The sequence below is a fragment of a genome, unplaced genomic scaffold (assembly GCF_019419815.1).
Source record: "Pyrus x bretschneideri cultivar Hongxiangsu unplaced genomic scaffold, Pyrus_bretschneideri_v1 Contig3, whole genome shotgun sequence".
Taxonomy (NCBI): domain Eukaryota; kingdom Viridiplantae; phylum Streptophyta; class Magnoliopsida; order Rosales; family Rosaceae; genus Pyrus; species Pyrus x bretschneideri.
Window position 1 is genome coordinate 603206 of NW_025999612.1, and position 72089 is coordinate 675294.

Sequence of the window (72089 nt, forward strand, 5' to 3'; positions counted from 1 at the left end):
ATACTAATCGAGTGAACTTAAGATTCACCGAAGTCATTCAGCCTTGGACTTACCGTGGTGATGAAGAAACGACAACCAACATTCGATCCCATGTGGCCCCACTTATGAAAATATTTTAGTGTGCTGATAACACAGCGTAGTACATAAAGTGTCATAATACAAATATTTGGAAGTTTTAAGTATCCAATTACTTGTATTATGATAATTGGTGTACCAGATCCTGTTTTCGGCAGATTGAAAATTCTCTTCTTCCTACTTATACATACTACCGTTACACCACGTGTGTCAGTCAACCAAAATGTTCCCATTTCTTCAGGTGGCAATCTCGTAAATACATCTACATATAATATAATATAATATAATATATCTAGGGATGTTATATCCACACATCCCATTTTATTTCTCACACTTTTTTAATTTTCAACCATCGAATCAGATGAATTGAAGAAGATTAACGGACAAAAATTATTAAGAGGTGTGTGAAAAGTAAAATGGGATGTGTGAATAGCACACTACTATATCTATATCGCTGTATTCAATTGTTTGTCATATATTCTTATGGACATTACTATCCATGCACCCATTTGTACTTCTCACCTATTTTTACTAATTTTCGATCATCAGATCAAATTAATTGAAAAAAATCAATTAATATCGTAATACTAGGAAACTAAATTTTTTAAAAACAAATTTACAAACCAAAGTGTGCAAAAAGAAAAACTAATGAAAATTACTTGAAAACTTTAAGTTTTAATGATAAGAACAAAATAAAGTATAAAGTTAATAGTATCAAAATTAACTTTCTAATGTAAAAATATAATTTTTAATTAAAATAAACAGTACCGGCAAAATGGGTTTCTCTCAGCATTACCCAAATTAATAATGCTAAAAATCAACACCTTCCGCTGTTAGGGTTTGGGAGTTTGTTTGCGTGTGCTTTTCGATTTCAATTGGTACATTCGATCGCCTCTGCGCATTTGCCAGTCTTCATGTACACGCGGGCTCTCTGATCCATCACCAAACATTCACATTGGGCACACACTCTATCAATTTCCCAAATCTTTCGCAATTTCGAACGGAAACGGGGACCAACTGGGGTTTTCTGCGGCCTGATAAAATTTCTTGGGTTTTTCGATGTCCTATGACGATTGTAAGGATCGGGGAGAGGTGGTGCCGGAGCTGATTTTGAGAGTTGGGGGCGAAGACGACAAAGGGGACTATGTTAAGTTGGGGGATGGTGATCGGGGCGGTTGCGGGACGGCGGAGGGGTTTGAGGCGGTGGCGGAGCCGGCGTCTCTGAGAAAGTTAGCGTCTTTTTGGTATTGGGTTAGGTTGGTATTGTTGGTTATGTGCTTGGGGTTGTTGGCTGGGGTTTTTGTAAAATGGGTCGGACCTTATTTCATGGATAAGGTAAACATTCCCCTTTTTTTTTTTTTTTTTTTTTACTTTGATCTAACGGAAGACATGATAGAAAATTGAGGACAGTGGCGTTCTAGGGGAATTCATATAGTCAATCTCATTTAGTGGGATAAGGCTTTGTTGTTGTTGTCTTTCTTCTGTGTTTTAGTTTTGGGTTTTGCTTAATTGTTACCTTATGACTTGTATGTAAGGCCGTGGTTGATTGTGTTTCGGTATTCGGTATCAGCTTTTCTGCAATGGTGTTACATGTTAATGAAGGAACGTGTGAGTTTCTTTTACTGGAACTCATCAATTTGTTGGTCTATAATATACAAATCAACCCACATCTAGTGATTTTGTTACTGCCATTGTCTTTGATTATATGGTTTTCGTTTCTTTTTTCGGAATTTTTTTGTGAATTTGATAATGCCTTGTTCCTTTTTGTGGCAATTCCTATGTTCCTGGCATGTAAGACACTGCTGTGAAGCATTAAGCTTTGATGAAATGGGTAATATCATGTGCTGCATTTGGGATTATAATTTGGAGCTTGTATTTTCGGTAACTTTGGCAATGTTGGTGACTGTAGTCATTTATGTGGTAGTGACATTAAGTACTGAAGCCCACTCACTATAGTCAATGTTCTGTTTCCCATTTAAGCCGATTTCAAATATTTTAGACTAGTAAATAATTTCGTGTCGCCGTTAATTCATTGCATGGTGTCTGCACAAGACAATTGTTTCTTTGGTGAAGAAACATAGGAGATTAAGACTACAGCACGGTGGTTATTAAGTGTTATAATCCAATGTTTGTATGAATGCTTACTCTTTGTTCTTCCTATTTCAACTAGCTTTGATACAATTTCTCTTACTATGGCTGACTATTGATGAAATCATTGACAGGAGATTATTCCAATTCTTGACTGGGAGACGAGAACATTCAGTCCTCCAGTGCTTGCGGTTCTAGTCTTTGCTTCTGTGGCATTATTTCCCACTGTGCTTTTACCATCTTCACCTTCTATGTGGGTGGCTGGTATGGCTTTTGGTTATGGCTATGGATTTCTTCTAATCATATCAGCAGCAGCTGTGGGTGTATCCCTTCCATTCTTCATTGGCTTTCTCTTCTATCACAAAATTCAAGTGCGTAATGTTCCGTTTGACGTAGTTTTTTCTTTCAGGTTTATGCTGTGTGTTTGCATGCACACACTGAATATGATTTAACATTTTGTTATGTGCAGGGATGGTTAGAAAAATATCCGAAGAGAGCATCCATTTTAAGATCGGCTGGGGAAGGAAACTGGTTTCATCAGTTTCGATCTGTAACATTAATCAGGATTTCTCCATTCCCTTATATTATCTATAATTATGCTGCTGTGGCAACAAATGTCAAGTATGTTCCTTACCTGTTGGGGTCCTTGGCGGGAATGGTGCCAGAAACATTTGTCGCCATCTACACGTATGTTGAATCCACTCTCCCTCTCTGTCGCTCATAGGTTCAGCCATATCTTTATGTCTGTATTTTTAGACTGTTGCAGTTTTTAACACCACCTTATGGAATAAATATACATATTTGTATATTGGCAACAAGAAAGGATCATGTGTTCAGAGGAACATGGATTGTTTTTATTTGTATAATTCTTTCTATGTTTGCAAATCATTAGTCCAGGAAATTAATGTTTTTGTAAAGTGAGATCTTCAATGTGTGTTGAACTGATTTAGCAGTTTTAAGAAATATAAGCATATAAGTGCGATCCTGTATTAAGGTGAGAAAGAATCTAAACTGTTTCAAATATGTTTCATTGGTGAACCTCCATTTAAATGTGGGATTTTGAACCAATTAAACAATATAGTATCACTTGGTTGGAAGGTCGAAAGCTGCAGTTGCTGTCCTGGCCTTCTTTAGTAGTTTCCTGCACCACTTTCACTTGGTGTCTTCACGCCACATCACTATTAATTTCTGAATATTGGTAATGGTAGCTATGGGAGCTGCTGTGTAGCTTGCTTACTGCAGTAGAATATGCCTAAACATTTATACCAAGTAGTAGTGGCCTCATTCCAATCAATTGTAAAGTCGTCTTATCTGGTGTCTCGGTGCATTGTTTTTAACCAGTTTGTTATTATTTTCCCTTAATTATTCATACCATTCTTCCAATCTGGTTGGTAGGCAAGAGACATTCCCATTTTCATGTTATATTGGTCTGCTTTCTGGAGTGTGAAACATAATTAGTTGAAGTACTTAAGCCATTTTCCTGTCTTTTCTCATGAAAATTGCTCCGTTTATATTTTGGACCAACCAATTGTGCTTTGACTTATCAGCAAACTTCCCCACCTATTTTCTTTGCAGTGGGATCCTGATACGGACGTTGGCAGACGCTTCACATGAGCGCCACGGTCTTTCAGCACCACAGATAATCTTCACTGTAGTTGGCTTCTCTTTGACTGTGGCTGCCACAATTTTCTTCACGGCGTATGCAAAAAGGCAGCTCAAGGAATTACAAAATGACGATGAGCCACTGCTGCAATGAGGTTCAAGTTCTAGTTTTGGTTGCAGGGCTAATCTGCCAAACAAGCCAGGCTAAAAACACGGTGCGGGGATGAAGTTATTTTATTATACGGCTTCATCCGTTGTTGTGATTGTTTTCAAACTGATGCAAAATATAAATAATTTGGAAGATACGGAGGAGAAGCAGACCTGACATGAATTCAACATGCTTGACACTTATACAGGGCAGGCATTTTTTCTTAAAACAAGTGTTGATTTGCTCTTACGCTCTCGCCCTTAACTATCTGTTGTATGATTGAAATGTTGCTTCGAGGATTGTAACTGAACTCTTGCAAGATTCTTGACTGTATATAAAGAACTACTCATTAGCACACTAATTTAGATTTCTCTCTCTCTCTCTCTCTCTCTCTCTCTCTGTGTACCATTGATGCTTTGATTACATAGCTGTTGATGTGTCGATAAATTGGTAAATAGTTACTGATGTAGCATCATTTCATTGAATGGTCAGACGAGTCAGCTGGTTCGATATGCGTTTTTTCCCTTCAAATAAAGAAAGACATGAAACCATAAGATGCTTGTTACTTGCTAGTGGTACTTAATTTGATTTATGTTAAGATTGTTTAACCAAAAGAACAGAAAACAACGTCGGAATCTTGAAATTTCCAACGTATAATGTACTTACAATGCAGAGTTATGACAATTTTAAATTTTAATATAATATATATATATATATATATTTAAACAAACGATATTATCTATACTAAAAGGGTTAGGGAATGCGTTAAGCCTCACAATGGGCTAGTAATAATGTGGTTCAAATTTGCTTTTGGCAATAATCGAACCTAAGACCTCTGATTTATAAGTGAAGTGGAACATATTAGACCGTAGTACTAAGTGGCAAATTTTAATATATTTAATAGTTTCTTTAAGTTGCAAAGTTTATTATGCCAGAGGTTATCTTTTGTGGAATAGGGTTGTGACATCCCGTCCCAAAATGTATAAAACGTACGTGCGAAATTACCATTTTACCCCTAGTCCGTTGTAAGTACGTTTAGGGTCGTTTCGGGTAGTGTGGACACGTGTTACACACACACACACCCTGTCATCATTTCTTTCCCTTTTCTTTTCCCTGATTCCCTCTTTTCTGTCTCTTTGTCTCTCTCTCTCTTCTCTTCCTCCCCGAGTCCTCTACCATTTCTTTCTTCTTCTCTCTTAAAACAAACACACACGGACACACACACACATACAATCAAACCTTCACAAATCAAGAAACAAATTACACCATCGAACTCGTGAAGTGGAGAGGAGTCCAGTGGTACCATTTTCAGGTGAGGAATCTTACGTTTTCACGTCGATTCGACGAACTCCGTTTTGAGCACTATTCATGCAAATTTAATCTAGCATGTTTTTGGACATTTTAAGCTTGTAGATGTGTTGGTGAGGTTCTAAGGAGCTTGGGAATGCTTCGTTGGGTGAATTTGGACGTCGGGAAGGCTTAGTTCCAAAGTTGGCCGAACTTAGACCGTTGTTGCAGGTGAGATTCCTTGATTTTTAGGCCTTAAAAGTAGTCTAACGTGATTCTACTAGTCCTAAGCTTCATTTTGGTATAAAGAACGTGAAAAATGGTTGAAAAACGAGTGAGAAAACGAAGTTTGAAAAATTTCCAGTTTTCCGGCGGCGGCGCAGACGGCGGCGGCTCGCCGGAGAGGACAGGGGAATATTCCGTTAAGTTTTAACGGAATATTCCAACAGGACTAACGGCGTCAGTTAGGGAATATTCCGTCAGTCAACGGAATATTCCGTCGGTGTGCAGTGCACGTGACCGCGCGTGGGGGCGCGTGGGTCCGTGCTATTCCAGGCGCGTGCGTGGTCCAAAAATTATTATAAAATTATGGTTGTGATCGTGAGGTTGTGTAGATCAATTTGGTATATTCATTTGTCCAATTTGAGCAATGTATGAGAAATTATTACAAGGAATTGGTTATATGCGTTTAAATTGACGTTTTCGTAGCTTTTTCGCGTATAGGTGATACGTACTCCGAGGACGAGCGTATTCACTCGAGGCAGGGGGGCTACGACCCTTCCCCATATCAGTGAGTGGGCTTTTGGTTTTCCGTATATACCTATATATGTTTATATTCCCAGAAATTGGTTAGGAAAGGTTAATTGCTTTATGCCATGCATTATATGTTTGTCGTTCATGCATCATTACATGCATTAGTAGTGGCATGCATTTATATATATGTGTATTGGGTGCTGTGGACGCACAGGTAAGTACCAGGTAAAGGTTATTCGTATTTACATTCAGTTATAGTTTGAGATGATTAATGAGCTCATAACCTGCACCCTCCGTGTGAGTGCTCCCGCCCTGAGCAGGGCCCAGCCCTTCACGTGATGTTCACCTCACCGTACCTTATGCTCAGCTTGGATCCAAAGCTAGGTGCCCAGCCCTGTCGTACAGACCACATTAGGTGGTTCCGACTCGTAGGTGACCCGCGATTATTCGCCCAGCCTTCACGTGATCGTAGCACTTTAGCGTATATATATATACGCCACACCCAGTCCTTGTCGTACAGACCACATTAGGTGGTTCCGACATCGTGGTCAGGTTCAGTTGTTTAGTGATTGAGATTGTGATTTGAGCTCTAGATTTAGCCGTACAGGTCACGTTAGGTGACTCCCGGCTGCTAGATTACATGTTATTGATATGAGTTGTGCCTGAACGTTACATTATATTATGAGAATTCGATGTGGCATTACTATGTATGATTGGCATACCTTGGAACATGTTATAGCTTATATATGTATACGTACATACGTTTATTTTCTGGGAAGTATACAGGTTTTACGGCGAGGGGTTATAATGTCTTTTATGAAATGGTTTTCAAAGAGCTTTGTTTTTGCCCACTCACGCTTTTGTTTTGCGCCCCTCCAGGTTCTAGTTGCTTAGCAGTTGCGGTGGTCTTCCCAGAGGGCGTCCCGGCATTTCTGACAGATACTCACCAATGTAGGGTCACCTTCGGGTGTATTATTGTCGTAGTATTCTCTTTGGACTGTTGTAGTCTTGCTCTGAACTTAGTGTCTCACGTACGCTAGTATTTGTCTTAGTACCTTGTATGCTAGGTTTTAATTTATTCGTACTTTAATATTACTTTATTTAGCTTCCGCACGTGCACATGGTTACGTCACCTCCGAGTGACGGCCAGCACGCCCTGATCTCGGTCGGGGTGTGTCAAGGGTCCTATCCGAATCCTTTTTGTGAGGATCCCAGAAATCACCTTATCATGTCTGTTCATCTGTTATCCTACAGTCAGAAATCATTTTGAATTTTTTTATTTGAAATTGAATAGAAATAGTACCTCACAAAAACTGATCGCATGATGTACAATGAATGAACACTATGAAGTGCTCTCCATGATTCTCACAAAGAGGATCCAAAGAGAATACTCATCCATCTTTATGGCTAATCTTGTTCTGCTGGCCAAAAATGGATAAATTATAACCTAATTTATCACAGAAATGTTAATAAAATAGTCATTAAACATAATTTGACAACTTTGGTTGCAGATTCTGATTCTTTGGTGCCAAATACAAATCATACCTTCAATTAACTTAAGGGTAAATTACACTTTCATCTATTTCAATTCCTTACAACATCTTTAAAACATTTCACTTTCATACCTTAAGTACTATTTTATTTCAAAATAATACCTCTGTTACATTTTCCATCAATTGATCTGTTACATGCTGACGTGGCTGCCAAATGTCTGCCACATGGCAAATAAAATAATTTTTTTTAAAAACCTGAATTTTCTCAAAAAAAAAAAAAAAAAATTTAAACCCACATCTACAAGAAGAAGAAGAAGAAGAAGAAGAAGAAGAAGAAGAAGACATGCTGACGTGGCTGCCAAATGTCTGCCACATGGCAAATAAAATAATTTTTTTTTTAAAAACCTGAAATCAAAAAAAAAAATAAATTTTAAACCCACATCTACAAGAAGAAGAAGAAAAAATGTCCCTCCCCTTCCCCAGTGACCCACATATGCAGGAGGAAGAAGAAGAAAATTGTCCTTCCCCACCCCCCCTCCCCCTCCCCAACGACCCACATATGCAGGAGGAAGAAGAAGCGACCCACAGGAGGAAGAAAGAAAAAAAAAAAAAAAAAATCTTATGGCTGCATCTAACCCTTAAGTTACTGTTTACGTGCCCTAAGACGAGATCAAACTATTCGTAGTTCATCCTTTGTTAAATTCCAACATTTCTCATGGTACATTTTAGCAAAAAAAAGCATAGAGTTCTAGAATCACTCAATAGAACTCAACGAGCATGGTTTACTAGATTCTAGACTACTTAATGAAGTCGTATAACAACCAGGACTGTCATTTCATCTTTCACATATTTGACATTTAACCACATTGACATACCCATAAGACCAAATATCACTTCACTAAGTTTAATAAAGCCTTATATAGGGATAGAACCGATGAAAATTGTGACAACTATAAGATAGCAGAGACGGAAGCAAAGAACGCTATTAGAGAAAAGCTAGTGACTTTTGATGACATGTATATTAGATACCAAAGAAGTAGAGTTGAATATCTATAAACTAGCTAGCCAGGGAAAGGAAGATGAGACTTGCACCAGGTAAGGTTTATCAAGGATGAGAATGGAAAGGTTCTAGCCACAGAGAACGTGGTTAAAGACAAATGGAGAGCTTATTTTCATAATTTCTTCAATGAATGCACTTCTTTGGGTGACTTGAGTTACTCGGAAGAGTGTACAAATTACTCTGTTTACCTATGAATGAAGAAAGAGGAACTGGTTGTAGCTACGAAGCAAAGAAAAGCAAACAATATGCCGATTGCAGCATGGAAGTTCTTGGGAGAGACGGGTATAGCATGGCTTACAAACCTTTTCAATAAGATTTTGAAAACAAAGAAGATGCCCTGAGTGGCAAGAAAGCACTTTGGTGCCTATCTACAAAAATAAGGGCAACATACAAAGTTGCATGATTATAGGAGCATTAAGTTAATGAGCCAACAATGAAGCTTTGCGAAAGGGTAACTGAACATAAAATGAGGCAAGAAACACAAGTCTAATAATCAATTCGAGTTCATGCCAGGGCACTTGACAATGGAGGCAATCTATCACTTACGAAGATCAATGGAATGATATAGAGATATGAAAAAGGATTTGCACATGGTCTTTATAGATTTGGAAAATTGTATGATAGGGTTGCAAGAGAAATTCTTTGGAGGATTCTACAGAAGAAAGGAGTACGAGTAGCATATATCCAAGAAATAAGGGATATGTATGATGGAGCAACGACTGCAATAAGAACTCATGAAGAACAAACTGAAAGCTTTTCCATAACCTCAGGGTTACACCAAGGCTTAGCTTTAAGTCCTACCTTTTTTTTGTTTTAGTAATGGAATGCAAGACGGAGTAAATGTGAAGGTTAACCTCAGGGGGGAAGTGTTAGAAGTTAAAGGTATTCGCTTACCTAGATCAAAGACAAAACATAGGGTTCACCAAGACTTAGCTTTAAGTCCTACTTCTTTTTTAGTATTGGATTGCAAGAGGGAGTAAATGCGAAGCTTAACCTTCTTTTTGGGGGGGGGGGGGGTAAATTTTAGAAGCTAAAGGTCTTCGCCTAAGTAGATCAAAGACAAAGTATATGGAGTGCAAGTCCAATGGAAATCCTACCAAATAACTACTAACCACAAAAGAGAGCCGCCAAAGAAGATCCATGAATGAAACATCCAAGGAGTTGAGTAGCAAAGGTAGATGTTAGAGGAAATGCGGTGAGGAACGATATTTTCGAAGGAAAGTGGTAGAGTTGAGACAAGCTCAGGGTAAACTGAGACAAAGCTTAGGGAACACTGAGATAGAAGCTCATACCAAATACAACCCAGAAAATAAAAATAGCAAGGTAAAGAAAAGGAGGGAAAGGTTAGGGAAAGAGAGAAGACGGCTAAAATTAGAAGGATTTGGCTGCCATCGACCCTAGCAAAGGAAGGGTCGGCAGCTAAGAAGTAATTTTTAGGGTCGGCTGAGAGAGGTAGAGCTTTTTGAGAGAAAAAAAAAAAAAAAAGAAGATAATTATGGTGTTTGATTTACATATATTACATTCCTAAAAGTAAAAAAGTTCTTCAAACTAAAGCAACTCGTTAGGAAGACCGAAGACCCCAAAATTCGTCAAACGTTGTGCAATGCTATTAACTTGCTAAATCACTAAATTGAAAAATTAGCGTATCATTAGCATCTAACTTGTCGATTCATATAAATTGGTGCACTTTTCTATTTTATTTGCAGTTAGAAAATTTTCTTTCCTTGTATGAATCGATGTGTATGAGGACTACTTATTTTATTGAACCCTCTAGTGTATGGTTCAGAACACAGAATTTGTTCCAAGTTGTTGTCCCATTACCATCCTACAAAACAAAACATATAAAAAAGTTCCAAGTGCCAAATAAAATAAGTAATTGTATAAAAAAGAAGATTCCATGCAATGCCACAACAAATGTGTATAGCAAATTCGTGCGGAGAGATAAGAAGGTGAAACTTACAACTACCAAGCCATCCTATGCAGTGCTTGCCAGGCTAACCAACCAAATAATTCAATAATCTGTGGTGCAACCACAGGGTATTTATTTTCATTTTTTTCTTTTTGCTCAAGGGTCCCTTGATGCAGATAGAGAAGGGAATTAAGTGGGCAAAAAGAATAGAAAAAAAAAAATTTCGTAAAAGTATGATAGGTCTATTTAGGACCACCAACGGAATTGCCAAATGTTGCATTCTTTATTATGTATACTTTGTTTTATAAAGCTATAGTGGAGACTGAGAGAGTCAAACTTAGGACTTCAGATGTAATATCAGTGTGTATTTCGCATATTTTGGTGTAGTCAAATTAGCTCAAACGAATGTATACTGTACTAAAAAATAAAAAATGTACTCTACTGTACACCTTCAAGTTGGAATCTCTCTCTATACACTTATTAATAGCTCGTTTGAAAGTACTTTTAAAATGACTAAAATCACTTTCAGAGAAATGTTATTAAGTTAAGTGCTTATCCGGGATTCGCTTGCATTTTTTCTAATGATTTGATTCCAAAATCATTTCCACCAAAAAAACTTTCATCCATTTTAAAAGCACTTCAAAACGAAGTAACAATATTTCTTATTTCACTATTCTCAAATATCGTGAAATTCGCATTTTTACTACCTTAGTTTTTTGCCTCACTTTTCTACATAAATTTACGCTTTTCTTCCATATTCATGCTTCTATTAGCCTTGCAAGGTTCAAGCAGAGATTTTGAAATAAGTTATGTCAAACTAACATTTCAAAAACTTAAGAATAGCATATGTTGTCACGTGGACAAAAATCCAATTCCCGGCAAAAAATTGAAATTAAAATTTTGCTGGGTTTTTCCTATCCCTAAGTTCCATGAATGAGAGAAAGGCCGCATCCTAGCGTCTTATTTCTTTTAACAATTTTTTTTTTATTTTGCTAAAAAAATTTAATTTCTTTAATTGTTTCATACGTCTATTTTGTTTTTTTGTTTTTTTTTTTATATTTGGGGTGGGGGAAGGGAGGGCGTGCCAGTGTCATATTTTTGCACAATTATCACATCCCGGTCCAGGGGGAACCACTTCTCGAGCCCGCTCCACCACCGTAGCACAATATTGTCCGTTTTGGGCCCCGACTACGCTTTCACGGTTTTGTTTCTGGGAACTCACACGAGAACTTCCCGATGGGTCACCCATCCTGGGATTGCTCTCGAGCACTTCTCGCTTAACTTCGGAGTTCCTAGGGAACCTGAAACCAGTGAGCTCTCAAAATACCTCGTGCTAGGTAGAGATAAGAATATACATTTAAGGATCACTTCCTTGGGCGATGTGGGATGTCACAATCCACCCCCCTTAGGGGACCGACGTCCTCGTCGGTACACATGCGACCAGGGTTAGGCTCTGATACCAAATTGTCACATCTTGACTCGGACCCCCACCACAACCCGAGCCCGCTCCATCACCGTAGCACGATATTGTCCGCTTTGGGCCCCGACCACGCCCTCACGGTTTTGTTTCTGGGAACTCACGAACAACTTCCCGATGGATCACCCATCATGGGATTGCTCTAGCCCCCTTCTCGCTTAACTTCGTAGTTCCGATGAACTCCGAAGCCAGTGAGCTTCCAAAAGGCCTCGCGCTAGGTAGAGATGGGAATATATATTTAAGGATTACTCCCCTGGACGATGTGGGATGTCACAAGCACAATGCGAATTCATGATATTTTTTTAATCTAATATAACAATACTCGAAAATAATAAAGTGATAATTACTTTGAATTTAAAGTAGGTTATATATAATAAAAAAACATATTTTTCTTCTTCAATTTTCTTTTAAAAGCAAATTTGAGTTGGGTCTGCAAAGTTTGGTGAGAAGATTCTTCCGATCTTAGTCAAATGCAAAGAGACAAGATTTGAATGGAAAGGAGCAAAGATGTAAAAATGTACTCTCACATTAAGTGGAAAGAAAGCAGAGAAATTGACCCAGTTGGCCACGTGTCGTGCTCAAGTATGAGGAGTTGGAGAAACTTGACATCACAGTTAATGCAGATGATTGTCAATTCCAGCTGGAAAATACTATGCAAAAGCAACGTTAAAGACGATTTCTCCTCCATATTCCCCTTTATTATTATTATAGAGAGAGAACAATATGCTTAAATAAGTAAGTAATTAATTAACTAATGATATTTGTGAAACAATTAATAAAAGAAACAGAAACAAAACCAATGTCTTGTCAAAGAACGAGGATCTTCTTTGTGAACATGGTAGAAATCATTACTTTATTATATGTGTTTATCGTATATTATGTTATCAGTTTTCGTTAGATATTATTTGTATTCAATTTTAAATAAAAATATTCTAAATGATTTATAACCGTAGAATAATAAATGAATGAAAGCGGTAAAATGATGTTTAGAATCCCCGTAAAGAGAATTTGAATGGGATAATGTCAAAGACTCAAAGTCATTACTTAAAACGGTTCAATGCAAAGGCAGGAGAGAGAAAGAAAGAGAGTCAGTTTGTTTACTTGTCAACTAATAGTAGAGACAAATTCGAGACACCCTCTTCGTCTTCTTCCTTTTTCTTCACTCTTTTTTTTTTCTTTGGTTTTCTTTGGATAGTAATTATGGCAGTGACTGGAATTGGTAGCCTGGTTGGTGGGGAAGAATGAATGCTGGGAAAGAGATGCAGACCCAACTCGGTCCTGGAGAGAGAAACACACACACGCTCATCTCTCTCTCTCTCTCTCTCTCTCCCTCTCCTCATTATCATTGTTCAGACATTACAAACTACACAGAGGTTAGAGAGAGAAAGAGAGGAGAGAGAGAGAGAGAGAGGGCATGCACGTGGTTGAGCATCAGTTTAAGTGGAGGCAAAAAAACTGCTGAATTTCCAGACTATTATAAGCAGTTACATTAAATTTTGGCTCCCACTCTCTCACCTGCTTCCTTTCCAACCAAGCCAAACCCTTCACAGCTCACACATACACACACCATTTTCCTCCATTTTTCTTTTCCTTTCACAGTTAACCCCATAACTCCCTGCCTCCCATTACTTCTCTCTGTTCCTCCTCCATTGGTTCAAGCCAAAAAGCTCAAATTTTGGTTCTTTCCAGAAGCCAAAACGCTTCATAAATCTTGGATCTTTGGTTGTTCCTGAATCCTGAGCATCCACTGAGACAAACTCAGAAGCCAAAATTTCATCTTTTTGTGCAAATGTGGTGGAATTCTCAGAGATTTCTGCAATTCCAGCAAAACCCAAAAGTGAAAAATTTTGATTCTTTACCATGATCGTGATGGGGCGTTTCGGATACTCGAAAGAAAGTGCAACAATGGAGGCAAAGTAGCAGTCGGATCTTATCTGCTTCAGATCCAATTACCATAATGCCAAACGGGTAGACCCCTTCTTTTACCGCACACATTTACTGTATAGATTTGTAAGTAGCATGAGAAAGCTTCATACTTTTCGCCTTTCTCATGCCTTTTTGTGCTTTGTTGTTGCTTTATTTTTGGCAATAATTGATGTTACTTCAGTAACTGAGAAGGAGATTTTACTTCAATTCAAAGGGAATGTAACAAATGATCCGTTCAATCGTTTAGGTTCATGGGTTTTTACTGGGAATCCTTGCAAAGATTATGGTGGTGTGTTCTGTAACTCTGCTGGGTTTGTAGATAAGATAGTTTTGTTGAACAGTAGCATTGGTGGAGTGTTGTCTCCGGCTTTGTCCGGGTTGAAATACCTGAGGGTTTTGACATTGTTTGGGAACAGATTTTCGGGAAGTATACCAAATGAGTATGCCGAGATTCGAACATTGTATAAGATGAATTTTAGTTCAAATGCTTTATCTGGGTCGATTCCAGAGTTTATAGGTGACTTGCCTAGCATTAGGCTTCTTGACTTGTCAAGGAATGGTTTTACTGGGGAGATTCCATCGGCTTTGTTTAAGTACTGTTACAAAACCAAGTTCGTTTCTTTGTCTCATAACGCTCTTTTGGGTTCAATGCCGGAATCATTGGCGAATTGCTCGAATCTTGAAGGGTTTGATTTCTCTTTCAACAATCTCAGCGGTGGCATACCTTCGCGAATTTGCGATATTCCCAGGTTAGATTATTTGTCACTAAGAAGCAATGCGTTATCAGGGAGCGTTGTGCAGCAGCTTTCGGCTTGCCACAGCTTGAAACTACTGGATCTCAGTAGCAATTTGTTTACTGGTTCAGCACCATTTGGGGTTCTTGGATTGGGCAATCTTACTTATTTCAATGTATCGCATAATCAGTTTAACGGGAAGGTTCCTGATATTACAACTTGTAGTGAGAGAATGGAGTCTTTTGATGCTTCATGGAATGTGTTGGACGGAGAGGTTCCTCCGAGTATTACAAACTGTAGAAGTCTCAAGGTTTTGGAGTTGGGGTACAATGGGCTGAGTGGGAGCATCCCAGATGTGCTCGGGAATCTGGTTAGGCTTGTCGTGATCCAATTGTGTAATAATTCAATAAGTGGAACTATTCCAGAAAAGCTTGCAAGCATTCAGCTGCTTCAGGTCTTGGATTTGCACAATCTCAACCTTGTTGGTGAAATACCCCATGATATAAGCAATTGCATGTTTCTGCGTGAGCTGTGAGTCCAAATACATTATGAAATTTGTTTAAATTTATGTGCGATGTCTTTATATCTAAGCAAAAATATCTTGTGTTTGTTGTTTCTGCAGGGATGTTTCTGGTAACTCGTTGGAGGGAGAAATTCCTCAAGGTCTTTACAACATGACTAACCTTGAAATCCTTGACCTCCATAAAAACCAGCTCAATGGAAGCATCCCACCAGATGTAGGAAATCTGTCCAGCTTACAATATCTGGATCTTTCACAAAATTCACTTTCGGGGTCAATTCCTTCTTCCCTCGGAAACCTAACAAAGTTGACCTATTTTAATCTCTCCTCCAATAAACTCTCAGGCACCATTCCTGCAGCTATTCAAGGTTACGGCTCCTATGCATTTATAAATAACCCCTTCCTCTGTGGTGCTCCATTGGACACGCCTTGCTCAGCAACTGGTAATGGTACTATCACTCCCACTTTGGGAAAACCCAAGGCTCTTCGTGTGCCTGCCATCTTTGCAATTGTTGCCGCTGCAGTGATTCTTAGTGGAGTATGTTTGGTATGCATTATGAACATCAAAGCCCACAGAAAGAAGCAAGCCGATGTGACATTGGTTGTTGAGAGCACACCACTTGGCTCCACTGATTCAAATGTTATAATTGGGAAGCTGGTTCTCTTCAGCCAAAGTTTGCCCTCAAGGTATGAAGACTGGGAGTCCGGCACAAAAGCTTTGCTTGACAAAGAATGTATAATAGGTGGTGGATCAATTGGTACGGTCTACAGAACAAATTTTGAAGGTGGCGTCTCAATTGCAGTAAAGAAGCTTGAGACTCTGGGAAGGATCAGAAATCAAGATGAATTCGAGCAAGAAATTGGACGACTGGGCAACCTTCAGCATCCCAATTTAGTAGCATTTCAAGGTTACTACTGGTCATCGACAATGCAGTTGATGCTATCAGAATTTGTCCCAAATGGGAATTTGTATGACAATCTACACAGTCTTCATTATCCAGGACCAAGCACTAGCAGAGGCAATAGTGAACTGTATTGGTGTAGGCGATTTAAGATTGCTTTGGGAACGGCGAAGGCGCTTGCCTACCTTCACCATGACTGTAGACCTCCTATTCTCCATCTAAACATTAAATCCACCAACATACTACTAGATGAGAGATATGAGCCAAAGTTGTCCGATTATGGGTTAGGTAAATTGCTTCCCATATTGGATAACTACGGTTTAACCAAATTCCACAATGCTGTCGGGTATGTTGCACCAGAGCTGGCTCAGAGTCTGAGACTAAGTGAGAAATGTGATGTCTACAGCTTTGGAGTTGTTCTTTTGGAACTGGTCACAGGGAGGAAACCAGTAGAGAGTCCAACTGCAAACGAGGTGGTGGTTTTGTGTGAATATGTTAGGGGATTATTGGAGACTGGCTTTGCTTCAGATTGCTTTGACAGAAGCTTAAGGGATTTTGTAGAGAATGAACTGATCCAGGTGATGAAATTAGGGTTGATTTGTACATCCGAGCTCCCTTCGAAAAGACCAAGCATGGCTGAGGTTATACAGGTTCTTGAATCCATCAGAAACGGATTGGAGGCTTAGCTTGTCAAAGTAAATCAATAAATTATGCTCTTGCCTCAGCATCGGATCAATGATGCATCTTCGCCGGAGCGGAGGTCAGAAAGATAGTTCCCTGAAATGGTTGGATTAGTTGGGGAGAGTAGGAGGGTTTTGAATATAGGAAAAATAGATACAATTCATTGTATTCATTTGGGTTTTGCCAAAATCAATTGTTTTCTTACATTTTTCAATCCTGCAAATAAGAACATTCATTTACTGTATGTCATTGATGGACAAACTAATACTTAATAAGAAATGTAGTAACATTTTGTTCTGGTTTCTTGTGCACAAATGGGGATGTAGAAATTGATTTCCGCATTCGTCTTCTGTCCATGTGTACCTTGTTTGATGTTAACCTTTGAATTGAACAAATCACAGATAATTGAGGACAGAAACAAACTGAATGTGTACAAGAAAAATGGTGTCTGGAGATCATTTCACTACTTTACGCTAAGTGCATGACATTTCGACTATCAAATTAGTAACACCAACGGACGGTGTGGCCAGTTCAGTTAAAAATTTCTCCCTTTTAACCACAAGAGAAAGCAATTGTGCTTTGTTCTTGGATCCGGTGCACTGACCTAAAAAAATTCTGTGCAACCTGAACCCGGAGAATGAATGAACAATACTTCAACCGTGTGATTTACTGGTTTCGGAAATTTTCCAAATTCGTTCCATAACAACAGGAATATCTTTTACAGTCAACGTTGTAAAACAAAACCGAAACCATCCGGGTTCAATACAATGACATGATGATCCGGGTGTTACATTTAGATTAGCTACATTCAACAACCTATCCCAGAGCTCAAGCTCCTCTTTCTCGCTGTAAAAGCAGATTAACCCGCTCATGTCAGCCCTACAGCTGAAACCCCCATTGCTCTTGGTGCACTCAATGCCCAATTGCTTCAAACCTGTCACAAATTTAAGGGACATTCCACGAAGCCTTTCTCTACTAGTATCAATGAACTTCCGGATGAATTTGGTGTCTGAAAGCATAGAGATGAGCAACTGTTGGGATGGGGAGGAAATGGACGAGAACCTTGTCAACTTTTTAGCAGCAGCCAGAACATCCTTGTTAAAGGAGTAGATAGCGCTGGCCCTAAAACCTGGAAGAGAAAGGTCTTTCGATAGACCGTATACTATATGAACTCTGTTCTGGTTGATATCTTCCGATTCAACAATTTCTGCCATGCTTACAAACTCTTCACTACCATACATGGATCCAGAAAATATTTCATTCGAGATTATATGTATGTTCTCTCGGGCAAAGTCTAGAAGGTTGTAAAGTGATTCACGACTATAGAAACTGCCAACGGGATTTGAAGGATTTGAAATTATAATCCCACAAACCTTTACACCGCGTTTCTTTGCCTGGTTGAATGCACGTTCAAGTGCAGTCACGCTCAAGTAGAATTTGTCCGCACTACGGCATGGAACAGGTATAATCTCTCCTCCAGTTCGCCACTTTACATCTCTGTCCAAACTGCATATCATATTCAAAAAGTCAGGACTTCTTAGAGCCAGAGAGCAGAGATACTTACCTACAGAAACTTTCTGTGTTGACATTAGTTGATAGTTATTACCCCGGGTAATATGGCGCTGGAACAAGAAATGCATTTCCACTGTCTGCTAGGCAGAAACTTAGTATCTCAATTGCAGGTGTTGCACCAGCTGTCAATACTATTTGGGAGGGGTCGAAGAAAACTGACTTCCCCATGACTTGAGACATGAATCCTGCCACAGCCTACAGGCCTGGGAAAATTAGAGAGTGCACAAAAAACTGACTGCCACTGTTCATATGAAGTTTATAATGTAAAAGCATATGCATCCTAAAAATCAACCTGCATGGAGTGCTTATAACTGTTTTAAGTAAACGGACTCACATTCGACCAACCACTACTAGTTCTAGTTTTCTAGTAAGATATACCATTTTCTAGCCAATTTGTGCAAATTATCAACTAAGTTCGCAAGTAATTAATTGTATTCTATAGGCGATAAATCATTCGGAGAAACAATGTAACCACGTTCAATTAGAAACTTAACACCGATTGTCTCCAGTGACTTTGCTATTTTGATATACCCCAAAATTATTGAATCCCACCTCGACTCGGACAAAACTTTCAATCATTAGCAATGTATCAAAAGCGTGAGGCGTGGGTGAGGCGTTTGAGGCGAAGCCTCACGGGATTTAATTTTTTTATTTTTATATATATGTTTTATATATTAAACATATGATTGTATAAAAATAATACTATGTAAAATAAACATCCATTCTCAATTTTTCATTCAAATCCATAGTCATTCAAAAGATAATATCATCTAAATTCATCATTCAAAGGTAATATCATCCAAATTCATCATTCAAAAGGTAATACAAACAAAGAAAACAATCATTCATCCAAATCCTCTTCGTAGAAATCAAAATACAAACAAAGATATCAATCAATCATCCAAATCCTCTTCATCTAATTCTAAATAAAAGGCATCATCCTCTTCATTGCCAACTCTAGATGACCTTGTAGGGTACGTCATCAATTTATATTTGTGGTCAATGTGTAAAAGACAACCCCAACCTATAAGTTTATTGTGGCTTTAGTTTAAACTAAGGAGCTGGATATACTTTTCTGTCAATTAACCCCTCTACACTTTCTGACCTACTAGCACCTTCCACTATTATCCCCTTATCTACACTTTCTGTTTTGTATCTAATACCAACTATTCAGACATTTCTACAAACAAGGCAGCACACAGAGGCAGAGCTCTTCCCCAGAAAACTAAATCCCAAACTTTTTCAGAATTTCAGAAACCCTAACCTTTGGGATTTTGCTGATGGCGCTGGGCTGACGGCGGCGGGGTGATCGCGGCGTGGCGACGGTGCTGCTGCTCCAAGCGACGGCTGTGTTCTCTGTTCTGGGCTTCTGGCGCGCAGGAGAAGAAGGCAGAGGCAGACAAAGGCAATCGAAGGTATGGTATGAAGAGGATGTTTAAAACTGAAAATCCTTAACCCAAACGGCGTCGTTTTGGGTTTGGATGGTTTTTTTGAAAAAAAAAAAAAAAAAAAAAAAAAAACAAAAACAGGGGCAGACAAGGCACCTGGACGCCTTGAGGCGCGCCTACTCCAGCAAAACAGAGGCGTTTGCCTCACCGCCTAGCCTCAAGGGCGCCCTGAGGTGAGTTCTTTAAAACATTGATCATTAGGTACATATTGCATTAAAAAAACTCAACCATTTTGATTCATAACTTGGACATACTTTTTGAAGAGTTTTCAGACATCTCAATTGTTATTCAAATAGAAAACCAGAGCTAAAACTCAATTTTCATATATTGACCAAACTAATCATACAATCGACACAGAAAATACAAAGTTAAAATTCAAATCAGGTTCCCACGTTAACCAACCAAACTAATACATTCGAATTTCGACATACAACGATTACATCAAAGGACACAACTTCTAATATCAATTGGCATTTACGTACTTTTAATCACAATCTTGGAATATGAGTCCTATGAAACTTACCACTTTTAACTCTATCAATCCATCAAGAGGCTGGTAACAAGCAATCCCACAAATTCCGAGCTCGCCGCCACCCAGAATTGCTTCCTTTGCATTCTCCAGGAATCAATCTCCAATCAAATCCAACGATAACTACACAATCCAAAATTCAACAAAACCCAATTTTTAAATTTTAAATTTTTTTTAAACAAAAAAAAATTGAAAATTGTAAAAAGCTACAGACTTGAAGAAATACAAGCCAAAGCAAGCCTGACCCACCTTGTTTTCATCCAAACCCAATTGACTAACCCCATTCGGATTACTCAACTCGTCATACGGATCTTCCGCCACCTTTCAGAACCGAATTGGCCCGACCTGATACGTAAACGGGCCCCCCGGCGCACCTTGGGGCGAGGAGGGTCCGGGAGACATATTGGGCGGATTGAATCTGGCGTTCGGGTCGTCGGAGAGTACAAAGCTTGGAGAAGGAGGAAGAGAGCAGAGGAAGCAATGGTGTGTCGTGCGTGGGAAGAGTGCCGAAGTATTTCAATATTGGGGTTTTGGGGGGAATTTGACGCAAGGAACAACCACCACGGGGGTCGTGCGTCCCCAAACGAATTTCAAGTTTTTATTTCATACGATATATTCTGAATTTTATTCTTGATATTGATATTGGTAAATCACATCATTGTAGATTAGAAAGTTAAGATTAACTTCAATAGTGGGTTAAAAGCTAAATTACCTTTCAAAATTTCCCCCCAAACCCACTCCAACCCAAGGAGAAAATTGGTGCTAAATGTTAAATGCTAAACTAAGGTCAAATTCTCCCCAAAATTTAGCCCAGAAATCAAAGTGGACTGCATCCAATATTTATTGGAATTTAAATTTTTTTAGATTAAAATGTTCATAAAATAAATTTACGATAGTCTACATATTTATTTATTTTTTAAAATTTAATTTAACAAAAAAAATAGCCTAAGTTCATTCTTTAATAATCCCGGGCTAAAATTTTAGGCTAGAACAGTTGGAGCAGAAAAGTTGTTTCTGGGCTAAAAGCTAAATTTTCCGGGTTAAAATATTTGGCTTTTAGCCCAACCATTGGAGATGGTCTAAAATGTTTTTGTAAATCTTTTTTTTTTTTTTTTAATTTTAATTTTTACGTTAGCAAAAGGAATACATTAAAGAGAAGAATCCCGTACACAACCACTGCCATTAAAGTAGAAAAGAAAAGCCATATTTGCTTCCATTGGGAGACAAGCATCCCAAATACAAAGCTCCTTTCTCTTAAGCCCATCAGAGGCCATGACATCCACAACAAAATTTGTTTTCCTAAAAATGTGCCTCCATTTGATATCATAGAAATATGTAGCACACCACTTGATGTCTTCAATGATGGATCTTAAGTTCCAAGGCACATCATAAGCAACATGGACCACATCAATGACTAGCTTTGAGGCACCCTCCACAATCACATAATTCAAGTTTCTCCTCCTAGCCCAGATCAACGCTTCCCAAGCTAGAGCCTCGACAACATTGCTGGTCACATAACCCAGGTTCATTGCCCCCTGCTAGGATAGGTTTGCTCTCCCAATTTCCAACCACAAAACCCCCTGTTGCCACAGAGTTTGAAACCAAGCCATCAAAATTAATTTTAACATAAGGGGACATTGGGCATTGCCACTTAATTAAATTGTCTTTAGCAACTGCTTCTGGTTTCTCTGCATGACCTGAATTCTCCTTGAAGTAATCATTAACCATATTCATGGCGCGAGTAAAAGATCTATAATGAATTGGCTTCTCATTTTTTAATATACTAGCATTTCTATCATTCTAAATTTACCTGCAGATAGCTAGAGCTTTACTTAAACTACGTATTGTACTTTTATCGTTATGTGGTAAGCCACACAACCATTAACTCACCGTGAGGTTACTATCAATATTTAAAAATAAAGCATCATTTGAGCAGTTCCATACCTGTTTCACATACGAGCAATGGAGGAAAAGGTGATCCTGATCCTCCTTATGGTTATTACATAAAGGACATTTGCTATCCAAGGTTGTTATAAACTTGCTAAGCTTTTTTCTAGTTTGTAATTTCTCCTTCACAAGACTCCAAGCGAACAGCTTAATCTTTGGAGGAACAACTTGCTTCCAGATCTTATTCAGAAGCCTTTGCTTTGAAAAGGAACCCAAATCCTCCATTTAGAGCCACATTGCAGATTTAACTGAGGATTTGCCATTGTTACTTGGGACCTAAACAACAGTGTCCCTTGAGCCAGCAAGAGGGAAAGTGATGTCACAAATTCTGTTAACAATGTCATTATCCATTACCTAGCTTAGTGTGTTTCCATCCCACTGCCCATCAACAATGAACTCAGCCACCTTTATATCCCATTGAATATTCTGATATTGGTTTTCTGGTATGAGGTGAAATAAGGGGTAAGGAAAAACCCATTTATGGGTCCAGAACAAGATGTCATTGCCATCACCGACTACCCACCTCATACCTTTGGAGATGATATCCCTGACACCCAAAATGGTTTTCCAAGCAGTTGAATGGTTTTGCTTAGCTTTAGTTTCCATAAAGGAATCAATTCTAAGATATTTCCTTCTAACTATATTTACCCACCAGTTATCTTTATCGAGCAGAACTTTCCATCCCAACTTAACAAGACAAGCCTTGTTAAAATGTTCAATGTTCCTGATGCCTAAATCTCCAGCCTGTTTAGGTCTACAAACATTTTCCCAACTCATTGGATTACATTTTTTTGGTATTACCCCAAAAAAACTGCCCACGGTCCTTATTCTATTTACTAGTGAGTTTATGGGGGCACTTAAAGTAAGACGTAATGTGATTTGGCTTACCTGTAAGGTTAGCATGGATCAGAGTGAGTCTTCCAGCTTTGGACAAAGTATTTACTTTCCAACTGCTAGTTTTTGCTTAATCACTTCTATTCATAGTGTCCTTCCATAACACAATATTATGAATGCCAATGTATTTTCCAATACTAGTTTTATGCTAGATTTGGAGAATAGTAACTATATCATTTTTAGTCTAGTTACTTGTATGTGAAGAGAAATAAAGGGAAGATTTATTACAATTTACTTGTTGCCCTGAAGCATTTGCAAACATATTTAAAACCTCCAGAATTTTCCTGGCACTCTTAGTAGTTGCTTTTGCAAAATTTAGACAATCGTTTGCAAAGATTAAATTTGAAACTCTATAGCCAAACGGGGAGGTGAGCAAACCAATATGGGACTTTAGGGTAATTGCTAACTCATTTAAGCTTCTAATTAATGGTTCCATGCAAAGAATGAAAATATAGGGAGATAGAAGGTCACCTTGTCTAATACCCCTACTTGCATTGAAGTAACCATGGGATTCACCATTAATATTAAATGAGAACGAAGTAGAAGTAATACATTCCATGACTAAATTGATCCACTCTAGGCAGCAACCAAAACTTTCCAACACACACCTGATATAATCCCAGTTAAGCAAATCATAAGCCTTTTCCAAATCCGTTTAATAGCTAGATCTCTCGTCCTACCCTTCTTCCTGTTAAAACTTGTAAACAATTCATGAGCAATGAGTATATTATCTTGTATAGATCTCCTTGGCATAAAAGCACCCTGGTTATGAGAGATACATAACCAAAGAAGGGGTTTCAACCTGGAAATCATAACTTTTGTGATGATTTTGTAACTAACATTACACAGACATATTGGGCAGTAATTATTGACCATCTCTGGGTTCTCCACTTTCGAGAGTAAAGCAATTCTCCACTTTCGAGATTAAAGCAATGTTCGTATGGTTAATAAGCTTAAGACTAGTATTATTTGCAAAGAAATCTTTTACCATGTTGCATACTAAGGGTTCTACTAGATCCCAACACTCCTCGGCAACGACGCCATTTTGTTGAAGTTCCTTTCGAGTGCAAATATAAAGATAGTATATGGTGACGAACCACAGGGACTGAGAAACAATTTAGTAAAACCTTTGACTCTTACAAATTAGCATTGGTTAAAGACTCATATGACTTAAAATGGAGGGTTTGAGTAATTTTGGAAAAGAAATAAAAACAAAAAGAAAAGGGAAGAATTAGAACTATCTAAAAACAAACCTAAGACATAGAATAGGTTAAAAACGTTTTTAGCACATAAATCTGACTTCAAATAAACAAAGGCCTTTCCCTAAACATTCCTGAATCAGTGATATGAACTTTTAATTTATCCCTTTCAAATGCAGAACTAAGACATTCACATATCTAGCATGGCATACAACTAGATTGTATAAATCCTCTCTTACTTTCCATGTTAGATGCATGGCATATACATAAAACTTATATTTGTATGTGCAAAATAGCATGGCGTATACTCAAATTTAGCACCTAGAAACTCATTAAGAACGAAGAGGATTATGAACATCACATGAACCCTAAAACATGGCATTTATCCTAGAACTTCATGAAATCAATTTACATGATTAGTTCTCAACCTAACCACATGTTGCTAATGAATGAAAGAACATATGGCAGTCATCCTTATCATTCTTAACAGAAAGCAAACATAAACAAAGTAGCTAAGCTTGAAAATATGTACTTGAAATGATTGAAACAGAAAACTGATTCTAGCTTGCAAATGAAATTAATAAACTAAAATTGCATCATAACATTAATTCAATCATATCTAGAGCTTCAAAGCAGTCCTAAGTATCCATAAAAACAAAATACATAAAAAGTCAGGAAAGCTAGAACCTAGAAACTGTTCAAGGCCGAAGACTCCTACTCTTTTTCCAGATTCTCTTAGATTTTGTTGATTATTTGTCTCCTATTAAAAGGCTTAGGACTTATCTAACATCTAACACATTTACATCTTTGAATTGACTCTCATTTATAGCTCATACCAACCAGCTATTAGTATTGGAGTAAATGAAAACTAGCTGTTATCAGAATTTGTAACTGTACAGCTCCACTTTATTCTGTCATAGCTTGTTGAAACCTCAAAATCACAAGCTGTAAAGACCATTGGAAAGAAGACTTCCAGGGCTTTCCAACCATATGCAGCCCATTTTCTAATTCATTCTGAGCATTTTGGGGCAAAGCTCGCAAGTTGGCTATATTGCAAGGGCCTTTTCTGACGGATCTTGGGCCACTTGGTACAATATCCAAAATAAGATGACTTCTTCAAGTCCTTACTTTCATCCTAAAATACAATACAAACAACAAAATACTTTGTGATGCATGAAGATTTTAAGTCAAAAACCTAAGTAAAAGAGGGCATATAAATATAACTTTATGCACTCAACACATACTAAGGGTTCTACTAGCTCCCAACACTCCTGATAAAAGCTAGCATGAATACCATCCGGCCCCGGGGCTTTGAAAGCACCAATGTTTTTTTATAGCATTCCAGATCTCGTCATTTGAAGCGATAGTATTTAGCATGGTAGTTAGGGTGCATTTCAAGCCAATAGGTATTAGCAACCACTCTATCTAGTCTCTAAAAAATAAGAGTATTATCCTTGTGTTTATTAGTCCAAGTAAAAGGAATACCGGAAGCTTGTAAGGAGATAAGGCTAGCATCATTTAGGAAATTAACAAATTTTGTCATATAGATATTTCCACTCTGATTTCCTCCCCATTTTTCCTGAGTACTGGTAATACAATTAAAATCATCAAGCACCATCCGGGGTTTATACCAGGGTGAAGACCTAATAACTCATCCCATATATTCTCTTGTAGAGATTTCTGGGGATAGACATAAACAAATGTAGCAAAGAAGTCAATATTCGAGCACACATCTTTAACTAAAGCATGGATAAATCTAGAAGAAACAAATAGCATGGTAACATTCATCATGCCAGAGTTCCAATAAAAAAAGACTCCCTTGGATATCCCTTCAGGGTTATAATCAAAAAACTGATCAAAACACCTACTAAGGCAACTAACAGGGGCATTTTCCATGTCAGATTTAGTTTCAACAAAACAAAAGAAGTCTAATTTAGCCAAACTACAAAGATAATTAAAATTACTCTTAAAACTCTGGTCTTCCCATTCCCCTGTAGTTCCACATAATCCCCTTCATTAGTCTATCTCGTCAAGGTACGTAGATGGTCCAACCTCATCGGCCTTTTCCTCTCGGACTTAGCACTCCCACAATTGGCCTAGCACTTGTAGACGTTGCTTCCGCCATAAGCATCATAGCAACAAAACTCTCAAATCCCTAGCCTCAATATCACCACTTCCCACATTTGACATCACAACATCCTGATTTTGTTTCAAAAAACACTTGGCATTAAAGAAATTTACTTTGCCTAACCTGACACAAACCGAGGACTTAAATCAAACAAATCATCAAACACATCACAATTAGGCAAGACCCAATTATTAATGAATTTAATAACTAGACGAGACTTGAAGCTATTAGTGCCCCGATAGTCTAGAATCGCCACACTTACCTGCTGCACACGCTCCTTAGCTTTACCAGGTCTCCTCCAGTCCTGCACCAAGTCCGCCTTTACCACCCATTTTTGCTTCGGGCTGGCCACTACATCCTTATACGATTTATCTTCCCTAGAGCTTTCACCCGACTTTTTCTTATCCCATTTTCACCTCCACCTTGGAATTACCGTAGTCCAACCCTCCTCATCCTCCATTCGTTGTCTTGACTCTTTATTCTCAGTAAATTCCTTATCCACAGTTGTAGCATCTAGAAAACAGAGCATCACATACTTTGGTAAGCCGGCTTTGACATCCTCATCCACGATCACATCCTCCGAGTAGATAGACGGCTCATCTTCAAAAACTTTATCAATCATAAAGCAGCCATCGTTCGCTTCCACTTCCGGACACACATATCCTTCAACTTTTCTTCGCCCGCAATTGAAACAAACCTCAAAGAGTTTTTCATAGCTAATCAGGATTGGATAACCATTTTCATGGTTGACAATGAGCACTCGCTTGAGGGGAAAAAGCATATCCACCTCTAACAAAACCTTTACAAACAGGCATTCAACCCCAGCATTACTTCATCCACTCTAATCACTCTCCCGATGGGTTGGGTAATATCTTTGATAATCTTTTCCTCCTTATATTACACCAGGACCCAAGGCAATTGTGCTCAGACAATCAACTTTGTAATGACATCAGTGCCCTTAAAATTTGTTGTCCACTTTTCAAGATGGAAAACTTGGCCACGCACGTACCATAGCCTATTCTTGGTAAGAAACTTTAGATCATCTTCATTAGTAAACTCTAGAGCAAACCATTTTCTGCCGAAGTGATCAAGGTAAAGGGTACTCTTCACCTCACTCTTCCATAAGAGTCCCAGTTTCCACTTGATCAAATGAACATCAAGAGGTTACCTAAACATCTTCCCCATAAAGACCCTAGAAAGCATATGCTTAACATTGATGGATGAGTAAAATGGGTATTAACCCTAGTCACAACACGCTCCATAGTGAAAGTGCTCATAGTTTTTTCAACAACCACCAAGTCTTGCCCAGGCTGAGGAACATGAAAAGTGTTCTCCTAGCTCGAGATATTACCCTCCGAGCAAATTCTAGGCCTACGGGCATTGTTGGAAAAGGAAGCAGCCAGTTGAGGGTTTGTCATTGTGAGAACACTAGGAAACAAGAGGATCAGAACTAGAGGGTTTTGCAGGGATAACAATCGCCCCAGGGGTTGGTATAAATAGCACCACTTTGGGGGAACCCAACCATTGAACCCTACTAGCACAATGAAACTATTTAAGCAAACTAAAGCTCAAGGACCTATAACATAGGTCATAATTACTAAAAACCACCCAAACCTGGGAAATACGTCTGTGTGCATGATGCAAGGACCCACTTCAAACGAAACAGTCTAGCTCCGATCAAATTAAAAAAATCTAGACTTGAAAAGATCAACCATCTCTAGGGAGAGCAAACACAAAGAGAAGTTAAACTATTACACGCCCCAAGCAAAGCCAATAATGATTTCGACTACAGATAGACAATTTCAACATGAGGAAATAAGTTCTCTAGAGCATAGAATACAGAGTCATAAAAAAAAAAAACTCAGCCAAAAAAGCAAGAAACACACAAATAGCCAATTACATATACCAATTAAGAAAAAGAAAACATAGCAAGGAAAACTTAACTTAGTCGAGAAACCAAAAAACCCTAACATAACTACCACTTCGCCAGACACCACTTAACCCTTCTAACACTTAGGACAAGAGGATATATCAATTCAAAGGTCTCCTCGGGGTTCCTTCCCCACTTCACTAACAACCAATTATCATACCTTCTTCCATTATTCAAGTTCATGATTACCTTTTCCCCATTTATCAAGAATCCAATTAGGTTTTCTAAGAACTTACCTTTCCCATAATCATCAAAACCCATATTTCCCATCAACCACTCAACCTCCTTCCACTTGATCTCGACCGACGTGGTATCTTGAAGATCAGCGCGATAACGCTCACGGCACCTCTTACCCAGAAACCCTAGAGCCATGACTTTTGTAAGTCCCTTTGCCTTTCAAAAAAGTAGATTAATGTGGCAAAACTTCCTGCTGGTTCCTTTTAAACAAAAAATATTTGAGGAATAATGATTTTGTCATGTATGTGCTCTGTTCCTTTGTTTGTGGCAAAGATTGGATCTAGTTGTTGGGATATTGGAGCTCACTTTTACTCTTTTAACGAGAATTTCTTTTCCCCCTTTGCTCACTTCACCTCTACTTCATTTATATTTGATTAATCATCGTATGCTGCATGCAATCGCCCACAAACCACAATTGCTATATGCTAAATTTGTCATCATATTTTGAGAAATCCATGTTTGCAAAATTCAACAAACTAGAACTTCAACAAACCAGAACTGCTTCCAAGTCACGCACAAAGAATATCACTTTAAAAAGGAAATGGTTGGAATTCAATAATTAGCATTTTAATTTTAAAAAAAAATACAATAATGACATGTAATTTAAATAGATATAAAAAATGTTGTCGTGGATATTGTTTGAAATGACTTAATCATAACTTAAAATAGAACCAATGTTTGATCTAAAAAGTGTTTAAAAAAATGCCTTATATGTATATTCCCATCCCTACCTAGCACAAGGCATTTTGGGAGCTCAATGACTTCAGGTTCCGTAGAAACTCTGAAGTTAAGCGAGAAGGGGGCTAGAGCAATCCCATGATGGGTGACCACTGGGAAGTTGCTCGTGAGTTCCCAAAAACAAAACTGTGAGGGAATGGTAAGCCTAAAGCGGACAATATCATGCTATGGTGGTGGAGCGGGCTCGGGAAGTGATCCGCCCCGGGCTGGGATGTGACAAATTGGTATCAGAGCCTAACCCTGTCCACGTGTGTGCCGACGAGGACGTCGGGCTCCTAAGGGGGGTGGATTGTAACATCCCACATCGCCTAGGGAAGTGATCCTTATATGTATATTCTCATCCCTACCTAGCACGAGGCCTTTTGGGAGCTCACTGGCTTCGGGTTCCATAGGAACTCCGAAGTTAAGCGAGAAGGGGGCTAGAGCAATCCCATGATGGGTGACCCATTGGGAAGTTGCTCGTGAGTTCCCAAAAACAAAACCGTGAGGGAATGGTAAGCCCAAAGTGAACAATATCGTGCTACGGTGGTGGAGCGGACCCGAGAAGTGATTCGCCCCGGGCCGGGATGTGACACCTAATCACATCAATTAGGTTAACACCCCATCACAAATTTATTTTTCTTTGTGCGGATGGGATATGAAACGCTTAATCTTATAGGTTACTTGCAAATTTGTCCCTTCAATTTCTAAAATTTTCCACTTTAGTTCTCAAGCTCTTTTTCCGTCCCTAGTTGGTGTTTAAACTTTTGAAAGAGTGTCCAATAATAATAATAAATAAAATAAAATAAAAAATAAAAAACTAGTGGTGTTCCATACAAAACTAAAATGCAATTGGTGAATTTTTTTGATGGTTAGAATCTTTCTTTTTGACTCATTACGTCATGGGTTTAGATCTTTCTTTTCAATGTAAATTAGTGTAGAATTTTACTTATACTAAAATAAAAACCAAAGTGAAATAATTGAGAGTTTCAGTGGGAAAATTTGTAATTAGTTGTAAAATATTCAATTACGAACTAACTTATGCAACTTTTTTACTCCTCGTGCGCACATCTGCTTATATCTAGCTTTTGAATCAAATAAAGCAAACAATAATTGATAGACATAAATAAACAAATGTTTGCATGAAAGAAAAATAATGTGTGGAAATTATAATTCCATGCCAATGCTCTATTCTAATTTTTTTTTATTTTTTTTATTTTTTTTTATACTGGGTTCTTTGATAGGAACATATTTATGCTACTTAGCTATGTTGTTTCCTTGCATTTAGTTAGTTAATTACTACTTAGTATAGTCTTTTAAGCTATTTTCGTACGTTTTTAGGTCCTAATGGCAAAAGGAGCAAAAGTGCATTTTGGAGCCATTTGGAGCAGTTTTGGGCATGGATTGGGTAGCTTAACTATGGAGCAAAGTGGATGGACGAAATTGAAGTCAAGAGAGCTAGGAAATGCTACAAATCTAGAGAAAGAAGTTCAAATGCAAAGAAGATAAGGAAATAGCAAGAAATAGTGAACCTTATCCAACCTTATCTTACCTTATCTTAACCAATCTTATCCTATCTTATCTTATCCAAATCAGGTTGTGCCTTAATTCTAGCTATTTAGAAGGGATTAGTTATACATTTAAACACCTAAAACAACCTTTCTAGAAGCCCTATCTTCCTCCTGCAAATGTGCCGCACCTATCTTACTAGAAATCCCTAAAACCTTGTCGTGTATCCCCTATCCCATTCCCTTTTGGTTTCTGCCATGACTTAACCCTTTTCCCATTGGATTGTGCAATCCTTTTCCTTCAGAAATTGTGCATAACTTAGCCCATAAATACAAGCCTATGCCACACCATTCAGAGCATCCATTCACTCATTCATTCATTCATACTTTCAGCCATCAAAACACCACAATTCACCCTACGCCACCCTAGTGCCGCAAGGAAGGAAGGAAGGAGAAGAAGACTTGTGCAATCTGCCATCCAAGGGAGTGCCGTGCATGCCATTGGAGTGTGGAGCGTTTCTTGGTTCTTTCTATCCTTAGTTTTAGTTCAATGTTTATGTTAATTATGTTTTCAATTATGATGAACATGTGGAACTAATTTCTTTTTAGTTAGAGGTGAATTCGAAGCCATGATTATATGTTTTATATGAATTGATTACGTACAGTTATTGTTTCTTAAGGCATGAATGTGATTTGCTAATCTAAGTTATTAAAACTTGTTTATGTATGTGGGTTGGGGGTCGACACTTAATTTGCATGCATGAATTTGATGCTAGAGTATAAGGGAGTCTCACGTAATAGTTATTCACATATATTCACAAGTAGTGGAGGTTGCTAGTCACAGTCACGTTAAGTAAATCCTTTGTATGAGTCTCATGCGTTTCATAGTGATGAATGCCTTGTCAATGCTTATGATTTTCACAAAACTTAATGACTTTTGATATGTATCTTTGTTATGCGTTTCATATAAAGAACTTGAGAAAGATAATTTGGTTGTAATGCGTATTCATTCAATTCAATGAAATAAGGAAAATCTGATGGTTAGTTGTGCGATGCAACTAATTTGGGGAGATTCATAGTCTAAAGGAATAATAACTGGAAATTGGTTCATATGCATATATCATGTATGGAGAAGGACCCTCAACTAGCCTTTCACCCATTTAATTCACTTAAATTCGTTTTTCCAAAGTGTTTTCTACAAAGTTTTTGTTTTAAGTTTTAAATTCGCCAAAAACAATCCTCCTTTCATTTAGTCTTATTATTTGAGTCAAAATTTGTTTTCTTTGAGTCTTTTGAGTCAAGTTAAGTCCTATGTTCGTCCAAATCACTTGTTAGGTCTAGAATTGAGTCTTTTTGATTGTTGGTTGCTGTTTTAAGTGTCTTAAGTTAATTTTGAGTCTATAGTGTCTAGTTTAGTGTTTTTGAGTCTTATTTGTATTGATTAGCATCCCTAGTTAATCCCCGGTCTAGAACGATCCCTACTTACATATCTACTACAATTGTCACAAATAGGGTTTAATTTGTGTGTCAAGTAAATTTTCACATCATTCTTTTAGCAATTTCACTCACAATAATATATTTCTGTTCATATATTATTCAATATACTAGGCCATCTTCAATGGAGGGCCAAATGCCCAAGTTAGCCCCTGTTTTTTTTTCCCCCAAATTCCTCTCCATGAAGACCAAGAGGAATCTTCCCAAAACGATTCGGGGCCAAATCCTTGAGGACTTGGCCCTTTTGATGGCTACCACTATCCATGGACTCTGTGAAATAAAAAAAAAGCAGTTTGGACAACACAAGGCAACGATTTAGTGCTGTGAGTTGCATGTTTTATCATGCAATCACAGCTTTGCATCCGCAGGATTAGGTGACACACCCCGACCGAAATTGAGGCATGCTGGCCATCACCCGAAGGTGACGTAACCAAAAAGGGAACTGAAGCATAAAAATATGGATAAATTTAAACCAAAACTAACATTTATTTAATCTAAAGTAGCGAGTGCGTGGTAGTGGGAAGAACCCATAAAACATCAGTGTTCAGAGCATAGACGACCTAAAAGTGTGCAGTCGAAACTAGATAAAGTACTTAATACACAATCGGGAAAAGTCCCCTACATTTATTTATGGATATGTCAGAATCGTCAGAGATTCCTTGTACGTCATAGAGTAACAGCAAACTATAACCTGAAGGGGCGAAAAACAAAAGGGTGAGTGGGAAAAAACAAAGGTTTATAAAACACATTTATTTTCTGAACATACTAACTCCTTGCCATAAAACATGTATAGTTTCTAGAAAATCATACTATATATAAGTATGAAATCAAGTGTAAATCAACAATAAATCTAGAAATATGCCAAATCATAATATCACAACATAATAAAATCAAGTGCTCATCAATCTATGCGAACACACGAGTTCATACAGAGGGAATCTGACATGAATGGGACTGGGTGTAATCATAATATATGCTTTAGTGCTACAATCAAGTGAAGACTGGCGGTATTCGCGATCACATAGAAGTCGGAGTTCCCTATTGCAACCTGTACGACAAGACTGGCACCTACTTGGATCCAAGGTGAGCATGCGGTGCGAATGTGAACATACACGTGAAAGACTAGCCCTAACCCTGGGCGAGCACTAACACCCGGTGCAGCAGTGTATGATGAGCAGGTAAAATGTGTATAAACGTCCCATGATAATATATAAATCTCAACGACATAATAACATTTCTAAAATTAAATAAAATATGGCATGGTAGGCATAAATCAATACAAAAGCACGTGGAAACTATAAATAAATATATATATATATATAAACAGATGCCCACTCACTTATACGTTGATGGGTCGTAACCTCCCAACCTTGTTAGTCCTCGTACCTCCTCGGGGTAAGTATCACCTATATGTGAAATAACTGACGGCGTCAGAATATTCCATCAACTTTGACAGAATATTCTCCTTCTTCTCTGATGGTCCTCCGTCGTCTGTCGATGCTGGCACTGCCATCTGGTTCGCTGGATTCTAGGAAAAGTCGTCGGTTTCTTTCAGAAGTCCAAAAAGTGGACGGAAATGGACTAAAATTGGCTCGAAAGTCTCGGACCTAAACTTGACTTCTCAAACATGTGGGTTTCCTCGTCGGCTCCACTTCAAAGCTAGGTTAATGGGCTCGGGCAGTTGCCTCGATGCTTCCAAAGCTCCCAAAATCTTTTAACTCGAATAGAAAAATGTTGGGGAAAACTCCACCCCAGTCGGAGCTCCGAGTTGCTATGGGTTGGACACTCAAAACTTGTCCATTTTGCAATCGGTTGGTACGAATTGGTTCATGAGAATGAGAGGAGCACGATGATGGTGGCTTGAGTCTCAATCTATGAAATTTTAAAGGTGATCCTTGTTGTTGTAGAGAAGAGAGAGTTATGGGTGAGGAGAGAAGAAGAAGATGGTGTGTGAGAGAGAGAGAGAAAGCCTTCTAATTAGCTGAGAAAAAGAGAGAGAAAGTGATGTCTGATTAGGTGAGAAGAAATGGGATAGTGATTGATTGGTTGGTGAGAGTGAATAAGGCACGAGACATATTTTAAAGAGAAAAAAGAATAGGATTTGTACAATTTCATATTACACAAAATATGTCCCCTTATAAAAAACAATAGCTTCCTACACTGAAAAATTAAAACACACGAGTACAAATTTACCCGTTGTTAATGCATTTTAACTAAATGTAACTTTTTTGTTACAACTCTGATTCAGGTATAACTCGTGCTCACGCGATCATAACAATGAGTACTAATTATTAAGATAACGAGAAAAATAAATTAAAAGCTGAATAACTACGTCCACATCAGGTTCCACGTTTTCCAAAAAGGACATAAACATCAATTTACACTTGGGGAGAAAATTACATAGAAAATTTAGGGACGGGTCGTCGCGATCTACCCCCTTAAGAAAATTTCGTCCCAAAATTTCAACACCACTAAAGATCAGTCAAAAAACAAACATGGATAAAGATCTTGCATACACTCATCTGTCTCCCAAGTAACTTCCTCAACAGAGTGGTTTCTCCATAAGACCTTCACCATACAAACAGTTTTGTTCCTGAGAACTTTGGCTTTCCAGTCAAGAATCGTCACTAGAACCTCATAATAAGTTAATCTGGGTTAATCTCCAACTGTTGAGGAGGAATCACATATGACGGATTAGAGACGTATCTCCGAAGTATCGATATGTGGAACACTTTATGCACTCTTGACAACTTTTGAGGTAGATCAAGTCGGTAAGTAACTTCACCAACTCGCTCAATATTCTGATATGGTCCAATGTAATGAAGACTTAGCTTTCCTTTCTTCCTGGAACATACCATACCTTTCCATGGTGACAACTTTAGGAATACCCAATCTCCAAGCTTATATACTCTGTCGATCGAATGTCTATCTGCTATACTCTTTTGTCGATCATGTGCTACTTTCAGGTTAGCCTTTATGACTTGAATATTTTGTGTCATCTCATCCAAGATTTCAGGGCCCACCAAAACTCTTTTGCCAACTTCAGACCAACAGAACGGGGTATGACAATGTTTCCCATAAAGCGCCTCAAATGGTGACTAATAAGCTTATATTTATATAAATTTTACATCAAATTCACTTGTCTTTTCTTAGTTAGTTCCTTATATTTTTGAGCTATTTACTTTATTTTTATGTTTTGTAGGATTTGTCAAGTAAAGAAAAGAAAAATAGCACAAGTGGAATTTTAAGTAACAAATTCGTCAAAACTGCCTGTGCAAGTTAGCTGACTTGGAAGCAAGTTGCGGATAGGTCAAAATGAATTAGAGAATGAGCCTTATATGCTTGGAAAGCTACGGATATCTATTTTTTGGAGCATTTCATGGATTGTTAATATCATTTTTCTAGAAGAAGTTATGGCCGTTTTAACATTGAAAGGTTCCCAAGAGGCTGAGCAGTTTGTAACTGACAAGAAAGCATTGAAAGCAATAAATTCAATAAAAGTAGAAGCCAAAACTGATGCAGCCAAGAATGTGCCAGCTGGCACCTATTCAAATATCAAAGGAATTGGAAAATTAAGTGGGAGTAATGGGCATAAAGGCTGCCTAAATGGTTACAATTGTTTTAGCATTTCCTCTCACTTAGGGCTGGTTTGGTATTGTTGTGCTTTAAAAAAAAACTGCTTCTGCTGTACTGTGAGAATAAGCAGCTATGGAATAAAGCAGCAGAGCATTTGGCTGAAGCTGAAGCTGAAGTTGGCACCTATTAAAAAAAAAACTGCTTCTGCTGAAGCTGAATGTTTACCAAACATAAAAACAGCTCCCAGTTTTTTTCAGAATCACCACAGTACCAAACCAGGCCTTACTATCATCACTAAATGGTTGTTAGTAGGGTGAGTTATGGAGAAAATACTATGGCAGCAGAAAAGAAGAAAAGGGATGCATGTTGGAGCGGCAAAGAGGGGAAAAAAGGTGGAAAAAAAAGATAGAAAAAAAAAAGGAAGGAAAGGAAGGAGGAAATCTTGGCATTCTCTTCTTTCGATTTTATCTTCTCAAACTCATGTCTTTCTTTTGGTTTAATTTGAGAATTTTGTGTAACTAATTTTTAGTAGTTAAGGGCTGTTTTGAAGCCCCGAATATGATTGCAAGTTTGCTATGACATTTCGTTTGAATTACTTTTATGAATGGATGAAAATTGGTTCACTACTTGTCTCATTGATGAACTCTTTATGTGTTTTCTATGGATGCATACTTAGTAAGCATATCTACGATTCTAATACTATGAATATGTGTGTGCCTGTCCTTGTCGAATGAAGACCTGCATATGTTCTAGAGTAGTACTTGTTAATTACGATTAACATGTGAATCAATTTCTAGGATAAGTAAGACAACGCTAGTACTTACGATGCCTTGTGACGATTCAAACTCTTTTCGTTTTTAATGATTTCCACTTGTTAAATCTATGAACACACCATTCTAGATTGCATGTTAGGGACTAAATTAAGTTGAAAACGCCACTCTCATAACATACTACATAAGAAAGAGTAATAGGTTGAGTTCTAACATTGAGCCAACTTGAGCATCTTCATCTGAAAATGAAAGGAATTTGAATGAAACATAACATGTTTGCATGATTATTTGGTGGTGGATAGCAATTCCCCTAACTCGTTTTTCTTAATCTGCAAACTACTTAAAATCTGTTTTTGTCCTTTTTTTGTTCGATTTAATTTAAATAGAAAATCAACTCCAAAAATCCCAAAAATTTGTGTGAGTTTAGCTCTTTGTGTCTAGTATCTGCATATAAAATTTCGTAGACTTTAGATTAGTGTAAGTTAGTCTAATAATTATTTTTCAGTGTCTGGTCAGTAGGGATAACAGCCCAGTTTTTGTGACATTTTAAGTAGTTAGATAAAACAATCTTCTGTGGGAAAGACCTTTATTTTCATATGCTACAATTGACAAATCTTAGTGTTAATAAGGAAAATCAATAGGACATTTGTGTGCTACTTTGTGGTGTGCTTTTAATCCTATCAGTGACATACCAATGCTAGAGTGAAAGCTGTTCTTGTAGGCAAATTCTATCAAAGGTAAACGCTTGTGCCATGCATCTCCAAACTGTAAGACTGAAGATCTCATCATGTCTTCCAACGTTTGAATAGTTCTTTCTAATTGCCCATTGGTATAAAGATGATAGGCAATGTTGTAGAGTAATTTCGAACCTAGAGCTTCTTGAAAAGCTACCCAAAATTTCAAAGTAAATCTGGGGTCCCGATCAGAAATAATACTAACTGGGACACCATGATACTTGACAATTTTAGAGATGAAAAGTTCGGCCAACCAACTCAAAGGGTAGTTTTCACGAAGAGGTAGGAAATACACTAACTTGGTAAGCCGATCTACAATTACCTAGATACCATCATAGCCATTTCATGTATGAGGCAGCTTGTGCACGAAATCCATTATGATATCTTCCCATTTCCACTGGGGTATAGCAAGTGGTTGTAGCAGCCCGAATGGTTTCTTTCTTTTCGCTTTAACCTGCTGACAGACCAAACAACGACTCACGTACTCTGCAATTTCTTTTTTCATTCTTGGCCAGTAATAGAAAGGTCAGATAGTATGATATATTTTAGTACTCCCGAGATGCATTGCATAAGCTGAGACATGTGCTTCATTGAGTATTTCTTTCTTCAGTTCTTCCACATTCGGTACATACATTTTATCTCCCTAAATAAGCAAGCATACCATCAAGCCTTCGAATCCTGAGATCTCCCCTATTGTTGATCAACACTGTTTGCTTTAATTATTGGGATTCTGAGCCATTCGTCTGAGCCTCGAGAACACGATTCAACAAAACTGGTGTTACTTGAAAGTTGGCAAGTAGAGCTCCCTGGTGATCCACTCCCAAAGTGGGTCCACTAGATCTTAGGTCGATGAGAAGAGGAACACAACATGCATAAAGAGCATTGAGTCGACTGTGAGATTTCATACTAAGAGCATTTGCCACGGTATTCGCATGACCAGTGTGATATTCAATAGTGCAATCATAATTGCTGATCAATTCCATCCATCTACGCTGCCAAAGATTAAGTTCTTTTTGAGTAAATATATACTTGAGGCTTTTATGGTCAGTGAAGATTCGACACTTTTACCCATAAAGATAATGCTGCCAAATTTTTAGGGCGAAAACAATAGCTGCTAATTCAAGATCACGAGTAGGATAGTTCATTTTATGATGCTTTAATTGTCGTGAAGCATACGCGATCACTTTTCCATGCTGCATCAATACATAGCCTAAACTATTTAGAGAGGTGTTATTATAGATCTCGAAATTCCCACTATCATCGGGAAGTGCTAGAATTGGCGTATGAGTGAGACAGTACTTCAACTGTTGAAAACTCCGCTCACAATCATCACTCCATTCAAAATTAATCCTTTCCTAGTCAACCTTGTCAGAGGCAATGTTATGGCTTAGAAGTCTTTCACAAAGCGTCAATAGTAGCCAGCAAGACCAAGAAAACTCCATACTTCAGTGACAATATGAGGTTACTCCCAATTTTCCACTGCTACTACTTTCTGAGGATCCACGAGAATCCCTTGAGCTGATATCATGTGTCCCAAGAATGACACCTAATCCAACCAAAACTAGCATTTATTGAATTTAGTGTATAGTTGATTCTCCCTTAGCTACTTCAAAACCAGAAGTAAATGTCTAGCATGGTCAGTCTCACTCCTAAAATACACCATAATGTCATCGATGAAAATAATTATGAACCTGTCAAGGTACAAACGGAATACCCGATTCATCATGTCTATAAAAGCTGCTGGAGCATTAGTTAACCCGAATTGCATCATGAGAAACTCATAATGACCATATCGAGTTCGAAAGGCTGTTTTTGGAACATCATCACTTTTGATCTTCAACTGATGATAGCCAAACCTAAGATCAATTTTCGAGAAAACACAAGCACCAGGAAGCTGATAAAAAAGATCATCGATACGAGGCAACGGATAATGTTTTTAATCGTCACCCGGTTCAGCTATCTGTAATCGATACATAGCCTCAAAGTTCCGTCTTTCTTCCTCACAAAGAAGATTGGAGCTCCCCAAGGAGAAATGCTTGGCTGAATAAACCTCTTATCAACAAGTTCTTGCAACTAGGTTTTTAATTCCCTCAACTTCGCATGAGCTATATGATAAAGAGTTAGAGAAATAGGGTCGGTACCTGGAATGAAGCTGATGGTGAACTCCACTTCACGATCCAGTGGTAAGCCAGGTAAATCATGAGGAAAAGCATCAGGAAAGTGTTTGACTACCCGAACGTCTTTCACCCGTGTAGGAGTTTCCTCAGTCATCAATACATGAGCCAAGTAGCCTTAACAACCCTTCCTTAATATCCGCTTAACCCTTTTGGCTGAGATAACTCCATGTTTCAGACCACTACATTCGCCGATAAAAGTTACAATCGGCATGCCCGGTCGATGGAAGGTAACAATTTTCTGGTGACAATTCAAGATGGCACGATTGTAATCTAACCAATCCATGCCCAAGATAACATCAAAATTAACGATATCCAAGGGAACAAGATTAGTTGGCATTATGACATCCTCGATGAGAACGGGATATCCTTGGTACTCTCAACTAACATAGCAAATTTCACCCCTAATTATCGAGAACTCCAACTCATAACCGAGGGGAGTGAGGTGAGGTTGAGTCTTTTGAGCAAACATATGGGAAATAACCAAATGAGTAGCACTCGTGTCAATTAAAATTCTAATGAGATGACCAAGAACATTCAACGTACCCATGATCAAATTGGGGTTACTCTAAGCATCCTGTAATGTGATATTGTTGACGCGACCCTGCGTTTGCTATCTGCCTCCACAACCCCTATTTGCCTGATTGCCGCGTCCCTGATTACCTCAACCCTAGTTGATTTGATTAGGCTGCCTGGTCGAGCCGCCGCTACTAGAAGCTACATCAAGATTCTGGTACTGCCTTCCAACATACCATTGTGATCTGCTGCCTTGATACAGCATATAACTTCCCAGGTACTGTGGATAACCACCCTGGTCATAAGGATCAAGTGGGTTACTGATATGCTCTTCCAAAATACTGGGATATGTCGTCTTGGTAGTGAAAATCACCACTATAACCTGTTAACATGTAGGTACCAGGTCCTGGAATCTGTTGTAAAGGAACTACATATGGTAGAGTAGGAGGTTGAGGTTTCTGATTCTGAACGCATTGATTAGCTTTGTGCCCCATATGACCGCATATATAGCATCCATTACTTCTCCTCTTACAATCACCATAATGGCGATTATTGCATATGTGATAGAGCTGAGCATTGAAATTGTTGAAGTTCATTTGACTCTGAAAGTGTGAACTGCTAGTGGACTTGCTGCTCTTTCGAGGCGTATTAGAATGTGACCCACCGCTAGATGATCCAGAACTATTACCGCTTCTCTTGAAACTCTAAGTCTTTCGAGGGCCAAATAATGATTGCTCCCTATTATTATTCTTCTGGTCATTATTGTTATCTTCATCATCATCATCATCATCATCGTCAGGAGCATTCTCGGAATCTTTAACACGAAGCAGAACCTCAAAGAATTCTTGGTAGGTAGAGCATGGAGTAGAAGTCACCAAAGAACACAGTCACTTACGAGTCCCCCTTTTAAAATAACAGAGCATCTCTCTGGGATTCCTAGCAATCTCGGGACAATAACGAGATAAGTCAGTGAACTTTCGGTGATACTCTATGACTGACATTTTACCTTACTTCAACACCGTGAATTTGTTTTTCTTCCGATCCTTGTATTCTGGAGGTCTCATCTACCCTTAAATAGGCGCTTGAAAACATCCCAATTCATGGAATCTTAAGTAGACAACAGGTGTGACTCCTGAGCCCACCATGATTCCACTCCCAGACAAAGGAACCAAATCGATGTCTCAACGCATTTCTCTGCTGGAAGATTCCCCTGTCATTTCATAACGTAAAAGGTCTTCTCAACATGATCGATCCAAACCTCGGATTTCTCGAGCCCCTCATTGGCAAAGATATTATTTATCTAAAGATGGGATATGGTCTCTAAGGTAGTCCTTTGGGGAGAATGAAGTGTGGACTGAGTGGCTCTAGCGATAGTCTCACCGAGTTGCCCAAAATTAGGAAAATTAGTCTCAGAAGGTATGGGTAGCGCTCTACGAGGTGGCATGATTCTGACATAAGAAATCAAAAATTATTAGGACTTATAACACATACGAGGAATGTATGACTACCAAACCTATGCTCTGATATGAAACTGACATACCTCGACTGGAGTCAAGGCATGTTGGCTATCACCCGAATGTGACGTAACCAAAAAGGGAACTGAAGCATAAAAATATGGATAAATTTAAACCAAAACTAACATTTATTTAATCTAAAGTAGCAAGTGTGCAGTAGTGGGAAGAACCCATAAAAAATCAGTGTTCAGAGCATAGATGACCTAAAATTGTGCAATCAAAACTAGATAAAGTACTTAATACGCAACCGGGAAAAGTCCCCTACATTTATTTGTGGATATGTCAGAACCGTCAGAGATTCCTCGTACACCATAGAGTAACAACTAACTAGGACCTGGAGGGGTGAAAAACAGAAGGATGAGTGGGGAAAAACAAAGGTTTATAAAACACATTTATTTTCTGAACATACTAGCCCTTCGCCATAAAACATGTATAGTTTCCAGAAAATCATACTATGTATAAGTATGAAATCAAATGTAAATCAACAATAAATCTAGAAATACGCCAAATCACAATATCACAACAGTAGCATAATAAAAACAGGTACTCATCAATCTATGCTAACACACGAGTTCATTCTGAGAGAATTTGACATGAACAAGATAGGGTGTAATTATAATATACGCTCTAGTGCTACAATCACGTGAAGACTAGCATTATTCGCAGTCACATATGAGTTAAAGTTGCCAATTGCAACCTGTACAACAGGATTAGCACCTACTTGGATCCAAGGTGAGCGTGCGGTGCGGATGTGAACATACATGTGAAAGACTAGTCTTTGCCCTGGGTGAGCACTAACATAGGGTGTAGCAATGTATGATGAGTAGTTAAAATGTATATGAACATGCCATGATAGTATATAAATCTCAACCACGTAATAACATTTCTAAAATTAAATAAAACATGGCATGATAGCCATAAAGCAATACAAAAGCACATATGGAAACTATAAAACTTTATATATATATATATATATATATATATATATATATATATATATATATATATGTATATATAAACAAATTCCCTTTCACTGATACTTCAATGGGTCGTAGCCTCCTAGCTTTCTTAGTCCTTGTACCTCCTTGGGGTAAGTCTTATCTATATGTGAAATAACTGATGAAGTTAGAATATTCCGTCAACTTTGACAGAATATTCTCCTTCTTCTCCGATGGTCCTCCACCGTCCGTCAGCATCGACGTCGCCGTTTGGTTCGCCAGATTCTGGAAAAAGTCGCTGGTTTCTTTCAAAAGTCCAAAAAGTGGACGGAAATGGACTGAAATTGGCTCGAAAATCTTGGACCTAAACTCGACTTCTCAAACCCATGGGTTTCCTCGTCGACTCCACTTTAAAACTAGGCTAATGGCCTCGAGGAGTTGCCTCAATGCTTCCAAAACTCCCAAAATCTTGTAACTCGAATGGAAAAACGTCGAGGAAAACTCCACCCGAGTCGGATGTGATGACCCATTCCTAATTTTCACTGTAATTTATTTTCTGTTGGTGTGACTTGAAGATTTTACCCTTTTTGGACAAAAGTGGAATCTGACGTGGACGTGGTTTTCGGCTTTCAATTTTATTTTCCTGGTTGTGTACTAAATTAGTTCTCGTCGCTACAAACGCGTAAGATCGTGTTAGACTCGAATTGGATCTGTAACGAAAAAGTTATGCTCCGTTAAAGTAGTTTTAACCATAGGTATTTTTGTACACGCGCATGCAAATTATCAATGTTTGAAACAATGTAGGGAAGCAGATTTTGTAAATTAAAAATTGCACAAAATTCACCTATCCCTTCCCTAATTGGTGGATCTGGTCCCATTTTCTTCACACAAACCACCAATCAACCTTCCCCAAAATCCTCTCCACTAATCAAGCCATTTCCTTCTTTTTTCATCCACCTAATCAACTATCTCCCTTAAACCAGTCACCCAATTAGAAATCACTGAAGCTTTCTCTCCCTGAACTCTTCTTCTCTTTACAACTCCCTCAAACGATCCTTACAACACTCAAACGTGGCTTGAAAACCACACCATTGAACTCGTCTCACCACCACGAACACAACCATGCCCTTAGATCATGGTTTAACGAAGTTTTGGATATCAAACTTGAAAGGTCCGACTCAGCTCAACCTTTCCCTGATGAGTTGCGACTGAGTTACAAGTTTTTTGGAAGTCTAAAGGCCTTTACTTTACTCCTCGAGGTCTTTAGTGAAGGTTTAAGGAAGAGTTAACGTCAAACTGACGAGTTTTGAGGAGCCGAGTTTAAGCCTAGACTATCAAGCCAATTTCAAGCCTTTTCCTATCCATTTTTGGACTTCTAAAAGGTATAAACTGATTCTACACTTCATAAGCTTCATTTCCATATAAATTTTGTGAAAAATGGTTGACAAATGAAGAAGATATGATGGTTTCAAATTTTACCCAGGAATATTCTAACGACGTCAGGTAACGCTGTTAAACTCTGTTAATTATTTAACGAAATATTTCGTCAAACTGATGGAATATTCCTGACAGACATCAAGGTCTCACCTACACGTGGTGATGCGTATGGCCGTACCCTAGCCGGCGTGTGGTGGCACGTTCGGACTCCGATTGGCTTTCTGTCAATTTTTGTTGGTCTGTGATGTCGAGTAGATTGACTTCGTATATTCAAACCCGATGTTTGAGCAATCCATGGAGGTTTTATTTAAGTTTCCATTTATGTGTTATTAAACTAAGTTAATTAGTAATTTCACATATAGGGGAAACGTATCCCGAGGACGTACGGGGTCAAGCAAGGTTCGGAGAATTCGTTTCGACTGCGTAACGGTGAGTGGGTCATTTCTTTTTATAAGTATATGCATATTTGCTAGTTTCCAATTATACTTTGAAACGAATTTACTATGTATGCCTTGCTTAGACTAAAACTACATGAAATAGTGAAATTAGACTAAAACTACATGAAATAGTGAAATGACTGAACATAGGGAATTATTATGCACCCTATAGGTTCACAGGTATGCACGAGATACCATGATATTATATTTACAGTTATGATTATTACTACGTTGATTAGAGTTATCGAATATTTGTGGCATGATTTTATTTATGTCATATGTTCATCATTGCTGCACCCCGGTGTTAGTACTCTGCCCAGGGTCAGGGCCAGTCTTTCATGTGTATGTTCACATTCACACTGTTCGCTTGCCTTAGATCCAAGTTAGGTGCCAATCTTGTGGTACAGATTGCATTAGGCAATTTCGACTCGCATGTGACCACGCTTCGGCACCAGCCTTCACGTGATTGTAGTACTAGAGCGCATTTATTACATCTAGTCATGTCGTACAGGTTGCATTAGGCAACTCCGACTCGTGCGTCAATATGTGTCGATGAGCATTTGTTATGTTATGTTTACATATTACGAGGTTATGTGATATTGGTCAGCTTGTGCTTATTTGCTATAGATGTGCTTTTATTGATTTCTTGAGATTTTATAGGCTACGGTAAGTATTTTCTTACTATATGTAGTATGTATATATTTTGGAAACTATACTTGATTTTACGGTGAGGTGTTATAATGTTTTTGAAATGATTTTTAAAAAATGTTATTTTCTGACCCACTCAACTTTGTTTTTCGCCCCTCCAAGTTTAGTAGCTATGATTACGTGTAAACGAGGACTCTAGCAAGACCTCAGTAAATGGTTATCTTCAATGGTATAACCTTCACCCTAATTATTGTACTGTTCTTATGATCTGCCATCACATGTGAAATTGATTCAATCCCGTTCACCTATGCACTCTTTTAATTAGGCACTTGTAGGTTTTAAATTTATTCATATTTTTCCACTACACTACACTTTATAGTTTCGTCACCCTTCAGGTGTCAGCCAATACAACTCGATTCGAAGTACAAGTGGACATTCTAGGTCGAGGTGTGTCATGGAGCTCCAAGTTGCTCCAGGTTGGACACTCAAAACTCATCCATTTTATGATCGATTGATATGGATGGATTTGTGAAAATGAGAGGAGCACAATGGTGGTGGTTTGAGTCTCGATCTGTGAAGTTTAAAGGTGATCCTTGTTGTTATAGAGAAGAGAGACTTATGGGTGAGGAGAGAAGAATAAGAAAATGAGAAAGAGAGAGAAAGAGAGAGAGAGAGAGAGAGAGAGAGAGAGAGAGAGCTTTCTGATTGGTTGAGAAGAAAAGAGAAAGTGATGTCTGATTGAGTGAGAAGAAATGGGAAATTGTTGATTGATTGGTGAGGGTGAATAAGGTATGGGACAAATTTTAAAGAGAAAAAAGGGATAGGATTTGTACAGTTTCATATTACACAAAATTTGTCCCCTTATCAAAAGCAGTAGCTTCCTGCATTGAAAAATTAACACACACGAGTACAAATTTACCTATTGTTAACGCATTTTAACTAAATGTAACTTTTTCGTTACAACTGAGAACTAATTAATTACGATAACGAGAAAAATAAATTAAAAGTCGAATAACTACGTCCACATCAGGTTCTACTTTTTCCAAAAAGGGCATAAACGTCAATTTACACACCTGGAGAGAAAATTACATAGAAAATTTAGGTACGGGTCGTCACATTAGGCGCACTATTAAATTCAATGGTCCAAATAAAAAGGTAGGCTAATGGCAGATAGCCATTAGAATTTTTTTTTTTAATTTTTTTAAAAAGGTAAAAATAGGTTTTTTAAAAATTGTTCCGTAAAATATAATTACATAGGCTTAAATAGTAGTTTATAAACAATATATAGTAGTTGATGTGTGAGCAGGGCCAATCCAGAGATTTTTGAGGCCTGGGACAAAGCAAAAAAATGTGCTCTCACTTCATATAAAAAATTATTTGTTTTTACATGTAAGACATTGATACAATTATATTTAGAAAAGCACTTCAAACTCAGTAATTTAAAACACACGAAAAAACTAATTTATTATGTATCGAGAGAAGGAAACCACAAAATTTTTGGTGTACAAGTAGATAGATTATGAGTTTTGTCTTCCATCTGAACTTTTAAAGTGTCTTTGTATAAATCTTGAGGTTTTTTTTTTTTTTTTCTTATTTACTAACCTCGTCAATATATGACTAAAAATAATGATATTTTCGAGTCTTTAGGGATATATATAAGTAATGAATGGGCACCAAATTAAACCTTTTGATGACACATCATATGATTTGTAAATTTGGTCTAAAAATTTAGTCTACACATTACCTTTTGTTGAAGATTAGACTTGAATTGGAACAAATGTTTAAAAATAGCAATCCACATAGTTACTAGCTAGTAATTAAAAATAAATTAACAACCAAACAAAAATTTGTAAAAATTAAAAAAAATAAACATGCACATAGCATTTCGAACTTAGAACCTTTCGTTAATTTTAAGTAAAAAAAAATCATTGCTTCTAATTAAACTTCTAATTACTTAGTCAAATTTTATAAATTTATACTGTTATGAAAAGAAATTTGTAAAAATTGGAATTTAAATAAGCACACATGGTGTTTTGAGCCCAAGGCCTGCCTGCACTGGGCCTAGGCCGGCCCTATGTGTGAGGGTTGTACCATAATATTTCTCAATATGATAAAAAGCAATAAGATACATTGAGAGGGATAAAATATAGCTCATGCCTCATTTGAGATTGAAAAATTATAGATCTGCACTATTCATTTAAACTATATTTTTTGTGTGCTATATATAGAAATGGGGTAGAATTACACTTATACTAAAATAAAAACCAAAGTGAAATACATTGAAAGTTTCAATGGGAAAATTTGTAATTAGTTGTAACTTGTAAAATATTCAATTAGGAACCAATTTATGCAACTTTTTTTCTCCTTATACGCATACCTGCTTATTTATAGTTTTCGAATCAAATAAAGCAAACAATAATCAATAAACGTAAATAAACAAATGTTTGCATGAAAGAAAAAGAGTGGAAATCCTTTTTTCTATTCAATTCCATACCAATGCTTCATTGTAATTTTTTGCATATCATTCTGGGTTCTTTTAGTAATTTGACTCACATTAATTTAATTATGTTCATATATCTACAATATATTAAGAGGCAAGTAGAGTCTACACAACTAATGATTGATCAATCCTATTTTCTTTGCCACCACTAGAAAACAATCATTGGGTATTATTTGTCTCTTCCCATCTCCACCACAAACCACAAGTTTATTTAGGCAACCAGAATTGAATTTTACATGGCATCAGTCCATAATTTGAAAATAAAGTAAACTAAAGTAAGTGCAATATATTGTTGTAAAAAATGTATCGACAACTTATGGTTCGTGATCCTGTACCATTTTTTGTTTTTAAATTTAAGAGCCTTTTTTTTTATTGATTTTAAAAATATGTACACAAAATGACACTTGTATTTTCTCACTTGCTAATGATTTGTGCTTTTACTTTTTTATTGATCAGACTTTAAATCTTTTGACAATATTTTCTCACTTAATAATGATTTTATTAAGTTTGATCGCATGACTTGTACGATCCAATTTTTTGTGGTCAATTTAGTCAATTCACTAGCATAATGAAAGTGGAAAACAAAAAGTAAATTTCTGAAAATGGGTGGAATATTTGAGGACTGAAGGTGTTGTTTTCCATGAAGCTTGAATTAACGAAGTATATTTAAGTTAGATATAGAAATTTTTTTTTCCATTTTGTGTACCTATGTCAAGTACTTTTTTTTTTTTTTTAAAAAAAAAATCTCGATAGCATGAAAAAAAATTTATTGATAACAAAAAAAAAAAAATTACATCTAAATTTCGCGTAAAATTGTGTTCCCATTGAATATCTCCATAGTTATGTGCCGCATCACATTATTGAGTTGAATTATGTGCAGAAAATTCCACATAGTTTTGGCGTCTGGTGATTGACGTAGATGTTTGAGGCTTGTGTTGCAAAACCTAGCTGGTTGGAGAGTGGAGACTCACTCTGATGGCATATTGGGTTGGCTTTTGTACGTCAAAAAGAAGTTCATCCACAATTTTGAAGTGCCTGCCGGCTTTATATTGGAATTATATTTATGACTATGTGTGTAAGATAATGCGTCATTTTTGTTTGTGTATTTGTTTAGCACCGCCAATGGCATGTTTATGAAACGAGAATGGAGTTAGTGGAAATGGAATTGAACTCATCTTAAAGCATTCATGTGTTTACTTTTATTTGGGAAATGAAAATGAAGGTGGGGTCCACTTAAAGTGGGGAATTCAATTTTGAATTTACCCGGAATTCAATTACCAAGATATAGGTGGTAATTGAATTCAATAAGAAATGCTCCATTAGCAATCAACTTTTCTTCCCAAAGTGCTTGATAAGATTTTTACCACCTGCACAAAAAGGGTTAAAAACACCTAAAATATTTGCAAGAAAAACAAAATTGTCGTAGTATAGTTGGCTCAAGCAAAATCATTCTTCACAGGGAATAATTTAAATAAATTAATGCAAAACCGATTCTGAACTAATTACTAAGAGCAAAGTTTTCCAAAAAGGTGATATAATGACCTAAATTAAGAAAAACAAATTAATTAAAAAGGGTTAACTAAAATCTGCAATTTTAACGAAAGAAAAGGAAACTGTTTTTAGAATTCAAAGTAACAAAGCACTAGAGTTTCGCTATCACCTTAACAATCATATGTAGTTCTTCTAATTACTTATGAATTATACATGCATATTTTGAAGGTTAGGTTTTCCTAAAGTATATCCTACTTGGAACCTCCAACATAAACCGTATATCTAACATGCAACTCGTTCATGGTGTCCATATCGAATGTGAACATGCAAAACTCATTAAGTTTTGTGAAAACATTTTGAAAAACATAATCTTAAATTGACACACCCCGACCTAAATCGAGGCATGATAGCCGTCACGTGATGGTGACGTAGTCATCTGCGTAGTACGGAAGTGACGGTGATATGAAGATGTGAGAAATCAAAATCAGTTAACTAATGCACACAAGACGAGTAAATAAGTGCAGGAAGAAGTGTTAGAGCGTAGATACACATAGTCAGAGCGTAGGTGCCAAGGTGCAGTCCAAAAAGCTAAATACTAATTATACAGGGTATGAAAGAAAACCCTACATTGATGGATGTCTGTCAGAACTGCCGTAGAGTCCTCATGAGCCACCAACACACACTTCTATCTAGAACCTGGAGGGACGCAAAACAAAAAATGTGAGTGGGCAAAAACAAAGCTTTTCAAAAACCATTTCTCTTTCCAAAAGTAATAACCCCTCACCGTAAAATCAGTATAATTTTCCAGAAAATAAAAATACGTATGTATATAAAAATCACGCTCGAGAGTAGTGAAAATCAAATATATGCCATGTCAAGTATCCCAATATGGAAATAAGTAGCTAGGTGAAATAAATCAATGTAAAATGATATGTCAGTCAGAGTCACCTAACATGACTTGTACAGCTGAACCTATAGCTCATCAGATATGCCTGCACACGAGTCGGAACCACCTATTATGGTTTGTACGACAAGGTTGGGTGCAAATAAGTACGCTCAAGTGCTACGATCACGTGAAGGCTGTGCGAATAATCGCAGGTCACCTACTAGTCAAAACCACCTAATGTGGTCTGTATGACAAGGCTGTGCACCAAACTTGGATCCAAGGTAAGTGTGCAATGTGGGAGGTGAACATCACGAGAAGGACTGTGCACTGGCCATGGGCGGGAGCACTAGCACCGGGGTGCAAGATAATGAGCTCTAAATGCATCTACGTAGAACCACACACAATGCATCCACTATCGAATATATACTCACCTGAAGCTTACCTGGGAGTCCATAGCATTAACAACAATATGCATATCTATACCAATGCATACTCTAAAACATAATGCAATTGACATGGCATTTAAAACGTAATTTCATTTAAAACAAATTTCTAGGAAAACGCAAAGCATATATACATATATATAGAAAACCAAAAGCCCACTCACTGGTATGTAGCTGGATTGTAACCCTTAAGTCTCGCCTGACTGTGAAATCACCTATTTTGGTTATGTACTTAAGATTAATGTTAAAACGTCTCACCTATATGTGAAATCACTATTTTAACATTAATCTTAAGTACATAACCAAAACCGTGTAATAACTTCTCATACGTTGCTTAATTGAGGTGTTTGAATATACCATCGTGGCCTACTCAACACCACAAGCATCCTAATATTTTTAGAATAATTTTCTGACGTCCCATGCCCCCTCACACGTCGGCCATGCGCAGGCACGTGCGTAGCACACAGATGGAATTTTAAATGCCATTAGTATATTCTGTCAAAGTTGACGGAATATTACCTTTCCTTCTCTGGTGGTTTGCCGGATTCCGGCGCCGATCGCCGCTACGTCACCAGAAACTGGAAAATTCAAATTTAAATATCTCACTCAAATCTCAACCAAACTTCACAAAATTTACATGGATTTGAAGCCCTAAACGAGTAGAACATGTTCTTACCACTGTGAAGTCCTAAAACTGACGGGAAATAGTTAGAAATTCCTTCGATATTTCGGTCAAAACTGCAAATCGAGGAACTGACCTATCCCGACGTCCAAAACCTTCTAAAACTTCTCTATGATCTATGAGAAGTTGTTTTAAGATTCCCTTGAGCCTTGAAACTTTGTGAAACGTCCACGATCACGATGGAGTAGCAGAGCACCTCGTCATAGCTCGCGAGTTCCTAGGTTTCTGAGGTTCTTTCACAAAACTAAGGGTATGATTAGGTTCCTGACCTTACAAAGAACTTGAAAATGACCTTCAATCTGTGCAAGATGAAGATGGTTGGGTGTGTGTGTGTACAAACTGTACGAACGAAGGAAAGATCGAGAGAAAGGATGAGGGTATGTACGTGTGTGTGAGTGTTTGCGTGTGATTAGGATTGGGCATAAATAAAAGGTAGGATTGGGCATAGATAAAAAGCATATTAAGCCCTAATTGGGCTGCATGTTTAGGGATAACAAATGACCCCAAAACAAACCTAAAATTCTAATTAGACCTAAGAAAGTAGGAGGTGTGGTGATTGGTCCATTTCCTTAGCCCAATTACACAATCGTTTTTTCATAACATTTTCGTTACGAACCCAACTCGGCCCTAAATCATGTCAACACTCTCGTGACATCAAGTATGATTTAATTACGTCAACGGGAAAATAATTTAAAACCATATACGTACATTCACGTCACTATGACTCGAGGGTATAATCATCATTTTCCCACATTTGAGGATAAAATATATATTAATTTGGGACGAGTCGTCACATAAATTGACTTGGTAAATTTGCCCAAAATTCTACACAACCACATTTTGGACCCATATCAGCTCCAAAACCAGCCCAAAATAGCTGAATTTTAAGTTTGGACTATTTTAAACACTTCTCCAAAAGGTCACGAACCCATCAGAGGTCATCTTGGGCTCCAAAAATCTCAATTAAACCCAAAATGGTCACTTTCTAGCAACATGTATTGCTTCTTTATTTAATCGTCAGAAAATAATCATTTGGTAGAAATCGTTGAAATTTTGACACGAACAAGCTAAGGAACGCACGAACATCATCCAATTTGAATTACTCCAAAATTCGTCTGTTTGATCACATTTCGCTCCAGAAGAAGTCAAATGTCCTATGTTGAAAATATAAAGCAATGAATCAAAATTTTACCAAAATAATTACCAAAATATAGTAAGAATAGGGTAAAATATATAATATGAAATCAACTCATCATTGCCCTTGTACTTGCTTTCATATCTAAAACACCCATGCAAGTTCAACACTTTTGCTTCTCTCTGTCGACTCCCTTTCGACTTCACTAGCCAAGACACTTTCACCACGAATACACCAGCAAAGACCACTGAGCCACCTCGACTCTTCGATCCATCGACTCCATCACGTCCATGGTTAAAAAACTTACTCATTACCTCAACTGAGCAACTCAAAATTCGGGTAAGAAAAGAAAATCAAAGGTCAGGATATGAAGGGAGGGAGCATGAAAGGTTCTTCGCAGACGTAGGGTAGGTCGCCGACAGAGGAAGATGAGGGATATTTAGAAAGGGGTGGGTTGGCGGCAAAGAAAGGCATGTCGTATTAAAATACTTTTTATTATAAAATAATAAAAAATAATTTTATTGTTAATTTTAGGATGGGGATTTTAACCAATTTCGTCTTGCCACATATCATTATTCAAAAATATGATTTTTGTGGATTGCCAATACTGCCATTAAATAATTTTTTTCTATATTTTTTTAATAACTTTTTCATAGTTTTTTAATTATTTTTCGTATTTTTTACTTATTTTTTTGTATTTTTAATAATTTTTATCAACCTAATTATATATAGACCATTAGATTACAATTTTTTGTAATCCAACAACCTATATTGTGCCATGTGGCCCAAAAAGTAAAAAAGTGTTTCAGATTTTTTATTTACTTTTTTATTTTTTTGTTGGAAAAATCTGGACTTTAGGATAGAACCTTGTGCACATCGAACGGTTAAGAAGGTTAGTGTGCCTGCAACGCGGGCCCCAGCAATGCAGTCCCGTCGGCCAATGCGCCTTTCCTTGCACTTGAATTGCACTAGCTTGGCTCAAAAAGAATCAAAATCGTGGCTGATGCCACCATGATGTCAGCCTGATGTCACTCCATCCAGTCACTGGGCCATTTAATTTGTGCCTGCAAGCTTTGTTAGGCTCCCCTGGAACCCAGGTTATTAGGAAGGGTCAGAGCTTGTTTTGGGGGGTTTGGGGAATTTGATTGCCCAAATAGCCTAGGGGATTGCTAGGGGTGGAGTTGATTCAAAAACATAAAAAGTTTGTTCTCAGAAATCAGGCATATTTTTTTAGTCGCAGTTTTGAAAATTGGCTTGCCAAGCGCAAATAGAAAAAAGTGTTTTTGAGTCTAAAAATTTGAATTCAAAATGAAATACTGAACAGCCCCTTAAATGCAAGTAACCATAGAGTTAGCTAAAAAAATTTGACACGTAAAAAGAGCAAAATTCAAAAAATTTTGAAGCACAAATATTTGCCCCTTTTTTTTTTGAGTAATGATTTTTTTACATTAGAAGGTGGGAGAATAAATAGGTGCTGAACTTTTTATATATGAGAGTTGAATTTAAAACGTTTTACTTATAAGTAAAAAAAAAATGTTAAAGCATAATATTAAGTCTTCTTAAGCCCTTAGAAAGTGACATTTGTACAAATTTCTCTGAGTCTTCAAAATCGAAAAACAAAAATGGCGAGCCCAAACACCTCTTTGCCGGATGATGAATTAGACCATTTATGGATCTCTATGCATTTGATTCTAAGCCTACACTAGAACTACCACACTTGTCCAAAATTTTTATGTAAAGATCCACCCACTCAAACAAATAAGCCCAAAAGAAAAATAAAAATATGAGAGCCGAGAAACTATCAAAGTAAAACAACAATCATTTTGTATTTAGTTTTTAGTTTTTATTTTTTATGCTTCGGATATAAGAAAGTACATGCATCAATGAGCCCATAAATTATTAAATGGCATTGCTTCTATTACGATTATGTAATAATTCTTTCAATTTTTTTGTTAAAAAAATGATACTTCTTCCAATATTTACGCCAAATGGTGAAAGATAAAGACATAACCACTGATTTATGCAGGTTTAGGTTGAAGAGGTGTATATTATCCTAAAAAATATTAGGGCCCGTTTAATTATTATTTTTATTATTATTATTATTTTTGTAGAGATAAAAAGAAAATATATAAAAAAAAATCTGATATATAGAAGAGTGGAGAAAGAATGCAAGACGGGAGGGATTTAGGGACAAGACTAGCTAGGACTATAGTCTCGTGTTTGGAGTGACAAAGTATTAACTTGAATGAGACTCGTCTCGACTGGCAGTTCCTCCGCAGCTCACTAAAGGGTGTTATCTAATCCCGAGCAGAACCTTGGTATTAAGCGGTACTAACAAGAAACGGTCTTCACTTTGTCTTCTCCGCTTTCTCCCACTTTCTACGTGGTTTAAGCATCATAGTTGCTACTCTCTGCTCAAATTACTAATTCATCTGCATCGTCGGCAATTCCGACTGACTTGTTTTGGAAATCAACCTTCTCAATAACTCCAACGGCCTTGCTTGTGTCGTCTATAGAGTTTGGTGGCATCTTCTTTCCGCTCTTCCTTACACATCATATGTGAAGCTTTTTAATTTCTAGTTCAATTCAATTTGCATAGCTTTTTAATTTGAGAATTGTTGATTCAACTTGAATTCTTGAGCTCGCATGTAGAAATATCGGCATGTTAGTGGAGGTCCTGGCGAATCTACCATCACTGGAGTCACCTCCGAGAAGCGAATCGAGAGGTTGGTTTTTTGAAAATCAGAGAAGTTCTCAAGAGGCTTAGGTCTTCGAATTGAGAGGGCTGAGATTTTTTTTTATTTGATTTGGGGATTTTGTAAATCGGAGGGCTTAGACCTCTAAACCACGAACTGACCCCATCTCTCAGTGCTTAATTGAACAAGAAAATTAAGAGATTGATGCAAGATTTGAGGCTAGAAATTTCAATTCAACAGAGAGAAAATCATGGACAAGAGAAACAAGGTAGAGTAAAAAAGGAAAAGGGGAAGAAAATGTGGTTCAAATCCAGTCAACTTTAGACTTGGATGGTATTGCCCCCTTTATTATTAATTTTTATTTAATTTTTAGGGCAAAAAGTGAACTAAAATGGCAAAAAAAATATATAGTCCGTAATTTAATCCGGCACTGTACTAAATACTTCACTAAGTCAGTCCAGCTTAGTCTAGTCTAAGCCAATTTAGCTTAATCCTAGAAGCTAATCCAGTCCAAAATAATCTGGTACAACAAACGCACCCTAGAATAATTATATATGGATAACACATAAAATGATAACTAATAACTAAAAAATAAAAAACATACCAACTAATTTAAGTTATTTTCACTTTCAAAATTTGATTTTATTTATTCTTCCTCTTTATTCCTTCCGCTCTACTAGCGGAAGCATGCCTTAGCGGGGAGACTCTCTCAAAAGTGGTATTCTTCATGAACTCTCTGTCACCTCATATTTTTGACACAAAATTTTATAATGTTGGCATGTGAATTGACATTAAACAATAAGATGTTCTGTTAAAATGGATTTACATATATACGACAATTCATAGTCATCCCAACATTTAGTTTAATAATACAAAGTATTGTTCTAAAAATCCATGATGAGGCACCCGCTTAGATTGTGACTTACTTAGACAGAAAATAGATAACTTTCATTTTATTTTTTATTTTTCAATTAATTGTAAAAGACTTGTTGAATAGTTAAATGAACACACATCATATGCTTGTTCCCCATATTTTCATTGTGTTTCAATACTTCATAATATATATGTCATTCTATTTTGTAGTTCACGATGAAAATATATATATTTTTAAGTATAAACATATATTTATTTACACGAAATATAATAGATTTACTTAAATTTGCCTAGTCCACCTAGGCGCCTAGACCCCGTCCAGCCGCCTGGGCGCTAGGCCTCAACATGCCACCCGACTAGCGTCTAGCGTCTTTTAGAACCTTGATACAAAGTATGTGTGAATTCCTCTTCGCATAGTATTAGCATTGTTAGATCAAAATGCCACGTGAAGATGAACATGTTTCCAATAAAATAGCTATATACTTCATGTCATTGATCTTCTTCCGGTTTCTTGGATAAGGATCCTTTTTGTGAGAATCCTAGGGATCTACACATTTTATATGTTCATTTTACATCGTGCAGCCATATTTCGTTAGGTACTATTTGTGTTTAATTTTAAATAAAAAGTTTAAAATAATTTATGGCCGCATAATGTATGATAAACATATAGGAAGTGAGGATCCCTAGGATCCTCAAAAATAAAATCGGGATGGAATCCAAATCCAGTTTCTTGATCACTTTCAGCCAGCAAGATCTTCTCCAGATCCTTTTGGTGAGGATCCTAGGGATCCGTGAATCGTGTCTGTTCATCATACATCGTACAGTCAGTTTTTGTCAAGTACTGTTTGTGTTTAATTTTAAATAAAAATATTTAAAATGATTTCTGATTATACGATGTACGATGAATGGACACGATTCACAAATTCATAAAATCCTTACAAAAAAGATCCGGCGAAGATTCGGATTCCACTTTCACGACCATCGCTTCATGTGCAGTAAATATTATGCAGGCATTGTATAGGTTGGCGAAGCAAAGGTATCCGATGTTGGAACAAATTAATGTCACATTGAATCAATGTACTCCCCATACCTAAATGGAATAAATGACTAATCGACCATATTTATGTTTTCTGTCACGTCTGAAACTTTAAGCTACCATGCAAGTACTCCTTTCTCTCAGTCAATCACAAAGGACTCAGCAAATGCTCAATTATTCGTCATTTTTTTTCTGGAGGATCTGTAAGTAAGTTGGGTTACTTCCTATATTATCAATTAATTCTATGGTAAAATTTTAACTTTATTTAGAATTCATATGGACCAGATTTCAAATTTCTCTTAGACCAAATTAAGACGTTAATCTATCTGTATACAAACTATATGTACAAACCATGAGTACAAAATTGTTGAATTTGCCTTGCTTGCTTGGCATTCATAATGTTTTACACCAAACACAATCAATATTATTGGTTATTTGTATAATATTATTGTAGTCCCGTTTTCTTGATTATTTGTATAATATTATTGATTATTTGTATAATATTAATGATTATTTGAATAATATTATTGATTATTTGCATAATATTATTGTACCCTGAACCTTTTTTTGTAGTATGCTTTAAGAATAATTAGCTGTAAAATAGAGCAGATGAATGTTTGATATACTGTATTTTTAAAAGTTCTTAGTATAAAAAGCAAAGTTAAAGCATTTGATAAATGTTCATGTAAAAATGATATAATTATTTATAATGACATAAATGAACATGATAGTGGTGGTGGTGGCAGTGGCAGCTATGACAGGGACAATGGGGGTGATGATAGCGGTAATGGTGAGGGTATAGCAACATTAGTGGATGTGGTGGTTAGGGTGCATGGGTAACAATGATGGTAGGGGTGGTAGTAGCGGCCGTTGTGGTTATGGTGGTGGTGGTGGCAACAATGGTAGTGGTAATTGCGGTTACTTTGTTCTCTAATGTATAAAAAGTGTGTAGAAGGATAAATAATGTCTTATTTAAAAAACTAATGCGGGTATTACAAGAATTGTAATATTCATTAAACACTCAACTAGAGTTTTTTTTTTTTTTTTTTTTTCCTAAAATGACTTTCAAAAGCAATCTACAAGATGCTTTTACAGCAACCCACATGCAATTTTTAAAAGTTGCTCTATAGAGAATATTGCTTTTTAAATTAAACAAAATATTTTAGTTTACCAAATACTTTTACTTTAAAATGAAGCAATTTTTTTATGGAAAAATTAAAACAATACCAAACGGAGCTTTTGTCTCGACCTTTTCTCTTCACGAATCTAAAATATAGAGATACTTAATAAAGTGCACATTTATGATCTCCTCTTTGAAAAAGAGAGGCTATGATATTTGTGAAAGAGAAACTGTCACAATCACATAATTATCATATTTGTTGTAGGCATAATTTACTGAACAATTATGGAGGCCATAGAGAGAGAAAGGAGCGGCAATAGTAGAGAGAAAGAGAGAGATGTGTAATTGTGGATGTCTGTTATTCCACCCCATTGTGCCTTTATTTATAGCAGTAGGGAAGGTTAATTCCTTACCCTTTAGGATTACAACATTTAATAGGTAATCTATTCCTAATAGGAATATAAGATACATTCACATATCTACTAGGATTTACACAATCACATTCCTATTCCAATAGGACCACAACACTCCTCTTTGAGTGTGTAAATACTCAAGTAAATGGCGCATCAGGTCTTCAGTGATGAAGCAAGTACAGTTGATGAAGTCGTCGGCACAATGAGTAAATGCAATTCTCAAATCAACGAAAGAATGCATAAAAAGTAAAACTCACAAAACCTTTGCTATGGCAAAACCCAAGGTGGGAGAAAAACCCGTAGACTAAGGTGAAAAGTGAGAAGTTGCATTAAGTCAAAACTATACATCTTTTGGACGCAAGTAGAAGAGCTTTCAAGGGTATGATTAGCCCAAGATGGGTGCCTCGTTAAAACCTAGTTAGGTAGCAAAAACCCAGTGGAAAAAATGCTCCTAATCGTAGGGAAAAAGAGTACATTAAGATCAAGTGAGTATACTTCTGGATACTCCCCCTGAGTTTGACATAACTTCCAAATGAGAACTACAAGCATTGCATATGATAGTTAGGCATACTGATTCCTCGGACAAGCTTCCGGAAGGTTGACTTCGGCAGTGACGTTGTGTAGAGGTCGGCAAGGTTGTCTGAGATTGGCTTGCATGACTTCAATCTCCTGATGCTTTGCTGATGTAGATGTAGACGCAATATGTCTTGGTGTTTAACTTTGTTGATGTATCATGTCTTAGCCGGGTGGATACATGAGGCATAGTCTTCATGGATCATCTTTGGGACCCAACGATGGATGAAAACACAACAAATACTTCGAATATGCTCAATAAGAACTCCTAACCATGTCTCACTCGTGGCGTAGTGAAGTGAGGTGAATCTTGGAACGATTCGAAGATTTCGCAACTAAGGTCATATCGTGGACCTCCAAGATATTGCGATATCCCTAACGGTAAAGACATAACCATTTGGGGATTTTACCTTGTGCGTGTTTAATAAGTAACCTACGTCAGCATAACAACAAGGCAAACATCATTTCGAGGATCAAGAGGTTGGATCCGCTCGAGATGCGTTGGGATTTGCCCTCGTAGTACCTTCAGGGTACATCTTTAATAACAATTCAGTTGTTGCGTGTAGGCGCGGTGTTGCATTTTTACCAAGATCAACAACGAAGGAGATGTCCTATCTAAATACAATGAGCTAAGTACAACAAAGTGCAAAGTTGAACTTTAGATATGGAATTTCAGATTCCATAATCTCTTCAAGGGTCTCAGTTGTATATAACGTATGAACGATCAAATGTATACTCAAAAGTAACACATTCGGGGTGTAGTTCGACTGGTAGACCAAGGTACCGTCAGAACAACGCTTGAACTTTAGGTCAAGGCATAAACGAGTTTTCCTAAGATCCTTCATCTCAAATTCCATCTTTAGGTGCGAGGCAGTTTTCTCAAGCTCTTCCGAAGTCTTATTGAGATTCGTGTTAACAACATAAACTGGAACTCTAGCAATTGGGAATAAGACTTCATAGTTTAACACACAAAGGCATAATTCATATCCCTGACTGATCAAATAATCACTTAGACAGGTATACCACATCCGTCGGATTGTACATGAATGCCTCAAAACGAGTTAACAGAGTGTTTCGTGGTTTTGGAACTATTTGAACCAGTCCATGTAATTCTTTGGGAACTTACATGTAAATCTCCATATTTATATCCCCATGGAGAAAACACTAACCACATTTCATAATGCTGCTATCAATCATAGGACGTTTTGAGAGAAACCTTGTGCCATAAGGCTGCATCATATCGCACTATTTCATTCATCTCATAATGCTTCTTTTCCCACTTGAAACACAACAGGGTTACCATAGGCAGTGTAGGAACAGCAGGTCTAATACACATTTTGGTAAGAAATTTGACCTAGATTGTAATTTTAGTTGTCCAATCAGTTCTACGTTGCCACTTAATCAACGGAATACGGTTCGATATCGTCACTTTTCATTTATATCAGTAGCTACCATATAAGTGAAAATATCATTGATGATAATCTCATTTCAATTCCATTTAGCTCATCCAAACTAGTATACTGAACCAAGAACTTCAAGTCTTGGGAGTAATCCGGATTAATCTAATGAGATGGAAATGATTTAAGACAGCGATCGAGTTTAAATTCATTGTTGTGCTGTGTCTTCCTCTTCTACGGAAGTGAATCCTACGAACTGAATGATCTGTTGTCGTCCAGGCCAAGATATGATTGGTTATCCGCCGATGTACCAGACCGTCCAATAGAGGTGTCTAAATCGTCTAACAGAGGCGGCATATCCTCCAAGGATGTTGACTCGACGTTCGTTAAGAATGTCTATCCTTGCAGGCATATTTGCAGCTGATATATGATCTCGTCACTTTAGCTAGATCGGAGAAATGCGTCTGGAGCAACATTCTGAAAACTAGAATTCATCGCACTTGCTTATCACACTTGTGCGGTATGGGGATTGAGATGAGACATAATGGGCAATGTCCACGCAAATTCGCATCATTCTCCAAGAACGTTGACGTTCTTATCTCCCCCTAACGGCGGGAAAACTATCTTACTAAAGTGACAACCCGCAAATGAGCGATAAAGAGATCGTGTGCAAAGGTTCTAAGAGGGCTAGTGTGAAGGGGAATCATGATCGACAAAAGATACACATCCTTTTTTGAGGACCTATGTTGGTATGTTGCGACGACACAACTTGGCACATGGAATGCATACCCAATTATGTAAATACGAAAATCGTCAGGTTCATACCCAGTAACTAACTGTAATGTCATTTAGGTTGGGTGGCAATGGGCCTTAAGGCGGATCAACATAACTGTATACAAGGATTGCATAGCCCTAGGCAGAAACTGAAACTTGGTACTTTTACCAAAATTCGGGCGATCATTTAAATTTGCGCTTTATGATCGCTAGGCAAGGCTATTTTGGGTGAACATGGGAATTCAATGTTCAATTATAAACCCAAAATACATGCAATGCTTTATAGAAAACCGTCGATATAAACTCTCCGGCATTATCCAATCTCCCGAACCTTAAAGGATATGTAGGGTGGTGAACCTTTAATCAGCCAAGAGGCTTAGCAGCAATGTGTGTGGATAAACATGTGACCAGTTTATCGATTCATCAACTAAAACCATAAGTATTTATATGGTCTGCATTTTGGTTGGATTAGTCCACATATATTCCATTGCATCCACTATGAAAAGAGAGTCGTGTCGTATCTTTGCGAGGAATGATATAGAAAATCAATTTCCTCAATGAGCATGCTTGGCAGAGTGTGCTTGTAGGCACAATATCCTTACTTCAGATAAGGAGATGCATTGTAGCATCATTGTTCGACCTAAGTGTCCCAAAAGGTTATGCCAAAGCAAGTAAACTGCTCAATCACTAGGCTCCAAGCCGGCCATATGTGGTGTATTCCTATTTGGAAGACAGCCCATTGGCCCTAAATCAAAGTTTCAAGCTCATTTTTGGAGGTGGTGCAAAGATATTTCACTTTATTTTTTTCAGTGGTTTTCATTTATGATCATTATCATCTTGAATATCCTTAAAAACTTAACATCAAAGAGAATTTAAGGTCCTTTAAATGGTGATGCAGTACCATTCATACAACGAGGAGCGTGCCAATGCTCTTAATCAGGTTGGATAGACCTGAAGTCGTTGTTAGAGATTTAGGTGTAAAGTTAGTGTGCGTAGTACGCATTCATCCATACAACTAACTTTCCCACATTCCTACCTAATCACGTGTTTAATTGAATTGGTCACATGTATTAAGAAACATGATTCAATTAACTCATATTCAAGGACAATATCAATAAGATTATCCATAAGTAAAACATACACCAAACTTGAATCCAAGAACATGGAAAAATGTTCACAAAGTAAACCAAAGTTACTAGGGTGGATTAGGCCAACAAGGTCATCCATGTCAAAATTCTGCTTTTCCAATGATGTTTAGTGGAGCAAAATTAGTCTCACATATTGACTACTAGAATGGTACTCCTTAACAACATTGGTAAGGGCATGAACAGGTGCATAACCAATGATCTATTTCACCAAGACGGAAGTAAATTCTACAGGGTTAAGGTTTGGGAATATTATCCCTTATTCTTAAAGTTTTAGGTCTTAGGTGCCAAGGATCACGCTTCGGGCATGATGCCACACCTTGGCAGACCCTGATTCTACCATATGTTGTAAAAACAAACTCCAAATTGGATTGTGAGAGAGTATTCCATTTGGTGTATCCTTACCAAAGTAGTGTGTCACCATTCGGTTAAGCTTTGACCGAACTGGGTCGAGCCATTCGGTAGACTCCAGTCGAATTGGGTCCATACCTTTTTCTCACATTTGAGATAGTAATTAGATCCGAGAATTTTGGTAAACTTCCTCTTTCTACACTGCTGCTTCAGGGGTGAGTTAGAAACATGAAGGACGAGAAAAGTATTCTCTAGTCAAAATTCGAACGGATTTATAAACTTCAGAATTGTACTCATTCATGAACGTAATCATAGTGTGCTTCATGCAATGTCTTTCGTGATTAAACAGTCTATAGAAGCAAGCCAAAGGGCATGGAATCCTCGTTCATGAGATATTTCCATTTGTAATGCTTTGGGCACAAGTCTTCGAATGAAGATCATGGCGGAGGCTTATTCAGCTCTCCCTTGCCATTGTTGGCTACAATGGTTTCTCAACTTCTTGATAGTCATGCAGAGATTCACGTCTTGTACTCACATAAAATTTCTAATATAAACATCCAAATCAGGGAAATCGAACTTGTGACAGTTCGACAATCCATTGAATTGGAGGGAACAAGATTGTTATTGGTGCTATGGGAATAAGTCATCCATAAGCATCAAAGTTAGAACATTCAGGTTCTAAGACATGGTTTTCATGGGTGTATTGTTTTACGAAAATTTTGGGTTTCAAAGGCACTAAATTTGAAACTACAGGTTTAATTTAGTTTATGAACATTTGGTTCATAAAAGAAGGGTTCCTACAAGAAACATAGTGTTATAACCAATCAAATGTCAAGTGTATATTATATAACAATTTGCACAGTTTTATTTCAAATATAAAAAACTCAACGACAAATACAATATATTAAAACATAAACACGTAATGAGATTATATATAAAATCACAAATCACTGACTTGTTTCTTGAAGATAGAGGCTTGCAGAAGCAATCTCCTAAGACAGAAATTCGTCCCTACTTCAGTGCAGCAGTTCAATGGACGTCTATCTTGCAGGATACAACTATCTAATCCAAGTTCTTGCACTCGAACTTGGATTCTTGGCGAATTGGTTGTGTGGTTCTCAGCGAAATATGGAGGAATGAATATGGAAAAAAAATTGATTCTAGTTTCTGATTTTATTGCCATATATATAATGGCATAATTTGAACTTATCCAACCGTTCATGCTTATCAATTTTTTTTTTAAAAAAGAAAACCGAATGCAACTGTTCAATCAATTTAAAAACTGAACGTAACTGTTCAATCAGTTTTATCCTTTCGGAAAAAACTGAATCCAAAAAATCAAAAACGTAACTTGTGTTTTTCGCCCATCTTTGACATTTAATATATACACCCAAACCCTCCAAGTCTAAGGCCCAAGGTCCATGGCTTTGGCCCAATTCAATTCAAACTACAAGTGAGTGAACTCACTTATAGAGAGTTAGTGTAAAGGGTGTATGGGCGATGTGGGACTGGCAGTCCCACATAACACAAGTTCCAACACATAGAATGTAATATACAACTAAGTGTAGTGGATTTGAGGTTCTTTGGGAACTCTAGTGTGAGAGCTTTGTTACTACGAACGTATGTCAACGGTTCAAAGTATAAAAATAAATTATTGAATCGTTAATGTCCAAAAGTGATCTTTAGGTCAATAATTTTGGATTAATTATCAAATTAATGGATTGCAGGTCACTTTTAATTAATTGAATAGATCAGGACCAAACATGGTCAATTGTAGAAGCTAAATAATATTAATATACGGGTTAATACTATTTAGAATGCTAAAATAATAGCATGTGGGTCAAAAAATTGCCCTAAAAGATAATTGGGCTCGGGTTGGGTACCTTGAGTAAAAGGCATGGCCCAAAAAAGGGCCTCGAGTGTGAACTTCAGGTCACAGGGTGAGGGAGAAACCCCAGCCACAGCTGGGTTTCAAGGTTGGGCCTCGGGGATGGCACAGGACAAAGCCCAACAGATTTGCTGGCTTGTTAATGCATGGGAGCCCAACCATAGTGGGCTGGCGTCATGCAAAGACCAAACCCATGTATATGGGCTAATACCGGAATAGGCTATAAGCCTTAGTGTGCACGGGATAGTAGCCCAGCAAGCATGATAGCTTGCTGGCATGGGCCAATACCAGATAGAGGTTCAAAAAGGAAAGCTGCAGGCTTCCTTCATGATTGGGGACTATGGGCCTGAGACAACCCAACTAGGCCAAAGGCTTGGGGTGTGTATATGCTCACAGTAAAGCTGTAGTCAAGGTCCATGTAGGTGTAGCAAAGCCCGGAGGGCTGCTGCCCAGTTTGTGCCGCAAGGGGTGGTGCCATACCATTCCCAAATTTTTTGTTCCGACATATGTAGGGTTTAAGAAACCCTAGAATTGCCTCTAATTTAATTTGAAACTTTGACTCACATATTCCACGTAACAATTTAATTGTGCGATGCATAAAACAAATATATATATATATATATATATATATATATATTGATAAATATATGAACATATACAATATAAATATCGGAAGGAAAATATAAACATAAGGGGGGTTCATGCATCATGGGGAATGTTTTCATGCTTCATGGTTGTTTCAAATATCTTACTTTATTTTAAGCGTACCTGATTGGCAGAAAACAAATAAAAGCCTTTGAATTTGTAGAAGATCCTTCTCTGTAAGCTGGAATTGCATCTTCAATGTGTTGTATAACGCTCAACATAGAAAAATTAAATTGAATCAATAGCATGTAGATCAATTCAAAATAATAAATTAATCATAAAAAGAATGATTAAAATGTAATACTCCTTTGATTGAAGAATAAACTCTTTTTAGCGCAGCGTCAAGAGTGTGCTGATAACGTGTTGTAGGCATAATTTACTGAACAATTATGGAGGCCATAGAGAGAGAAAGGTGCGGCAATAGTAGAGAGAAAGAGAGAGATGCGTAATTGTGGGTGTGTGTTATTCCATCCCATTGTGCCTTTATTTATAGTAGTAGGGAAGGTTAATTCCTTACCCTTTAGGATTACAACATTTAATAAGTAATCTACTCATAATAGGAATATAAGATACATTCTCATATCTACTAGGATTTACACAATCACATTCCTATTCCAATAGGACTGCAACAATCTTAGATCTTTTATTTTCCATTAACATATATCTATATAACTTAAATCTATTTGTCTATCAGACAAGCTTGAGGAAAATAATAGCTCACATAAATCTTATGACTTCTAAACAAATTTCTTCAATGTTGCGCAATATTAAATGATACATGAATAAGTGATTGAGATTAAAAGTGGGGCGATCTTTGACATTTTGGAGGTCTTGTGCATTTTTTTTTTTTTTTTTAAAGTCCTCCTTATTTAAAAACATAATATTTTTTTGGATAATAGAGTCATACAAAGTTCTACAATCAATATTCAAACTTAATGAAATCAGCATCACACTTTTACTAATTGAATAATGTCTACTGACATGAATCATGATTTAGGGTTCATCCATGAAAAAATGGAGCATGACTAAAAGAGAGATACAGAAATACACTTGTTTTTGTGAAAGAAAGTAATACACAAATTAGTTTTATTGCTAAAGAAAAGTGGTACACAATTTTTTGTATTTGCTAGAAAAGTGAAAAATTAATATATTAATTGTCACATTCCGGCCTGAGCCCCCACTACATCTTGGGCTCAACTCTACCGTAGCACGATGTTGTCCGCTTTAGGCCCCAACCACACCCTCACGATTTTGTTTTTGGGAATTCACACGAGAATTTCCTAGTGGGTCACCCATCATGGGATTGCTCTTGCACGCTACTCACTTAACTTCGGAGTTCCTACGGAACCTGAAACCAGTGAGCTCTCAAAAGGCCTCGTGCTAGGTAGAGATGGGAATATACATATAAGGCTTACAAGATCTACTCTCCTAAGCGGTGTGGGATGTTACATTAAGTATAAACTCCACTTAATCTTATATAGAGAAAATCAACTGACGATGATTTTTCTTTTTAGTTAAAATTTTTTTATTAGCAAATTTATAATCGTATGTAATATATAAGAGGATAACTTTTTTGGGGACCCATCAAAAATTTGGGGTCCTATGCCACTGCACCTTTTGCACACCCCCAACACCCTTTTTGATTAAAAGTAAAAAATCTAAACAATTGAAGAAATCAAATCTAACAGTTAAAACACCCAAAGTATTGAAGCCACATCCGACTTCCAAATAAGTGAAAGACTATTAGTTTGTTTGAATTTTAGTAATTTTTCTTTTTTCAAGGTGATTTGCTACTTGCATGTTGGAGGGGGGACAAACCCTACTAACCTAATGGCTTAGGGCGTGCTTAATGTGACCTCAATAAGAGTTGCTAGTGAATCTTTCACCGACTTAACTTATCTTCAATCCAATCAATCATTTCAATGTTCAACTTAGTTATAAGTCATTGCCACACTACCATATTTGGGCGATGAATTTATTATTTATTATTAGAAGAGATCTCAACTTTAAAACTGCATTAAATTGATGATATGGTAAGTGTAAGATTATTATATGGGCTAATGTGTAACATTTGCACCACATTGATACAAAAACTCATAAATTTAATGGAGGAATAGATATTAAAATAGATAAAAGGTGTAAATACAATTTCAATACTTTAGGTTGCAATGAAAAAATTTAGAAACCCGTCTCCCATTTTAAAAATCACCCTAAACTGTAAAGCTTTGCGTCTTTAAACAACTAAATAAAAAAGAGTAACACACCCTTAGTCAAAATATTTTTGCATATTCATGTACACATATATGGTTCCATTTTTGTAAGTTTCTTGACCCACAATTGCAAAAAAACATGGTTTTTTTTTTTCCTCTCTCTTTCACATTTGTAAGTGAGAGATTTTAAGTTTTGTGATTGATAAGTTTGCTATCAAATTATTATGGCAAACGTATTCTGTGATTTAGCCCAAATCTCCCTCACCTTTGTGTAAATATATTGTTAAATTAAAAAAGGAAATGCAGGAGACTACATTTTGTACACCACATGCGGATCATTTCTCTAACCAGAGGTGAGATGTAATTGTATTGGTGGGTCTTACTTGTATTAGAAAGACCGTTCACATATAGCCTACAAAATGTGGTTTGTCTATCAACACCATTAAAAAAATGAACAATGCTTGACTACTCAAGGATGAGTAAGAACCTATACTCAAAATTTTTCGTGTTTGATTAACAGAACTTTATACTTATAATTGAAAACGTTCATATTATAAATATATTATGAATTCTGATTAAAAACACTAAATTCTATGGACAAGAAATGAAGGGTTTTTGAGTACGAGCTCCTATTTATCTTTTGAGTAGTCAAGTATTATTAAAAAAATTCCACATAAGTTGCATTATGAGAAATTTGTAGTAGAATTGGTCTTAATTAATGTTTAAAATATCGGTATACCGATATGCAAATTTGTAGAAATATCGACGGATATATTGAATTGCTATCGATCTTGGTTGACTTTGATGGAAGTAACGGAAATTTAAAATGAAATTTAATACTCTGTTTGGATGAAGAAATTTAAGGAATTTTAAAATGACGAAAATTGAAATGACAGAATTTAATTTTCTAAAATTTGTGAATTTTCTTATTTGGAAATGACACCTATTTACATAGAATTTAAACTTGGGAATTTGAGGTCCCAAATTCCAATTATTTTTCCCTGCAGAAATTCTAAATTTCTATGTTTATGAATCCAAACAAGAGAATTGGTGCATGTCAATTTATAAATTCTGACTTTTATCAAAATCCCAAGTTTATTTCCTTCATCTAAACATAGTGTTAGGGATTGTCAAGTATTAGTTTGGACGAAATATAAGAGTTTCTCTAATATTTAACATATTTGTCAAAAATATCGACAATATCTGTCGATTATGCTAAATTTAAGAGTTTCTCCGATACCCCATTTGCGCATCTTTCTTTGATTTTTTTGAATATTTTCACGATAATATCTATAATAATGAAGAAATTTTAAGCACGGGTCTTAATTCACTCCATTACCCTTGTCGACTCCATCAACATCTGTTATGCCGTAATGTCCTCCGTCATCCTTTATTTCACTCCTTTAATTTTTATTTTCCTTTCTTATGATTAATATACAACAATCACTCCTTTAATTTTTATTTTCCTTTCTTATGATTAATATACAACAATTAATTCCAGAATCTCTTATTTCCTCCATTGACCTTGGATCACAATCTCACTTTTGAACCGGCCTAGGTCTAGGGAGGGCCCCAATCTTCCCTCTTTTATGACCCTTCATGCAAAACCAACCGTTAGGGTCAATCTTGCAATTTCCACGCAACCCCAAGGGCATACTCAAGACGCGCCGAAATTTCGGAGTCCCAGACAGGATTTCGCCACCCGAAACAGAGCTCGAACACCAACACCCACAAAATGACCCTCCTACCTACCACTCTATTCAAATTTCAAACCCATTTCCATCGCCATTCCCCAAAAACCCCAGGGGCACATTCGTCAATCCAATCCCTACCCACAATAATAATTATAAATTCTTCAGGGCCATAAATTCAAATTTCCGGATAGAAAAAGCAAGCCCGGCTGGGTGTCTGTCCAAAACCCAAACGCTCCTGCGAAACGCACCGCTCCCTGCTTTAAACCGCTTGTACTCTAAGGCTCGGCGCTTTTGGCCGCTTGTACCTCGCGCTTAAATTTCGGTTGCAATATTTACACGGGCGGTGCTACAGTGCGCCGAGAGCAACCTTTGCGTTTTCTCTCCGATACAAAGCGGAGTTGAAAACTCCGGATTTAGGGTTTTAGCGGGTCGGGTGCGGAGCTCCGAAGCCCTAACCAGAGCTATTTCTGGTTCTGCTCGGCGGTGCATTTTAGAGAGAGAGTGAGGATGGAAATGGAGGAAGATATGGAGGTTGAGCAAGTTTTAATGGCGCAGGAAGTGGACATTGACTACGAGTACGATGCAGCTCGGTACTTCGACTTTGCTAGGCAGGAGACTCCGGCTGAGGCTCGCCGCGCCGAGCTCTGGTTCGAGTCCGCCAAGAGCTACCCGCCGTCTCGTAAGCCTCTCTGCCTTCAACAACGTCGTTTCTTGACATTTGCATTTCGGAATCTTTTTAATTCATCAATAGTGAGTTGGCTTGATCCATTTTTCAAGCATTTTAAAAATTAGGAAATAATTTTATTTTTGTTTAAAGATAAAATGATTCATATCTTTTGTTCAATTTTGTATATGTCATCTGATAATTTCCGTGAAAAATGATTATTCTGATAATACATTGCCTTTTCTTGTCTTGAATTATGAATAAAAATCTGCAAGCGATGTTTGAATTTATAATTTTGACAATGGAAAGTGATTTCAATGGCTGATGTTGATCTGTTGCAGCTGTTGTGACAAGGTTAATACTTGGACTGGAAACCCTCCTGGAAAATGTAAACGCCTCGCCGAAATCCTATGCGGAGACTGCAAATGACGGCAATTGTGATATCGGTGTGGGCACAGAACCATGTGCAATGGATGTAAATAGCAGAGGTATGGACGAAATCCCCTTGATTTGTGCTTTGTGGAGAAGCAGGATTTAGAACAGATTAGTCTTTTGTTTTTGGCATTTTGTTTTCTTGGTTTGAAGTATAAATCTTTTAAGTGCAATGTTTCGTGTTGTAGCTGAAGGAATGAATAGAGGGATCTTTGGAAATTTACAAAAAGTTTTAAATCAACCAAATGGAGCTGGTACAGGTGATCGCTTTATACCTTGATGACTATGGTGTTTGCTAATGGAATCCCAGATTTATTTCCGAATAAATGAAGAGCATGATATAAACTATACGCAGTTTAAGTCCGCAATTTTTCAGATGGAATTAGATTTTTAAACAAGTTATTACGGACACATTACTAATGAACTATAATAAACTATTTCAATTGGTCCAGACTCCAGCACAATGTATCTGTTGTTTTCATTTTCTTTCTCCCTCTTTAATTTATGCTTTTGTTTTCCAGGGGTGACATTCAACAGTTACTTAAACGGTGATAAGCTTAAAGGTAAAAGTAACACTTCTGTAAAGCCATCTTTCCCCAGGAGCTCAACTTTGATGAAGCCTACTGCAAGTCAGCTCGCTAAGCAAAATCTGAAGTCTCAAAATGGCGGTTCCAGGTGCTTCAGAATGTCCTGCCTTTTGACTATGCATACCATATTTTTTGCGTTGCATTGAAGTAGAGATGTGGTGTTCTTTTGCAATTATTCATATCACTTCATCATTACAGTCGCTTCCGTAGCTAACTTAAGTAATTATCATGTGAGACTGTTTCTCTCCTTATGCACACTGATTTTAATCCCCCAGATTGTAAATTGGGAATTACTATGTCCAATAAGGTAATTATATGTGAGACTGTAATACCTCCATTCTATGTCCTGTAAACAGAGAAAGTGTAAAATGTGGGCATCTTACTACCTTTAAGTCCCATACTTACTGCATCTGATGTCTTATTACTTAATTGTTAGATTCCAGATGCTGCATGTTCAAAACAATGAGAAGAGCTTATGTAGTTCTTCTGGGGTTGGAAGTCAAGCTCCCAAAAGACAGAAGCTAGATGGAGGACACTTGCATAAGGTACAGAAGTTTTACCATCTGCAACTGGTACTGAGCACATTCAAATTTTGTTATCCATATTTTTCTTTAATGCAAGAACTGTTTCTGTGATATTTATACAGACCTGTATTCTTCCGGACCAAATTTTTGTGGGCACACACGCTTCACACATGGACCAACAGTTTTTTGGCACATACGATTTGACCAATATGTACTGTTTATGGCATGATGATTATGCTCTTTAAGTATGCATCTCATTTAGATTCTAATAGTTATTTAAGGAGGTATGCTTTGGTTTTTGAACTAGTGCCTATGAATTGAGTATTCTTCACTTTTCTTCATGACAGCATACTGATGCGAAGGAGCAAACTAATTTTGTCCACAAGGTGCCTAAAAAGGTATTCTAGCTTTTATATGCTTTGTATAACTGTCTCTCTTAGTACATTATTGAATAACACTAAGTTATTCTATAAAAGTTGTCCTCCAAAAATTTCAACTTTAGACAAATAATAGCTTTGTCTGGATGGGTTTATTAAAAAAAATACAACTGCTAACTGTTTTACAGCGCATTTTATATTGTTAAGGAAGTAATCCTGGGTGTAATAGAGCTTCCCAAATTTCTTTACTTGTGATTTTGTTTCTAGATGTCTGGAGTGATGCATAAAAGAAAACTGAGATGACCTATAATAGATGCACTATTGCTGATAACGTCTTAAATAAGAGATGCTCAATTCATCAGATATGTTTATTAAACTTTCTTATTTATGGATGGTATTGCAGGATGAAACTTTTGACAAAACCACTGTGCATGCTAGGTTGAGACTTACTATTCCAAGAGAGCCTGACTTTGAAACGGCACATAGGGCACACAGGATTAGGTGGGTTTTGGCTTTGGGGCAGAAATCACATAGTTTAGTTTACCAGTCTG

General features: G+C 37.2%; 3 protein-coding genes and 1 pseudogene across 7 annotated transcripts in view; 3 read left to right on the plus strand and 1 right to left on the minus strand.

Annotated features, from left to right (window-relative positions):
- Positions 1-854: 854 nt before the first annotated feature.
- LOC125479866 (TVP38/TMEM64 family membrane protein YtxB) lies at positions 855-4278 on the plus strand. The gene is made up of 4 exons (XM_048589986.1): positions 855-1410; positions 2298-2534; positions 2633-2850; positions 3739-4278. Exons 1-4 carry the CDS (start codon positions 1135-1137, stop codon positions 3917-3919), a joined length of 912 nt encoding a protein of 303 aa, XP_048445943.1. The 5' UTR covers positions 855-1134; the 3' UTR covers positions 3920-4278.
- Positions 4279-12955: 8677 nt separating this feature from the next.
- Positions 12956-16952, plus strand: LOC125479675 (probable LRR receptor-like serine/threonine-protein kinase At1g12460). Of its 2 annotated transcripts, XM_048589362.1 has the most exons (3): positions 12957-13860; positions 14066-15083; positions 15175-16952. In XM_048589362.1, exons 2-3 carry the CDS (start codon positions 14287-14289, stop codon positions 16658-16660), a joined length of 2283 nt encoding a protein of 760 aa, XP_048445319.1. In that variant the 5' UTR covers positions 12957-13860; positions 14066-14286; the 3' UTR covers positions 16661-16952. The 2 variants fall into 2 exon arrangements, with proteins under 2 accessions (XP_048445318.1, XP_048445319.1); XM_048589361.1 differs by having other exon boundaries at positions 12956-15083.
- Positions 16953-17293: 341 nt separating this feature from the next.
- On the minus strand, positions 17294-22376 carry LOC103952852 (annotated as a pseudogene).
- Positions 22377-68851: 46475 nt separating this feature from the next.
- The window catches only part of LOC103952853 (protein TPX2-like), a 5452-nt gene continuing 2214 nt past the window's right edge, over positions 68852-72089 (plus strand). The window contains exons 1-7 of one of the 4 annotated variants that reach the window (XR_007260139.1): positions 68852-69633; positions 69960-70106; positions 70239-70310; positions 70572-70725; positions 71074-71182; positions 71509-71559; positions 71942-72039. Coding sequence is in view for 2 of the 4 variants with exons in the window: in XM_048589194.1 (XP_048445151.1) it covers positions 69462-69633; positions 69960-70106; positions 70239-70310; positions 70572-70725; positions 71074-71182; positions 71509-71559; positions 71942-72039 (803 nt within the window). In the remaining 2 variants the exon portion in view is untranslated. Of the gene's footprint in view, positions 69705-69959; positions 70107-70238; positions 70311-70571; positions 70726-71073; positions 71183-71508; positions 71560-71941; positions 72040-72089 lie in introns of all 4 variants that reach the window. The other 3 variants (XR_007260138.1, XM_048589194.1, XM_048589195.1) reach the window with 3 other exon arrangements.

Coding starts and splice junctions, on each gene's coding strand:
- LOC125479866 (XM_048589986.1), top strand. CDS start 1,135: ATGTCCTATGACGATTGTAAGGATCGGGGAGAGGTGGTGCCGGAGCTG. Junction 1,411..2,297: donor GACCTTATTTCATGGATAAG/GTAAACATTCCC, acceptor AATCATTGACAG/GAGATTATTCCAATTCTTGA. Junction 2,535..2,632: donor TCTTCTATCACAAAATTCAA/GTGCGTAATGTT, acceptor TGTTATGTGCAG/GGATGGTTAGAAAAATATCC.
- LOC125479675 (XM_048589361.1), top strand. CDS start 13,912: ATGAGAAAGCTTCATACTTTTCGCCTTTCTCATGCCTTTTTGTGCTTT. Junction 15,084..15,174: donor TGCATGTTTCTGCGTGAGCT/GTGAGTCCAAAT, acceptor TTGTTTCTGCAG/GGATGTTTCTGGTAACTCGT.